Genomic DNA, 72,089 nt, shown 5'->3' on the forward strand with positions numbered 1-72,089 from the left:
GAGGGGCAAATGTTTTGGGTAAAATTACCCAGGCCACGTGGCCCTATCAGAAGGTGACACGTGTCACCCTCCAAAAGGTCCAAATGGATCAACCACCTTACGACACGTGTCCCTCCATACAATTGGGAAAAAAGGCTGCCTTCATGGCCCTGACAAGAGGAAAATTTAGGTCGTTATCTACCTCTCCCTAGAGCCAAACCTAATTTGTAAACACTCGACCAACCTAATACAAGTATATGGTAAGTTAATGGTCGAACCCAAAGGAATGAGTAAGAACTATGCTATAGCCTATGTCAAGCTAATTCGAAGAATATAAATGGTTGTGGTTAGTAAGTAAAGTGTCAAGAAGCTAGACAAATCGAAGAATTCAATATGCTAAATACTAGGGATATAGGTTCCACATGCAAGCTCAATGATTATGCTAATTTATAGATCACTCAATCGATTCAACATCACAAGGGACAAACAATAGTTGCAATCAAAGGAATCCAAAGGCTATCTCCTATAAGCCAAGCTAGGGTTCACTATGAATGGCTAACAAGGAAAATCACAATCAAATTCAATCAATTAAAGCAATTCTCAAATCAAGGGTTCATGTCATTGAAATTTGCAATGCAATCTAGATTAATCTTATAGGTTGATCACTCCTAGTTTAATTAATCACATGCACAACTATGTCAACCAATTTAACTGCAACAATCCAATCAATTTAGTATCATCAACTAGCAAAAATCATCAATCAAGCATGCTTCCCCTTCTCCCTAGAAACTAATCAACTCACTAATCATGGTGAAATTAAGGAACAAAACAAATTCAATCAAATTCATATTCATTTAAAGCTTAATCAAAAGAAAATCAATCAAACAACAAATTCTAGAGCAAGGAATGTAATCTCAAACAAAATTCAAGAAACTAGAAAGAATTGCATTAAAAGTAAATCAAAGGAAAGAATTCTTACAAACTTTCATTGAATTGAAGAAGGAATTTCAAGATCCAATTGAAATCTAAGATCAAATTCAAGTTCAAACAAGTAAATCTTAAGCTTATCTCTCTACTATTTCTGGAAAATTATATGTAAAGTACAAAAGTTCCGTCATCATAAAAAAAGAAAGTCAAAAGCTATAAATAGAAAAATCGAGCGAAGGGGGCTGCACAGGGTCGTGCGCACGCACCCACCAGCTGCGCGCATGCACCCCTGTGCCGCGCGCGCACCCCTGTGTGGTGCACGAGGCCTTGGCTCCTTCGCTTTGCTTGATCAAACTCCGCGCTCCCAAGCATCCCCATCATCAGTGCACTCGAGATGATGCCCGCGAGCAAGGCAGTCCCAAAATGAGCAAATTGACTTGATTATTCACCTACAAAACACAAATAAAACAAAGAGAGAAAGCATAACAAATTAAAACTAAAACTAAAACTATGAATTACCAACTAAAAATATGAAAAACTCGTAAAAACTAATCGAGAACCAAAGTGAATTATAAAAATGGAAAATCAAATAAAACTAAGAAAATTATATGAAAATGATGAAAGAAAATAAAGAAAATGAACCTAAATCTTATTCTTTTGAGCGCCATAAACGACGCTCATCAAATTCCCCCAAGCTAAACTTTTGCTCGTCCTCGAGCAAAACAAAATCAAACCCAAGGGAAAATGATGACATTATTCAAGCAAAGAAAGAAACAAGAAAACTAGAGAAGATGGGAAAATACACTAACTCACTTTCGTAGGAATCACGGTCAATTTTAGCAACTAAAGACAAGCCATTTAAACCCCTAGATCGCCCTAGAGGACAAGTGATGCTCTCGTAAAGGTTTCCAAAGAGGTTAACCTATAACTCTTTTTATTAAAAGGGAGGCAAAGCATAAGAGAAGAAAAGAGAAAGTTTAAAACCTTGAAAAGAAAAGAAATGCTTATACAATGGACTTTTGCACATGATCAAAGCACGAAGGATATCAAACTTTCTAAAACAACAATGGTAAGCACGTTCTAAGATATCGAGGGTTGATTGAAACATAGGGCATGCTAAGCGTAGAGAACTAATGAGGCGCAATCCACTTTCATCCCAACCAATCTAACCGCGTTCTCCCTAATGGCTTCAAATCTTCCCTTAGTAAGCATCTCTATGGTTCCTCGAAGGAACCGGAAAAGAATAGAATTTGAGGGTTCTCGACATCTTGACCTTGCATACCTTTTCCTTAGGCTTTAACTCATAATGCCCTCCCTCGGTATATGACTCAACCACTAGGTCGAAAGGACTTTCCTAAAGGTTGTAACGTAAGGGCAAAAGGTTAGGGGTAGGCTTAAAATTTAGAATTTGGTGGTACACCTAGGTTATGAAGCAAAGATTGGCCAAACCTTGACACCAAAACCAAGAAGTCACCAAACAAAAACAAACTAATACCCCCAAGCTTATTCAAAGCTATATCCACAAGCATATATACAAAAAGCGTAAATGCTTCTCCCCTAAGCTAAAAAGAAGCATTGTCCTCAATGCTTGAAAAGGGAAAAGAATCACATCAAACTGTTTTTTTTTTAATTTTCTCATTTTCACTTTTTTTTTTTGTAATTTGCATTTTATCAAATCAATTGTCTTCGCTTCCTTTAAATTTGGACGGCTTTTTCAATTTTGCATTTATTATGTCCTTGCCTTTTTTAACTTTGGACGGCTTCTTCATTTATTCATTTGCCATTATTCACAATATATACAAAAGACGAGCTTGCTTACAAATAAAACCAATATCCAACCTTTTAGACCTCAAACTCCAAAAACATGACCATTTGCTTCACTAAAACCAAAAATGGAACAAAAAGAAACAAAAGGCTCAAAGTTCAAAAGATGTGGCTTGAAAAGAAGAGGAAAGGCTCAAATGGTTAGCAAGATGGCAAATGTAAACCCAATGAACTAAAAAGAAAGAAGAAAATCCTAGAAATGAAAAATTACCACCCCGAAAAATGGCCTTTGTCCTTCCTAGTTGGTTCGGTCTCGTGTTTGAGAATTATGAGTCAAGATTCAAGAGTAGGTATGCAAAGGTTAAGGATCCACGCTGCACAATCAAAAATGATGAAGGATTGAAAAATAAAAATCCTCACACGGTTGTAGCAAAAACTTACTAACGTTGTCAAATCCACCAAAGGAAGCAACTCCGTCTTACCACAAACCAAAAGAATCCGGCTTCAAGGCCCCAAAAGGTCTAAACCGCTACCTTAACATACCCTATCCTAGAGTCAACCAAAAATACTCTCAAACCGTGCAAACCATTGTTTTTAGGAAGAAAAATAGCTAATGTGCAAGTTCAAGTGGTACTAAGTCCAAAGTAAAAGCAAAAAGATGAAGAAAGAAAAGCAATGCCTCAAAAACATTTTATTCATATTTATAAAAATAATTTTTTTTTTATTTTTTTCGTTATATATATATATATATATATATATATATATATATATATATATATATATATATATATATATATATATATATATATATATATATATATATTTAAAGGAAAGAAAAGGACTAAAAACAAAATAATGAGAGCAAGGGATAGAAAGAAAAGAAAAGAATAAGAAAAAGAGAAAAGGAAAACATGAAGGAAGAAGAAAACCAAAAGAAAAAGAAAAAGAAGAAAAGGGAAATGAAGTGAAAAATAGAAAAGTAAAGGAGAAGTAGAAAGTAACAAGGAAGTAATGCTAACACACATAAATCCTAATCATTAAACAAGTGAACATTCGGCCACAACGCCAATGCTCCCAAACACACTAGGGTGTTAAAAAGCAAACAACCTCGAACCATTCAACTTCTCCTAGAACTAATCCTAGACTAAGCAACCAAGAAATGAAAAAGAAGAGAAATAGAAAGATCTCACCGGGCGCCAAAGCTATCACGAGTGGAAAAATTGTCATTTGTAACACCCTATTTGTAACGGGCATGATAAAATTCGTTACAAAAAGAGTAATTATAACGGGCAAAATATTTGATCATTACGGAAAAACTTATTTGTAACGGGCAAACAAATGTCCGTTACGAACAATTAATAATTGTAACGGGCAAATAAATGCCCGTTACGAATAGTTATTAATTGTCACGGACAAATATAAAGCCCGTTACAACTAAATAACTCTCTAGGGTTAAAAACCTTATTTGATCTGTTCCCACTTCCCCAGCCGCATTTCTTCCTCACTCCTCTTCTCTTTCTCTTTCCTCAAATCACTCTCTCTTTTCGCATTTCTCTTCTTCCTCACTCATCTGCTCTTTCTCTCTCCTCAAATCACTCACTCTCTCTACTCAATCCAGAAAATTGTCAATAGCTAAAACTCACGAGTGATTTGTGCTCCCTCGGAGAATGCTGCTGTTGCTTCCATTGTATCGGCGGTTGTCACAGGGCCTGGTGGTGAATTTCTCAAGAAGATTAGGGAGATTGAGGCCGATGAGACGTTGTCTGAGCCTGAAAAGGCAAAGAAGCGTCAGCGTCTTCTGGGTGGGGTTAGATCCGGAGCAAGCATCGATTGGCCACAACCACCGTCGCCGCCGTCGTCAATTTGAACCAAATACAACAACAACAACAACAAACTTGAATCAATTATCGATTCAAAAATCAGAAATTTGATGATAGGGTTTCTTGGTTCTTTAGCTTTGCGTTTTGGTCCAATTATTCAGGTTAAATGCCTTGATTTTTTTGGGTTTAATTTATGTAATATTGTTCGAAAAAATTACTCCATTTTTACTCACGATCCACTCTTCAAATCCTATTATTTTAGGGTTAGGGTTTTCCAAATGGACCCAGTTGCTTCGGTTGTCGATAATTTAAAATCATTTGCAAAATCCGACCAAGATCTTATCACCGGCATCACTCGCCGCCGGCAGAATTAGTCCCGTCAAAATCCGATACTTTTTTTGTTTCTCACTTCTGTTTTAATTTCTGTATATTATCATTTTGTTTGGCCTTGTTAATTTCTCAAATTTGATGCTGCAATGTTGTAAAATGCTGAATTTGATCTTATTTCCAGCTTATTATATGCTAATTTACAATTTTTATTTTTATTTTTTTTATAATTATTGATTTGATAGTGTCAAATTTGATCTTAATTGCTTAACTTGCTTTAGTTTCTGCCAATTTTACGTAGAAATTATCATTTTAGCCAGTATAATTTGATCTTTATTTGATGTTTTATGGGATATATGTTATTTTTTTTGGTAGAATAATTGCATTGTTATTGAATTCAGGAAATAAATATTCTTGATTGTGTATGAAGTATGAAATCATCTGTTTTTTGAATGATAATTAGGATAAATGAGGAGTTGTTCCATTGTTCTGTATGAAGTTAGTTGGTTAAGGTGGGTTCGGGTTAGGGTTAGGGTGGGTTAAGGTGATGGATCTGGTGGGTTTAGGGTGGGTTAAGGAAAAAGTTATAATTTATAAAGACCATTAATTGTAAATGAAAACTCCAATGCATTTGTGTTCTATCTAGATAAAGCTAACATCAACTTTTTTATACTAATGCCAAAGTTATAGGATTCAGTTATATTCTGCTCTTGTAGTAATACGACAGCACAATCCTTTTTTGTTGGGTTAATGAAAGTGTTCCAACTTTTAATGACATGTTTGGTGTATGAAATAGGTACTTTTTGATATATCTCATATAATAAGGTTGTAAGACAAATGTGTATGATCTTAGAACTGTTTTTAGTTATAATCTGATCAACATCTGATTATGCTATTCCAAATTAATACGGCTGATTCTTTTATGGTATTGGACATGATATATGATTTGACTTGACACACAAATTTGCAATAAAAAAAATTAATTTTTGCAAATTGCAACTGTTGATACCTATTACTTTTGACTGATAGCCCATGTATGATAAGTTTAGATTATTGTGTAATGATACTGTGCTATCGCTTGTGTACAAGATTGCCTATGGTTTTTTTTTCTCAAACATAGTAATTAAGCTGGTATCTAGAACTTGCTTCTTGAATCTGTTAATTGTGTTTGGTGCGGTAATTTATTAATTGGTATCATAAAATACAGGATCACCTTTAGATTTGGCAGCACTCTAATCTAGTTGAATGGGAGTAGGGGGCAGTTTGATCAGACAATGTGCTGCTTGAGTCCTTAATGTGCATGCTAATGTGTATCATTAACTGTTATGTTTGTCCTTATATCTTTTAAGTGTTATGGGATCTTAAAAACTACTTTTATGAATAATAACTGGATAGGTTGACAATAGTCTTACGAAATGAATAGTGTTCCATGGTGAGCTTTTAGATATTTTTTGTGCTCATATGGTCTTTGTTTAATGTTATGTGATAGCTATGCTATGTATGCTTAATGTTCTTTTTATGATAGCCATTTGGGCCTGAATATGCGTATGCACAGGTAATCAGGTTTATAAAATGCGTCATAATGAAAGTTTCAATGAATTTATTCAATATTTTGCCATATCCTTACTCTAATTTTTTTTTCTACAGGGCCTTTACAACCCTTATATGGGTCAACAATACCTTCAGCTGTATGGTGTTCCTGGAACACCAGGTGCACCAATGTATCCAGATGGATAGTTTGCCCGCATGGGAAGGTTTGGGGATGGCATCCGCATTTGTAAGTCCCTCTTGTTGTTCATTTTATCATTTTCTCTGGTAGATCTTGAATATGTATCATTGTATCAAGCTATTGAAATTTGATGCCGATATTATTATGTCACAGGGGAAAATATTGATCCAGACCTCCACTCCTACATTTTCTGTGCAGAGATGTACAGCTCAAATGATTCTGCTTGCCAGACCAGGTGTTCTGATGTCACGGATGGTGTATCAGCTGCTTGTATATTAGTTTATTGTATAGCAGTTGCTTGTATATGGCAACTCATAAGTTTTTTTTTTTTTTTTTTTAACAAGTTCTCTTAAGTTTTAGTTATTAGTTTCTTGTATTTTAATTTGTATACAATATTTGTATAATATATAAACATCTCATTAAATGATAAAATGGTGTGAAAGAAATCCAGCATTTGCTGGATTTTTTTTTAATTGGATAACACACTATTCGTAACGGGCAGATATTAGGCCCGTTATAAATAAGTAGTTATTCGTAACGGGCACTTGTTTTGCCCGTTACGAATAACAACTTATTTGTAATGAGTAAGTGCCCGTTACAAATATCATTTGCTATCCGTAACGGCCGCATACGTAACGGTCGTTGCCCGTTACGGATGGGCTGTTTTTGCCCGTTACGGATAGGTTTTTTTCCATTAGTGTATTGTACATTAAACAAGGCGAAAGAGCACCTTTACAAATCGTCGAAATTCAAAGCATAAGAAATAGAGCAAGGTGAGAAATAAAAAAAAAAAAAAAAAAAAAAAAACTATATACAAAGAAAATTGTTAGTAACTCAATACAAAAGAAAAGAAGAAAAGAGAGAATAAAATACATGAAAATAAAGAAAAAGCCGCAAGTAATAAAAGCAACAGGAATAGGATCAAATGAGTATAGGAAGTTGAATCATCAGCTGAAGCAGTATCAGGAGACAAGATATCCAACAATCATCATTAGGAATCATCATAACAGAGACACAGAGAAACACAGCGGACAGCGATCAGCGAAACAAAAAACAAAAACCAATAATCGGGCAGAGAAATAGCAGAAGTACAGCATCACCATCATAAAACCAAAAGACACAGAGATTAATACCAGACCATATGAGACCAAAAATGAACTACAAAAGCAACGGGGGAAAACGGTGAAGCATAGAAACAAACGACATAAAGCACCCCCAAGCTTAAAATGGACTACCCCCCTAACTCTAAACCTTAAGACATATAGGCAACAGAGAAACATCATATAAAGCACATAAGAAGGGGGGTAGCCATGGTAGTATCACTCCGCACTATGGTAAGGGGTAGAATGAGAACTCCCCTCACCGGTCTCCATCATATGACTAGAGCTAGCCATCTCGCTCACCTCCATGGGAGCCTTACCCCTTAACCTACCTTCCCTCCTAGCTCTATCAACCTCAAAATAATGAGACCAATCATCTAAAACTGGCTCACCCGACCTACCCCACCTACCAAAAGTCTCGGAGTCCGGAAAGGGCGAAGGATTAGCCGGATCATATGTATAATCACAACCACCGGGCCGCCGATAGTCGTAAGTGGCCGGGGTGGTGCCTATGATAGAACTAGGGTGAACATGAGGGCCCTCCCAATAAGGGTAGCAAGGCCGAGGACCAACGGTAGGATCAAAAGGCTCCCATTGAGGGATAGGTCCTTGTTGGACTAGGAGATATGGGTAATTCACATAGGGCTCGATCTCCCCCCTCCGAACATGTAAATCGTACAATTGATTTATATGATAGTCATAACCAAGATAAGGGTTTTGCATCGAAGGCATAGAATATAACACATTAGCAATAGAATCAAGCCTAGCATGAATGGTTGACAAATCAAAATTAGAAGGAGTAGGAGAGTCGGAAGGAATAGGCGTACCTCCCGGTTCAACCGGAGAAAGAGTTTGAACATTCGATGAGAAGGCATTAGTTAAGCGGCCTCTTGTATGGTTCGTCCTTCGTCGAATAAAAGGATCAATATCTCGCACCGGAGGCCTCCAAGACAAGGAATCTTTCTCTTTTGGTCGGGTAGTTGCCTCTTTGCATGGAATTAAGAACCATTCTTTAATCCGGGAAACTTTCCAAATAAAAATATCATCCTTTCTAGTACGATCGAGGAACTTTTGGTTCACAAGGGCGGAGATGTTGAGGAAATGAGAAGAAGATTTTTCTCGAGGATCGATAATTGGGGGAAGCTCATTTAACAAAGTCTTATAGTCGTCATTGATGCAAAGATCTAGGATAGAAATCATCCCTCCCAATTAGATGTTCCCCGATAGGCTAACTCCATCACGGATATCCAAAAATCGATTGATCAAATGCTCCGTGAAATCCACTAGCTCAATCTCAAAGTCGTTTTGGTCGGCTATTCACAACCAACAAAGCTCCTCTCGGGAGATAGCTCCCAAAGATTCCTTGGAGCAAAGAGTGTAAGTGAGGATACGGTTGAAATACCGCATAGCCGGATGAATCATGGAAGCGGTCTTGGAATTTTGAGGCTCATACTTTCCTTCCTTCGAGATACTTCTCCACCAACGTTGCTCATTATATCCATGGTCACTTGCCATTCTACTATGTGCCGGATAGATACAATGATCCGCGTCCTCGGCCCATGGAAACTTGAAGTATGAACATAGTTGAGAATCCGTCAATGTGTGATCATTATTAAAAAGTTGGAAAGTCAAAATCCTTGAGGAATTTTCATCCGGTTCTCGGACTACTTCAAGAGAAGAAAGAAATTCATAGGTCACCCTAACATAAGTAGGGGAGCTCAAATCCAAAAACTCTAAAAGATCAAGGCTCTTTGCAAGAAGCCGAACGTCCTTATCTATTCCGAGAAACTTGGTTGTTGCTTGATCGTAGAATCTTGTTGGTCTTAGCTTCCTCTTGGATAGACGCTTGAAACGATCCCAATGTGATTCTTTAGAAAATTCAATGTCGTATGTTTCTTCTACCTCGGGAGGAGGTGGAACAACATGCCTAGATTTGCTTGAACTTGATCTTTCCCGCTTCTTTTGACGGATTGGAGCCATCTACAAGAAGGAAAACAACTCATGAGCAAATATTTACAATTGTCATATTTCAATAATAAGCATAAGTAATTGTTCAAGAATCAAGCACAAATGCAATTATCTCAAAATAGAAGCCATCTCAATGCCATTAATATAGAATCATGAATTTGAAGCAAGTAGGCATGGATTAAAGGCAAAATTGAACATAAGAGACCAAATCATGAATCAAATTGAGCAAAATATTCTCAAACATTGAATTATCAAAGCAATAAAACCATCATAAAGAATACCTATGAGAGAGAAAATGACCAACAATGGTGAATCAAGGAATCAAGCAAGGTATACAAATTCATCATGAAAAAGCTTCAATTTAACATCCAATAACATCATTCAACACAAATAACAAGCTAAAAAAACCAACAATGGAGTTCTACCATGAAAGCAAAAACAAGAGTTTCAAGCTTCAAAAATGAGGAAGAAGATGACTAGAAAGTAAGAAATTATACCTCAATGAAGCTTTGAATTACTTGCAAATTGCACAATTGATGAATATAGAACAATTAGAACACCTAAAGTTAAGATTCAAGCACCAAAACAAATCCTCAATAATTCGAATTAGCCCCAAATTTTCGAAAATAGAATCGAAAATTTCAGATTTTTTTTTTTTTGTGTTGTGTTTGAATGATTTGAGATTGAATTGATAATAAAAAGGGTGAATAAGCTTGATTTTCAAAGAGATTTATGGGTTTTGAAGGCAATGTAAGAGTAGAAGAATGAAGGGGAGGTCGAAGAGAGAGAATGGGGTGAATAAAGGAGGATAGGAGAATGAAAAAGGGGCGAAGAAAGGAGGGTAGTTGCTGTCGACGGTGCGTGCGCACGGAAAGGTTGGTGCGTGCGCACCAGCGACAGCAGGGGGGCTGATGCGAGGCTTGGGGCTGTGATGCTCGGCCGAAAACTCTGCCTGCCTGGTGCGTGCGCGCAGTCAGGAGGTGTGTGCGCACCAGGTAAGGGCTAGGGGGCTGATTCTTGCTTGTGTCGCACCAAAAGAGACCAAAAGTTCTGACCCCTGTGGTGCGTGCGCGCGGTGATGGCGGTGCGTGCGCACCAAGGGGGTACGGGGGTGGTTCAAACGTCAAATTTTGTCAAAGTTAGTGTAAATTTTTGACCCCTTTAGTTCGCGCGCGCAACCTATGATGCGCGTGCACCAAGCAAGAATATTCCGGCCATGTATATACTTTCGTGTTTGCATAATGAGATAGTTGAAAGCGCATTCGAAAAAGAGCAGAAAATCAATAAAAATGCAAACATGAGAGCATAAAGCCCGAACAAGCTTTTCCACCTAAACTTAACCAAACCTCGTGAAATCTTAAAGTCACACCAAAATTGTTGAAAATGTTCTTCGATCCAATCTCATGGTACCTAAAATCAAGAAAACAAACAAAAATAAAGAGAAATAAGAAAAATTCTGAAGGATAAAAGAAATATAGAAAATCGTAAAATCAAAAGAAAAGGGTTAAAAAACCGGGTTGCCTCCCGGGTAGCGCTTGTTTAACGTCATAGCTCGACGTTCTCCACCAATTAAGGTGGTTGTCAGAGAAGCAAGAGTGAACAAGGCCAACAAAAGCACCGTCAAAATACTTCTTGAGACGATGGCCATTGACCTTAAATAGAGAAGAAGAATCCATCATTGAGGCCTCTACAACACCACTTGGAAAAAATTCTTGACCAAATAGGGACCGCTCCATCTTGACATGAGCTTTCAGGGAAACAACTTCATTTTTGAATTGTAGAGAAGAACCTTATCGCCAACACAAAAATCTTTCTTCTCAATAAGCTTGTCATGTGTTTCCTTGGAACGAGACTTGTACATACTAGCACAATCATAGGCATCAAGCCGAAGCTCCTTTAGCTCATGAAGATCTAACCACCTTTTCTCCCCCGCACTTGCCAAGTCAAAATTTATCTTCTTGATTGCCCAAAAAGCACGGTGTTCAATTTCAACCGGGAGATGGCATGACTTGCCATAGACTAGGCGGTATGGAGTGGTACCTATGGGGGTCTTGAAAGCCGTTCGGCCCAAAGAGCATCATCCAACTTTTCCGACCAATCCTTTCGATTTCTCGCAACCGTTTTTTTAAGGATGAGCTTGATTTGACGATTAGAGACTTCCACTTGACCGCTCGATTGGGGATGTTATGGGAGGCCAAATCTTTGATGGACTCCATGCTTCCTCAACATCTTTTGAAAGGCATGGTGAATAAAATGAGAACCGTTGTCTCTTATCACCGCCTTTAGTACCCCAAATCTTAGAAAGATTATCTTCTTCAACAACTTCATAACCACCTTGTGGTCGTTAGTTGGGGAGGCAATGTCCTCGACCCACTTAGACACGTAATCGACCGCCACAAGGATATATTGATTTCCGAAAGATAAGGGAAATGGCCTAATAAAATCAATACCCCATACATCAAACACTTTCAACTCGAGTATGGGTTGTTGAGGCATTTCATTTCTATTTGAGATGTTCCTAACTCTTTGACATAGGTCACATGTCTTTACAAAGCCCCATGAGTCCTTAAAGAGATGTGGCCACCATAGACCGCATTGAAGGACTTTAATGGCGGTCTTAAAAACACCCATATGGCCCCCACTTGGATCCGAATGGCACATTTTCAAAACATTAGGCACCTCTTTGTTTTGGCACACAACGTCTAAGTAAGCCATTGACCCCTCGCTTGTATAAGATGGGATCATCCCACACATAATGCCTTGCCTCTCTCTTGAGCTTCTTTCTTTGGTTCTTAGAAAAGGAAGGAGGAAATTCCCCACATGCAAGAAAGTTCACTAAATCGGCAAACCATAGGAGCCCCTTTGCTTCAATAGCATACAAGAAGTCACCAAGCATCCTATCCTCAATTGGAGAACCATCATCATGAGTTTGAGAATCTTCTAAACGAGAAAGATGGTACGTCACAACATTTTTCGCTCCTCTTTTATCCCTAATCTCAATGTCAAAGGTTTGGAGCTCAAGAACCAACCGGATCAACCTTGGCTTGGACTCTTTCTTGGCAAAAAGATACTTGAGAGCCGCATGATCCGTGAAGACAATGGTCTTGGAACTTAATAGATAACAACAGAACTTCTAAAAAGCATGAACTATAGCTAAGAATTCCTTCTCTGTTGTAGTGTAATTTCGTTGAGCTCCATTTAGAGTCTTGGACATATAATAGATCACATGAAGTTTCTTGTCCACTCTTTGACCCAAGACACCTCCTATTGTCGAATCACTTGCATCACACATCAACTCAAATGGTAAATCCCATCTTGGAGCTTGAACAATAGGAGTAGAGATTAGAGCTTTCTTCAACTTATTGAATGCCTCCAAACACTTATTATCAAATACAAACTTGGCATCTTTTTGAAGAAGATCATTGAGGGGCTTTGCAATGAGCGAGAAATCCTTGATGAATCTTCTATAAAACCCAGCATGCCCTAAGAAAGATCTCACTCCCTTTACATTTACCGAAGGTGGAAGCTTTTCAATTACTTCAATTTTAGCTTTATCCACCTCTATCCCCTTGTGAGAGATCTTGTGGCCAAGGAGCCTTCCTCCACCATGAAGTGACATTTCTCCCAATTCAAGACCAAGTTCACCTTTTCACACCTTGCAAGACATTTTTCAAGGTTTTCAAGGCATGCCTCAAATGAAACACCTCCTACGGAGAAGTCATCCATAAAAACCTCCATCTCCTCTTCCAACATATCTCTAAATATACTTATCATGCATCTTTGAAATGTCGCGGGAGCATTGCAAAGGCCGAATGGCATTCTCCTATAAGCAAATGTACCATATGGATAAGTGAAGGTTGTTTTCTCTTGGTCATCCGGGTGGATAGGGATTTGGAAAAATCCCGAATAACCATCAAGAAAACAATAGAACTTGTGCCTCGTTAGTCTTTCAAGTATTTGATCAATAAAGGAAAGGGGAAATGATCTTTCTTTGTAGATGTGTTTAGACGTCTATAGTCTATACACATCCTCCACCCCGTGACCGTCCTCGTCGGAATGAGCTCACCTTTCTCATTCTCAACGACGGTCATACCTCCCTTCTTTGGGACAACGTGAATGGGAGAGACCCACCTAGAACTAGAAATGGGGAATATGATTCCCGCATCTAAAAGTTTGGTGATCTCCTTCTTCACTACCTCTCCCATTTGGGGGTGTAGCTTTCGTTGCCTCTTAATAGAAGGTAAAGCACCCTCCTCAAGAGTTATGTGATGTGTACATAAAGCGGGGCTTATACCTTTGAGGTCATCAATGGTATAACCCAAAGCACTTCGGTGCTTCCTCAAAACACCACACAACTTTTGAGCTTGATGCTCACTCAAAGAAGAGCTAACAATCACGGGAAAAGTGGAGTTGGGTCCCAAAAATTCATACCTAAGGTGTGATGGAAGAGGTTTGAACTCAACCATTGGAACACCTTTACCTTCCTTCGATGTTGCCACTTGCAACGCTTCTTGGGTAGAAATGCTCAAACACATTTTCTCTTCAACATCCTCAAAGCTTCCATTGAGCACATCTTCATACAAAGCCATCTCCTTGCTAGGAGCACCTACCTTTTCCTTATTCAACAAAACATTCTCAAGAGCATCGTCAGAAGTGAGCAATTGCTCATGCATTGAAGACACAACATGATCAAGAGAATCAATCAACATGCAATTTTCTAAAGAAGAACTTGGATACTTTATGCTATCATTCAAGTCAAATTCTATCACCTCATCTCCTACTTTGAGTGAAATTTTTGCACTTTTCACATCTATCAAAGCACCCGAAGTAGCAAGGAATGGTCTCCCTAGAATGATAGGAATATTAGCATCTTCGTCCATCTCAAGCACCACAAAATCCACCGGAATAAAAGATTTCCCAACCCTCAAAGGAACATCCTCTACCTTACCCTTAGGAAACTTAATTGACCTATTGGTCAATTGCAAAGTGATGTTAGTAGGTAAGAGTTCCCCTAGCTCAAGTCTTTGGTACACCGAATATGGCATAAGGCTAACACTAGCTCCTAGGTCACACAAGGCATTCTCAATTTGCATTTCATAAATGGCACAAGGGATGGAAAAGTTTTCGGGGTCTTTTAGCTTAGGTGGCATCTTGTTCATTATGATTGCACTACAATTCTCGGTCAAGTCCACCGTCTCTACACCATCACAAGTCCTCCTACCACTCAAAATGTCTTTGAGGAATTTTGCGTAGAGAAAGGTGTAGTTGCTTGAGCATGTCAATGAATCTTCCAAATTGTTCATCTAACTTGTGTCTCATGAATTTTTATGGATAAGGAAGCTTGGGTTTCACAATTTCTTTCTCCATTCTCACCTTACTAGGCTTCTCAATCTCAACCTCACTCAAAGATGCACCATCTCTCTCATCTTCAACCAAAACATCTTTTATGCCCTCTTTGGTCTCACTCTTCCTAGGCAAACTCTCCTCAAGAGCCTTACCACTCCTTGTAACAATAGCATTCACGGGTCTCTTGGGATCTAAGCCTTGGGAAGATAAAGAGGAAGGACTAGCATGATCTTTCAAAGCATTGGCAAGTTGAGAAATTTGGTTTTCAAGCATCTTATTATGAGTCATCATTTCATTAAATTTCTTGTCACTTACGGCCATGTAAGTATTCAACAACTTTGTTTGATTTTCAATGATTTCTTCCAAATTTGTTCTATGTGAAGAAGAAGAGGATTGAACATATGAATTATCATTTTGGGCCTTTGGAGCAAATCCAAGTGGAGGTCCTCTTTGAGCATTGTTTTGAAAATTGCCTCTACCTTGATTGTTCCAATTACCCCTATTTTGATTTTGACCATAACCTTGATTATGGTTACCACTACCTTGATTATGATTCCCATAACCTTGTTTTTTATTACCATAATTTTGGTTTTGATTTTGGCTACTATAACCTTGATTGTTATAGTTACCTCGAGAACCTTGGTTCCCTTGGTTCCTATAACCACCACCTTGGTTATAGTTGTCAAAATTGCCATGATTGTTGTAATTCCTATTCCATTGACCTCTTTGATTCTCAAACCTAGAATCATTATTATTTGACACATAGTTCACATGCTCATTCCATTTCCATCTTGATCATCACAAACATCCATACATGCATGAGGGCAACTAGAAACATCATGATCATACGACCCACAATCATCACAAAACAAGCATCCACTAGGCATGTTATTAGAAGAGGGAGGGGGTTGAGAATTAGAAGACATACCTCTTCCCTTAGATTGGGAGGGAAGACTTGAAACTTGGTAGGTAGCACTTCCCAACTTTACCTTGGTAGCGGACATCTCCTTCCCCAAGTTTGTCATTTGTGAGGATAGATTGTTGATTGCATTTAGATGATCAATCGAGTACACCGAAGAGCTACTCTTTCTAGTTGACTCTCTTTCTCCATCTTGCTAATCTCTATAATACCTCACTACGTCTTCAATTATGTCCACCACTTCCTCTTCCGTTTTGTTCATGATAGGACCTCCGGCTCCTCCATCTAAACATGATTTTCCTTGAGGGCTAAGACCTCCATAGAAGATTTGAATAATTTGATAGGTTGGAATTCTGTGATGAGGACACTCCCTTTGATACTCTTTGTATCTCTCCCATGCTTCATAGAGGCTTTCACTTGGCTTTTGCTTGAAACCTTGAATCGAAGCTCTAGCCTCCGTCGTTTTCTTTTGTGGATAGAAACGGGATAGAAATTCCTCGGTAACCTCATCCCATGTCCTTAGAGAATTCGGCTTGACCTCCTTGTCTAGCATTCCAAAGCGCGCCCTATGAGAGAAAAGGGAAAGAGCTTGAGGCGGATGAAATCTTGGGAATTTCCGTTCACCTTGATAGTATTGCAATATTTTTCGAATTCCTTGAGATGGTTTAGTGGGCTTTCATGCTTGGCCCCACTAAATTGTCGCCTCTCTATCAAAGTGATCATTGCCGGTCTTATTTCAAAGTCATTTGCCGGTATTGTAGGTGGAGCAATCCCACTCTCAAATCTATATGCGCCGGGAATCCCCAATTCCTTCAATGCCACTCTCGGATTTTCTCCCATTCTTGCTTGTTCCTCTTGTTGTGGTTCTTCTTCACTTGAAATGCTAGGGCTCAAAGATCGTCTAGCACCCCTCAACCTTGCAATAGTTCTCTCAATTTCCGGATCAAATGGCATTAGTGAATGACCACGTGCTCTATGCATAAAATCTCAAAAGAAATAATTAATAGCACGGCTACAAGTGTAGCCTAAAAGAAAATCTTTTTGTATTTTCAATTAAAGGTGAAATAGACTCAACAACTATAACAAAGCACCAATATCATTCCCCGGCAACGGCGCCAATTTTGACAAGAGGAAAATTTAGGTCGTTATCTACCTCTCCCTAGAGCCAAACCTAATTTGTAAACACTCGACCAACCTAATACAAGAGAAAGCATAACAAAATAAAACTAAAACTAAAACTATGAATTATCAACTAAAAATATGAAAAACTCGTAAAAACTAATCGAGAACCAAAGTGAATTATAAAAATGGAAAATCAAATAAAACTAAGAAAATTGTATGAAAATGATGAAAGAACATAAAGAAAATGAACCTAAATCTTATTCTTTTGAACGCCATAAACGATGCTCATCAAGCACAACTCCCGAGAAAGCCGTAATACGGCGTAGCCCACCAAACTTAGGTTAGAGTGACCTAAAAAAGGGCACCTTTTCCAACAACCCTATAAATAGGGAGATTTCCCCCATTTTTGGGACACAATCATTTATTACAGCATACCTACATTCTCTCACATCAGAGAAAACACCTGATCTCGGAAATCCGAGAAGATCTCACTTTTACCTTTTTCGCACATTTTCGTATTCTTCGATCGATACTAACTTGATCTTCAGAGGTGGAGCTCCTACCTACTGGAGTCTCCGTATTTTGCTGGAACAAATCGCGTGGGACCAGTCTTGGTGACGTAACTCTCCCGAGGGACCAGAAAACACCCAAAATAGATGTGTAATCAAATTAAATGGGCATTGGTATTTGTCTAGTTAATGCTGATTGTGTTAAATGCTTGTTCACAGGTGCAATAAGGTAAGTTGTGTGATGATAGAATAAGCATGTTAGTGTGTTTTATTTATACTTATGTACTCAACATTGCTGTTTGTGTGTTTGAGCGGGTATTTTTTTAGATGTGAAACTTGCAGACTCTCGCTGGTTCACCAGCGTCTAGCATTAAGGCAAAGGGAGAGAGCTAAACGAAGTCCCAAGAATGAGCCCGGATCCCGCTTGGTCGCGTCCTTTGAAAATTCGTATCATGCTTTGCAGTTAGACCACAAAGTAAAGGGGAGCTTTGCAGTTGATAAAGTATATTCATGATGGGTGTAAGAGAAGAGCGAATCATGCTTAGTTTGTAACACCCCGACCCCAAACAAATTAGGGAGGGGCCTATTGTCACGAAATGCGCATCAAGAGCCAAGAACTGTCCCCACAGACCAACACAAGTCCTTCCAGTACATTTTGTCCTCACTCATGCGCACCCCGAGAAAACTTCCTAGGAGGTCACCATCCCAAGTCTACTCCCAGCCAAGCATGCTTAACTATGGAGTATCTTAGCATATGAGCTCCCTAAAAGGAAGATGCATCTTTTTGATATGAGTAGTATATCAAACTCCTTTAAAGCAATCATGAGGGGTATTACATACACCCCCACTTGAGAACGACAACGCCCTCGTGGCGCCTGGAAAGCTAGGGACTCCAGTATTACGCTTGATGGAAACTGGGTAGCCAAAGTGTTACACCCAGTCTGGCTATGGCCATATGGCCCCAGAATTCTCCCCCGCTAGGCGGCTGACATAGGATTAATTGTCCACAATCAGCACATGGTCGCAGGGTTGCTCTGATACCATTTGTAACACCCTGACTCCAAACAAATTAGGGATGGGCCTATTGTCAAGATATGCGCATCAAGGGCCAACAACTGTCCTCACAGACCAACACGAGTCCTTCCGGCGCATTTTGTCCTCACTCATGTGCACCCCAGGAAAACTTCCTAGGAGGTCACCCATCCCAAGACTACTCCCAGCCAAGCACGCTTAACTATGGAGTATTTTAGCATATGGGCTCTCTAAAAGGAAGATGCATCTTGTTGATATGAGTAGTATATCAAATCCTTTTTAAAGCAATCATGAGGGGTATTATATACACCCGCACTTGAGAACGACAACGCCCTCGTTGCACCTGGAAAGCTAGGGACTCCAGTATTATGCTTAATGACAACTGGGTAGCCAAAGTGTAGATTGTCTTCGTTTGACTTTGGTTTGACTTTACTTTCGTTTGGTTTTGACTTTTAAGTTGACTTGTTTTGAATTGTTTAAAAGATAGTCTTCTGTTGTGTGTCTTTGATAATTGCCTTAGTCGTTTTCACGGTGGCGGTAATATCTTAGATTTTCCTACTTCGTATTTTAAAAAGGGCGAAACAGGTATTTTAAAGAAAAGGAATTTCTAATGTGTTACAAAGTTGTATCTAGGTGTTTGAGAGTGTGGGAAGGGTATCAAGTAGCTGGGGATGGGCTTTCGAGGGTGGGGGAAGGGTTTCCGGTGGCTAGGCTTGAGCGTTCAAAGGTGGGGGAAAGGTTTTAGGTGGCTGGGCTAGGGTTTTCGAGGGTGGGGGAAGGGTTTCGGGTGGATTGGGTTGGGTTTTAAGTGATTTTGGGGTGGGTGTAGGGTTGGGGGTGGAGTTGGGGTTAGGTAGGGGGAGAGCCTATTATGTACACTCGGGGTCATTTGCTCATTCAATCAATAAATAAGTAAAAATATTATTTGCTCATTTGTTGATTAACTAAGCAAATAATCCCGGGTGTACGGTATACCCGGGTGTATATAACAAATTCTAAGGTAGGGGAAGTCAATTTCTGAGGGTGGGAAGGGGGGGTTTGAGGGTTGGAGTGGGGGTTGGGGCTAAGGAGCGGGAGAAAATCGGTGGTGGTGTAGTTTGATTCTTTTTTGGACCAATCACGTGTTGACACCTATACAAGTAGTTTATTACAGTAGGTTGATGATCGGTTTAACTTGATAAAAGAAATAGTACCCTAAACGTCATATTATTCCAAAATAATCGAAAATTAAGATTATTTAAAGAAAATCGGACAAATTATTAAACCAAATTTCTTTATTCATTTTCTTAAAAAAATAAAATAAAAAACACCCAACCCCATTGTACTAGCATTTGTATTAATTTTGCACCTAAAAAAATCTTACTTCCTATTAACTGCCATGAGGTGGGTAGTTTAATAGTTATCCATAGGGTCTAACTTCTAAGAAACTCCCACCAACCACAATCTTTAATTTAATAATTCAAAATTACTGAAACAAAATCCCACAAAAGTGGCGGTATATCCAATGATGTTATTAATAATTTTTTGTTTTGATTTGTTTTGTTATTGTTTTTGTTTTTTTTTTATTTTTTATTTTTTATTTTTAAAGAAGGCAAACAAAAATTTTGCTTCAATTTCGTGGACGGAACATCCGAACAGACTAGTCTTCAAAAATAAGATTTGAAGTCAATCTTGTTTTCATGGAATAACGTATGATCGAATAATCTTTTTCCTGCCATAATATTCCGTTCTTTCTTCTTCTACAAATATTCAGAAAAAAAACAAAAAACTGATTAATTCGTCATTTTTGCATCACTCCTTTCTCAAGTAAGTTTCCAATACCCTTTACAATATTTCAATTGAATTCTTAATTATTTGATGTTTTCTTTGATGATCTCTTTTTATTGAGAAATGGGTTGATTCAAGGTGTTTTTGATCTGGGTTTGGTGCAATTTTTTGTGATTTTGTTGTTTTTGCATTGATTTTAGATGATTTTCAGCTTTAAATCAATGGGTTTTTCTTGCTTGTGCATTTTTTTTTTATCTAATGAATGTTGATTGAGTTGTAATTGATTTTCAGCTTTAATTTATATTGCAGGGAACATTGCTTCTTTGATTCTTGTTTAATTGAATAATTTATGAATCAATTTGGTTGCTTGAGAAGTTCAATTGGATTGAACTTTTGGGCAAGAATAATCAGAGAGTTAAGATTTTACACATTAGTTTTTCATTCTTGTGGAGGATTATTGAAACCATAAAATCATGAATGTGGTTGGCAAGGTTGGAAGCCTAATAACCCAAGGTGTATATTCAGTAGCAACCCCTTTTCATCCTTTCGGCGGTGCGGTTGATATCATTGTTGTTCAACAGCAAGATGGAAGTTTTAGGAGTACACCTTGGTATGTACAGTTTGGTAAATTTCAAGGTGTTTTAAAAGGTGCTGAGAAGGTAGTACGAATAAATGTGAACGGCAATGAAGCTAGCTTCCATATGAATCTAGATAATTCAGGTGAAGCTTATTTTGTTAGAGAAGCTGATCCGGGAGAAAGCAGTGAGAAGGAATGTTTGTTAAAGGATGAAAGGGAAGGCATCCTAGGGCATAGTTATAGTGTAGATAATAGCCAGTTTCGTAATAATGAGAGTGTCGAAAATTTCAGGCTGCAAAGCACTTTGTCTGACCCTGGGATTTTAAGGGATGATTATTCTAGTTTTAACCGGTTGGAAAGGAATGATTCTGATGCGTGTAGGTTTTACGATTTTCAAGATGATCAGTCATTTGATGATTCAGTGGACTTGTCATCTGAGTATGGATCTAGCCGGTATGACCCTATGGATGCTGTCGAGAATTTTGTGGAAGCACAGGGCTCAGATTCGGAAATGGTCTTGGTGAGTGTAGATGGTCATATTTTAACAGCACCTATCTTATCATCCGAGCAAGACACCGAAAGTGTGGCATTGGATACGCCCCAATTTCATCTTGGGCCAGGTAAAGGTAGGGATTTTACTGTCGGTGAGACTCCATGGGATCCTGAATATCTTAATGATTTAGAGGGCCCCTCCTGTATACCAGCTTCTGTTGTTACCTCCTCTGAAAATGACAATGCTCTTTCACAAGAGGGCTGTGCTCATATTGTGATTGAGGAACATGCATGCCAAGATCAAGGAAGGGTTGAGAGTGCTATCCAACAGTCAGAAGAATACCATGATGAGGGCACTGGCAGCATGCACAAGTCAGGATCTTGTAAAGAAAATGGGGAACATCCGCATACAGAGATTAATAATTTGTCTGCTTGTGATGATTTTGGGAAGAGTGGTTGTCAAGGTGAAGGAAGTGGGGACATGCATGAACTTGAAGCTAGTGGACATGGAAAATATTTGCAGAAAAATGTAGGAGTTGAGTACACTCATCAACCCGAAGCTTTGGAAGATGATAAGAAGTGTGCACACCAAGATGATGATGACAAGAGTATTGAACACCAAGGGAGAGAGCTCTGTCTACGCAGTAAAATTGAAGAAACATCTCCTAGAACTAAGAACGAAGATAAGTTCAAGAGCTGTTTAGATTTTGCCAGTGTGGAGGTTGACAATACCTCAGAAAGTGAGGGTTCTCCTTTGGGGGCAAGAGTAGAAGCTGATTTTACAGAAGAGAATTCTTCACTGAACATTCAAGTTTCAGATAAAGCTGATATTCAATGTACACCAGAAAGATCAGGTGATGGTGGATCAGTTACTGAATTTAACCATCGAGTTTTGGTGGAGGGTGAGGCAGATGATGGTTCATCTCCTGCTATATACATAACTGAAGTTAGTGAAAGGGATGATGGGGTCCGTACTGGTATAGAAGCTAATGGTTCTGATCTCACACCTATTGAAAATGCAAAAGTATGCAAGGGTGAACCAGAGAGAATGAATTCATCAATGGAGAGTGATATGTGTAGTAAAGAAGGAAATGTCTCTGAAACCATTTCAAATGGTAGTGAAGATCCTAAATCACATACCAGGAGTTCATTTGAGCAGATTGAAGCAGATATTAACCCAAGTAAGGCACTTTTATGGTCAATTCTTTCTTTTATAGCACAATATATTTTTGTTTGTCATTACTAGGTTTTATCGTACTTTCTTAAGTAGATGTAAATAGGATACTTAGTAGATTTGATTTTGAAGAGACTGGGGTGTCTGCAGCCAGTTGCGTGATTTAGTCTTGTTGGCTTTAGATATGCCTGGTTATAAACATCTCAAAGAAGACAAGAAATAAGAATTGGACTTATGGCTTGTTCATGTTTGTTTTTGTGATACCTTTGATTCTGTGCAAGTACGTTAATTTTGTTGCGAAAGTGCACAATATCTCCAAAGCCTCTCTACTTGATTAGTTTTAATTAATGTGTTGTCTTTCGCTCCTTATGTTGCCAATCTGGACTTCAGACCCTTGCTGCCTTTGGCTCCACCGCTCTAGTATAGACTGCTCCCTTAGTCTTTAATGATAATGTTCCAATTGATATACAACCATTCACAAGAAAGATAAAGAGTATCAAATTAACCGCTGAGGAAGAGCTTCTAATTATTTTAATGTGTTCATTATATGGAATGTGGTGGAAATTCATGTTGTGAATCTGTAAATAATATAAACGCCAAATATATCTTAGGGCTTCATTGTTGAATGGGAGCTAGCTTTCTATCTATTGCAATGTCGAAACCTTAGAGGCTAAACAATATTGTGAATACCGTGGAAGTACATAATATGGAAAAATAGCCCCCATTTAACAACGATGTGCTGAGGAATATATGGCTGTATTACAGATTCATATTATGTATCTGTTAATTATGTAAACAATCATTTTATATCAGAGCCAATATTTCCTCAGCACATTATTAAACATTTCCTACTTTTGTTCATATATATATGTACTTAATGAACCAAGATTAGTTGAGAAGACTGATTGGCGTGTCCTTGTTGCTTACAGCCTTAGAGATCTCTCTTTGTCGCCATCTCCTTTGTCCAGGAATGGGATTAAGTGCTGCTGATGAAGCTTTTAGTGCTCATCGCTTATCTGAGGAAGGGTTTAGGAATATAGCATCATCAGTAATGAAGAATGAAAACCTTGTCATCAGATATAAAGGGAAATACTTACCATGGGATCAAGCTGCTGCTATTGTCTTAGGACTGGCTGCTTTTGGTTCAAATTTTTTCATCGAGCTCAAAGATGCAATACCAGTTGAACAAGAAGTTGCTTCAGACATAGGGGTTCATGATTCTGGAAGTGCTTCTGGACGCAGATGGAGGCTATGGCCAAATCCATTCAGGAGGGTGAAGACACTTGAACGCTCTACTAGTACTGCCTCGGAGGATGTTTTTGTTGATTCTGAATCTGTTTCAAGGAGCCCATCCATTGACCAAACTCCTACATCTCAGAGTGGAACTCCATTATCAGAAAGTAGTTTAAAGTCTGTTCACAAGAAAATTCTTAGGACTAACATCCCAACTAATGAGCAGATATCATCTTTGAATCTGAAAGAAGGTCAAAACGACATTACTTTCAGTTTTAGTACCAGGGTTCTAGGATTAAAACAGGTTTGACATCTTTGATTTGTTTCCGTTATTTTTGAGATTTAATTGGACCTCCAGTTTCATATATTTCTTATGCTATTTCTTATTGATTAGGTTGAGGCACATATATATTTGTGGAAGTGGAATGCACGGATTGTTATATCTGATGTGGATGGAACAATTACTAGGTAAATCTTCCTTTAGTCATGGATTTTATTTTCAGTCACAGTTTGTTTAAGATTTTGTTCTTCATTCTTTTCCAATGGAAATCTGGGAATTAAGATATATCAATCTTAAACATTTCATGCCCCAAAATATTCAGAATGTAAAACTGTGAGCTGGGTTACATTTCGCAATTGTTGAATCTATTGTGAAATAGTTAAAGCATACTAACATAATTAAATCAGTATCACATACATGGGTAGGCATACTCATTGGTGTTTTTGGGTACATGCAGTACCATAGTCTTCAAAAACATTTTACAGCCTAGTCATATATTTCTTGATTAATAATAAGGTTTGTAAGATCGATTGTTAAAGGAACAATAAGGTTTATGCCTGCTATGTATGAAGAATGGGTTCCATGCACAGCTCCAGTCACTCACTTTACATAGCATGAAGTAGGGCCAGGAGTGAATATGACTTTGTGTGGTTTGATCTGATGGGATCTTTACATCTGATGGAAGCTTCCAAAGTCACGCTGTTTGGTTGAGTAGTTCCCATCAATATTATAGTTCCATATATAACTTATCCCTTGAGTCATGGTTGGTTAGTGAATCTTATCAAGGTCTCTCATCAAAAGTGCACATTGGCCCGTAAAATTATTGTGGCCTTTTGGGTTTGTCACAATGTCCACTCAATGTAGAAATTGGAATCTGTTGTGGGCTTGCTGATTCTTTATATTTAGTTTCCTCAATGAGATGTGATTGAAGAAGCCGATCCACGGAGGTTCCAAACAAAACAGGGTGTCTCTCATGCGCCATATGTCTAACCCCTTGCCTTTTCTGCTTTCCTATCTTTTATAGGGTGGGGTAAGAACAATGTATCTAGGAATAATTCCAATTGTTGTGTTTCTTCTCGTCCTTTGAGTTATGTCAAAATAATCCAATTATAAATAGTGCATTTAGGCCATTCACAATATAGTCCCATGTGACTTGAGGTTTGTTAGGGAAGTAATTCCTTTATTTTTATTCTTTCTTTCCCTTTCTCCTTTCCTATCCCATCTCATATCACTTAATCACGAACCCAGGTTCCCACCCTTGCTCAACCCCTTCCTGCGCACAAACCCATTTGACTGTCACCCTCCCCCCAAATCATTCATGTGGTGCCAATACATGAAAGCCATCATTTTCAAATGACCACCACCGCTCTCTTTTTAGTCTTTATAATGTTATTAGAGTTTCCTTCACTAAGTAAAAATAAAAAGTTGTTCAATAAGGTAAAAAGTCAAAAAATAATTTGCAGAATCCTTAACTACTCAATGATGAAGAAGAGTATTGTTTCTTTTTTATTTTTTTTCCGACTCATACTGCTATGGTCATGAAGTGCGAGGCAACTATGGTGAGGTGCCTCTTCCATAACATAGGGATAGTGCAAATAGCGATTGTTGTTGCACTGGTGACCGTGGCCATGATATATAAATACTAAAGAAAATTCAAACCATGGAAGAGGCACCTCAATCAAATCAATACCGTCCTATTAGATAGACACTTTATATCATATTATCAGGTATTTGTTCTGCAAAAGCTACCTTTTTGCATGTTTTGAGAAAATCATGACAACCATTATAGATTGTTACATATCCTCTTCTTTAAGGTCATCGTGCAATGTACTATGTTCAAAATAGTGTGTAATATATTACTAAAATCTACTGCATATGCTATCATTTGAATTACAATACTAAAGTGAATATTTTATTTTTATTTTTTGTCAAATGTGAGATGCTTCTTATGGGACTCCAAGACTATTAATTTGTACTTTCCAAACATGAAATTTTCATAATTTTTTAATTACGGAATTAAAGATGTTTAGTGATGACTAAACGCAAATAAAAAGATCTGATTTGGTATCAAATCATCTTTGAAATCTTTGCTATAATATGCTGAACATAGCCTTAGTGTATTTGGATATAGAATAACATTTTACTCTTTTGGAAGTTCATCTCTGGAGAGGAAATATGATGATAATTTACTGTTCAATTATATATGCTGAGTCATAGAACTTATTTTCAATGGTAGTTAGAATGTAGAACTGGACCACATAAGGCCTCTTATACTCGTCCTTCACTTTTACCTGTGGAACCATTTGTTATGTTTCTTGGTCTTTCAAGTGAAGAAGCTGAGCCCTTTAAACATTTTGGGATAGGCTAAAAACGAATCCGTCGTGGTTCTTGCTGATCTTTTCTTATTCTTTCTTGAAAACTGGGTAAAGGGAGAGATATAACTACCACAACATTGAAGTCAGGAGATGGTTGAACCTAAGTATTTTTTTATTACTTACCAAATTGATATTTTTTTCCCTCTCTAAACAAAAATGTGTTAAGTATATCACAAATTATGTGACTGGATAATAATTAAACATCTTAAACAACTGGTTATATACATTTGTTTTATAATAATCTCACTATCATGGATGTTTTTCCTTTGTGAATCCCTAGTAGTCAGGGATGTTAAGTCTGAGATAACTTCAGAGGTGTCATAGGTACAAGTCATACAAGCAAAACTAAAAAGTCAAATTCTGCAGGCACACTTGAAATATACTTTGGCTAAAGAAAGATGGTGTGAGAATGCTTCCGCTCCCCATTCTTAGTTATTCATAATTTTTAACTTACTTGATTTGTTGTCACTTGTCGTTCAATATTCGTAGCAGGCTTTGGCTAATTCACCTGGGCTTTTAGAGGAGAGGGGGGGGGGGGTTGGGGACTAAATTCTTTTATTATAACTCTTCATTTTGGTGTTAGCATGATATTTTGTCTTGTAGTTTCAAAATCTGGTCTGGAGCATCTCACTATAATATGTGGCTATTTTTGTCTTGTAACACTTTTTGTGGCTGATTACTTGATTGAATCAGCCGCAGATGTATTTTTTTCCCTTGTTGGAATTTTAATCAACTTTTGGAAATTTTGGACTAGCCTATCCATAAGCAATTTATTTTATTCAATTTTTTTAGTTCCCACTTATCCAATGGTTCAATTTAATAGTAAGAGATCCTGATATCTGATCCCTATTTCAGATCTGATGTTCTTGGTCAGTTTATGCCTCTGGTTGGAAAGGACTGGTCGCAATCGGGTGTAGCTCGTTTGTTTTCTGCCATTAAGGTAATATTTGTTAACTAATTTTTTTTTTTTTTTTTTTGTTTGAGTGTGTGTTTTCACGTTGTCTCTCTTTATGGAATATGTGTGGAATGACTTTCCATGTGTAACAGGAAAATGGATATCAGCTACTCTTTCTAAGTGCACGTGCAATAGTCCAAGCATATTTAACTAAAAGCTTTTTGTTCAACCTAAAGCAGGTATTTATTTCCCTCTTAAATTTGGTGATATTACTATTTTTGTTCCCCCCCTCCCCCCCCAAGAAAAAAACCCCTTTATTTTATTTTAATATATTTAAGTAGTGATGCATAGGAAGGCTCGTAACTTTTGATCACTATCATCACGAGTCTTCTCTCTTGATTTTCATTCTTTATCTGCATAAGCTATTAGTTACCTCAAAGTGAGTTTAATAGTCCTCGCTTCTGTCTCTTGTAAATATTAGTTGTAATAAAATCAGTGCATATAGACCTTTGCAATCTTACTTTAAAGTTCTTATTACTTACAGGATGGAAAGACACTGCCAAATGGACCTGTTGTTATCTCACCGAATGGATTATTTCCATCATTATTTCGTGAAGGTAAGTAATGCTTCAATTGTTCATACTAAATGGTTTATGCTTCTCTTGTTTTACTAGATTTTGAATAGCTTAGTCAGGATTGCTATATATGGATAATTTTGGACTACTTTGCGGCCTGCGCAGTATCTTTGCCTGTTTTTTTTATTCTGGTTTTGAGAATCTAAAAGTCGCTTTCCTCAGCCACTTTTGTTTGCACCATCTTCATTTGTGGACGTCCACAAAATATTGCTCCATACTAAACATGACCAAGAGGGAACAACTTTACTATACACTCACTACATGTGGTCCCACCAATTGTCTCTCATTGACTCTACCCTTCCAAATATTAAAAAAAAGTAACCAAATTAGAATAGGGCAAAAAAGGTAGACAGAAGGAATATATGATATATATTGCATAATGAAATCAAATTTAGTCTTTAGTATTGTAATTTATAAGCATGTGAGTTTTAGGGCATTCTTTTGGGGAAATTACTTTTCCTGGTTTCCAATTGAACATCAAAACAATTAGGTTCTGAATTATGATTTGTTGTCCACTGTAACAAGTGGATGACCCAGATCCAAGTCATCCAAATTATGAAATAAGAATGAAACCTAAACTAAGACAGGAACTCATAGCATAGTCTCAGGTCTCCAACAGTTAGGGACTTAGAGGTACCAGCTTAATTAATCGCACTCAGTTTATCATTCTGGAAGATGTTCCATCTACCATTCATTGACTATCTTCTTACTTGTCACATCAAAAAATCTATCTCCCCTCTGTTAAACACCCATATGTTACGTCGCATTCAAATACTGTAAATCAATTCACATTACAGCAATGCAGCAGAGGCATTATGCTATACTTTAGCCTTAGGTAGCTACTGCAGTCTGCAGCAACCTATGTTACAAAGGATCAGATACTCATGCTGGGAATCGGGTACTTGTCCAAGTATCTAACTCGTGTTTTTGTGATGATTTTCCATGGTTTTGGCCAAAAATGTAGTGTTGAAGTGTCCTATCCAAAAGTGAGTGATATAAAAAGCCAAGTAACATAGGCAACCACTCTTATTTATTCTCTAGTTTATAAATTCTGCATAGACCCTGGAGAATTTACCTGCTCATATCTTATTGTAGAATTGATAATCAATGATGATTTGGTTAATATCTATGTTGGACGTGGGTACGTATCCAAGTGTCCAACTTGGTTATTTTGTGAAAAATTTCCATGATGTTGGCCCAAAACGAAGTGTTGAACTTTGCCCTTCCCATGTCCTATTCCAAGTAATGTAGGATAATATATTATTAAGGACCGTGGTAAACAGGTAATACCTAATTGATTAGTGTCTAGGTTTTGGCAGGTACCAAAATCCAGTGTTTACTGTTTAGTGACGAAGTTTTCAATACTGGTTCCTGATGTTATAAGAATCTTCATTTGTGATTCTCCCAAATTTCATTGAGGATGTCCAACCCCTAAAATCTTGTTATTATATCCTTAGATTCCATATACCGAGGGCTTTTTCAGAAGCACAGGGGAGATGGAATGTTTTTCAATTTAGTAGTAGTAGTTTTATTGAAGTCTACTGGTCCTTGAAACATAGAGCCCACAACATTTTAGCAAGCTTATTTGTATTGTTCTACCAAGCACTAAATTTTGAATTCTCCAGGTGCCTTAGGAATGCATTTTGTTCCATGCTGGTAAGGACAAGTTCATGTCAATTACGGCTTATTATCCAAAATTCAACTTTCTTCAACCATTTGTAAGCTTAATTATTTGGTTACTATGGGCTTCTATGTAACTCTGACTCGGCTAGAAGTGTTAAACACGGTCATTTAATGAAATTTTGCATGATATTGGCCAAAATGAAGTGTTTTTGTGCTAAATTAATGTTTCAAATGTCAAGTATTAGAGTATGAATGGGCTTTGCTTTTTGTTGGTCCCATTAATTGAGGCTAAAAAATTTCCAATCGGATCTGTGAACAACTACGCAATCTGTGTGTTTATTTAAAAATTTAAATGACCTTTGTGATAACTTGACAAAGTGGAAGATAAAGTGAGGCCTTAGGTTTACCTTGTGTGAGACGCTATTTACCTCTGTTATTTATTTGATGACCTACTAATTGTCTATTTCTGTAATCTGGCTGGTATGAGAATGGAGGAAAATTTTTCTTTAATAAAGGAACATGGGGTTTCTTGTGGGCTGATGAGGTTGTATGCTTTAGCTTCTCAGAGTTGATCCTCTCTTGTTGATAAATAAAGGCATAGGGACGATTGTTCATTGAGATTTGATAGAGGTAGGAAAGCATTATTTAGGGAAAATGTATGTCTTCTAGCTAAGGTTGGGGCTTCTGCAAATTTTTGTTGATGCTATTTTAACTACTGTGTATATTCCTATGGGTTTGATACATTGGTATAAACAGTGAAGCTAAAGTTCTTTTCTATGATAGTTTTTCGGAGTTTCATTTACTGATCCTTTAATTTTATTCTTCTTTTTACGAGCTAGTGAAGTCTCTCGGCAGAAATTGATTGTTTGCCTCCTATTAGGGGCTTTTACTAGATCTCGTATAGTTCCATTTGAAGGGCTACTGTTTTGCTTTCTTCTGTTCATATATAATCTGTTACACCTACTATGATACAGTACCAAACTAGATACAGTTTTTTGCGATGCAATGCTTGTTCTTCCTTAAGCTCTAAATGCAATGTGTCTAGCCAATAAAATATGGATATGAAAACCTCTTCAAATTCTTGGTTGTTAGTTGACTATTTTTGCTAAATGAATGGGATTTATGGATGTATTTTATGATAGAAAAATTGACTAGGGTAAACTTTCTGTTCGGTACATATGCTTTTATTAACCTGTCTTAATTCTTGCAGTATGGTTTCATTTTGTGGCTGCTCAATTTTTTTCACCAATCATGAGGGAAAGGGATCTTCATTGGAATGGGTGAACATCTATGGGATTGATGCTGGTACAATTATGATATTGGTTATGTACGTGGGAGTTAAAACCCTAGAAGTCAGAAAATCTTGTGATTTTGTGCTTGTGATTTGAAGAAATATAATTACTTATTAAATGTATAGAGTTGAATTGGGATCTAGAGTGCTTTCCATGAAACTGAGACCTGAGTCAGAGACTTATTAGAGTCAACAATTGAACTGTGTTATTGATGGAGCGAGATGATATTATGATGGTTGAGTGGTTTTTGGCCTCAGTTAACTATTTGATTAGTGACGTGATTTTTTGTGAACATTAAGCTGGTTAGGCCCATTCTTAATAGGTTGAAAGACTACAATATCTGCTGCATGGTATAATGTAGCATGGTTTCTTGTAGTTTCTTTTTTTTCTATAGATTCAAATATGTTTTTATAGTGAAAAATGGCATTTGTTCTCGTGTTGGTATCACATAAGTTTCAATCCCTTTGTGATTTAGCATGTTCTGCACAAATGTGTAGATTTGAATGGGACATGCTTGTGATCTAGCTTTCTTAAGCTATAATGTGAGTTTATCTTGGAAGATGTGTTCTGTTGACCTATCAACAATTAAAATTAGAATTGGGATGAGCCTGGAGAAGAGGTGTAAAGAAACTTGGGAAATAACATAGCCGGGATCCTTAGGGCTTTATAATGCATCACTGTCTGTTTATGTCCTTTTGCATCTCTCATGTTGGCCCTCGTAGTGAAACTGTTTTAAGTAGCGGTCTGTTTTCAGTCTTATGTTGGTTTTATGTTCAACTTAATAATGAACCCAGAATTTCCTGCCTTTTGCTTTACTTTGTAGGGTTTTCACATCCAGGTAGACATATGAGCTTGTTTCCTGTAGGTTACATGAAAAGGATTGAGGTTTTGCTCTCTCTTATGTTTGCTTGGCTGACCCTCGATCTTAAGCTTACAATAGAGCAACAATTGGTTTTCTGTAGTAACAAATCAGTTGCCTAACAGTTACAGTTTTTGTACCTTCTAGTATTTATTCTAGTTGCAAAGTCTTTATTTCCTTTAATAACCAAATAAACACCAAATTCTGAGATATACTCAAATATATAGAAAAGTAGGAGTAGATACAGAGGTTTTTGTGGGCTTGTCAAAGACTTACAAAGTTGAAAGGACTATTTATTAAGCTGGGTAAATTAGGGTTCTATTTGGTTACAAATGGACACTTTGAATCAAATCTAACAAGTACTTAATGTCAGGCTTTTGCTCTCTTTTTAGTTTCAGTTAATTCAGAGTTAGACTTCGATTATCAAATTGATCAACTCTTTTGATTGCATGATGAACTCCCCTGAAAAACTTTGGTCCGTGTGTAAACAAGGTGCTCTACCTGACAGAGTTACAGCCCTAAAAATTCGTTGTTGTGGGTTGGCACATTCATTAATTCCGCGAATGTGCCCTTTTTACTTCATACCACTAATCTTAACAAAGATAGAGGGATTCCGTTTGCTGGAATAGTATTGAAATTCTAGGCTCTTTAACAATGGATTGCTGCCTTGTATGCTCGTCACCTGTACTCTGGTTACATTACTGACTTGATATTGGTTCACAATACCAGAATTGAATAGAAATTCCTGTCCTTGTGAAGATTAGTGATACCAAGAATCATATACAGTTCGGGGTTCATGACATAAAAATTGTGAATAATAAGCCTACCATTTAGGAGTAATACATACACAATGTACTCTGTAAAGGTGATGTACTCTTACTCAAGTGGAGGTTGTATTAGAACCCCCACTGTATTTCTTTGTACACACAGTCACACATATATACTTGTGTATTCCTTTACAGCTATATAATTCTTTGTTAGATCTGTACATCATTTCATTCAGAATAGGGAAAATGGATTGTTCTTTATGATTTTACATATCTTTACTTGGTTATTGCAGTAATCCGAAGAGCTCCTCATGAGTTCAAGATTGCTTGTTTGGAGGTAAAATCTTAATAATTTTCATTGATGGAAAATCCCTATAATTTAATGTTAGGAAGTCACTTATCATGGTGATGTATTCTCATAATTTTTGACCTCCAGGATATCAAGGCTTTGTTTCCACCTGATTACAATCCATTCTATGCGGGATTTGGAAACCGAGATACAGATGAGCTTACTTATAGAAAGCTTGGTATTCCGAAGGGCAAAATCTTTATTATCAACCCAAAGGTAGTCTCTTCTTTAATATATATGCTTGTAATTTAAAATTGTCAGGAGCAATGATCATTCTTAGGCTAATATCAATTGAATTTGATAGGGTGAGGTGGCAATTAACCATCGGATTGATGTGAAGTCATATACTTCGTTGCATACTCTAGTACATGATATGTTCCCACCGACATCAATGGTCGAGCAGGTAATTATGAGATATTTACCTGTCAAACTGATTTTCTGATAGACAAATTGGCTGTATTAATTACCAATTTCTTACAATTTATCTGGTATATCTGTACAGGAAGATTATAATTCATGGAACTATTGGAAGATGCCGATGCCAGATATTAGCATTTGAAAACCATTGTATATGGAAGCGGATGTCTTCAGGGTACTACTGGTTGAGCTCTTCATGCTGGACTATAAATCATTTTTCCAACCGGTGATTGATCGAAGTTATAGGGCTATTAGAATATTTAGCATTGAAATGATTACCAAATGGAGCAGTAGTTGCATTCTTTGTTGTACTGAGAATTTTACAGGCATTAAAGCAAAAGCATCTGAAGCTCATTCTTATCACGGCTATTAACTGTAAATCTGTATGTTGTAATGATCTTACTGTAATTTTTCAGATGATGGATGCAATTCATAAGAAGTTAATAAGGAAGTTAATCTTTAACATTGAGGCAATTTAACTTATGGTATAGCTTCTTGTTGATATTGATTTCCTTTATCTTATTGCCAATTGTTTTTAAATGCGACAGAGTACTGATGATTTCATTACCCAGCTCCCCAGTTCCCAGAATACTGATGATTCAATTTTCGGGATTAGGCTGTTTGAAACGGGTATTTTGGTGTGGAGAGGTTTTTCGGGTTTTAATAAATCAGTGTATGAAATGAAGGGATCTACTACCAAAGATAGCTATATAACTATAAATTGTAGAAATTTGAATTAGCAATATGATAGTTAAATTATATTACTCAGGAGAGTAATGTTTTTGCACTTGTTTTCTTGGTTGCCTCATAGCCCAAATCAAATGCATGACCATTGCTATTAAGATGGGGATAAACATGTTTTTCTAGAGCTAAACATTGCATTTATTTGGTAAATTAGGTCCTAAAGGTGTTTCATGGCAAACTATGACCTCCCTCCATATTCCAGCTATTCATTTGAATATAAAATTGCCAAACAATAAAGAAAATTCCTAACAAGTTATATGTTGATTTTTGACACTGCTTTGACCCTAAGTTATTAAGCAGTACAATCGATGTGGATGAAATCACATCATTTTCCCCTAAGCTAAGTTGGGATTTGAATTGGAATTTTCTAACTTTTGTAGGATTCAAATAAGGTTGTTTCTTATGACCTGGTATTGGAATAAGTTAGGGTTTGTTTGCTAAATTTTAATATTAGAACGGTGATTGGCCTAATCTTGGACCCTTTAAAAGGCACATTTTTCCATTAAACAAGCAAAAGATAATACATAATTTCATTAATACACGTTGACTAATATGGCATGAGTTTTTTTTTGCTAATCTTCTAAGGTAACATTGAATGAGTATTTGTGAATCAGAGAGAGAGAGAGAGAGAGAGAGAGTTTATATATAACAAAAATTTGGAGAAAAGCCGGGGGCGTGAAGGTGAAAGTGTGAAATAGAAGAAAAGATAAAGCACAAAAAAGCCTCAAGTTAAAGAATAAAAAAAGTGTGCCTCGGATCCAACATGTCGTAGAGTGAAAGACAAAGATTTGTGGCTATTATGACTTCTTTTAAGCAAAATAAGTCTAGTAATTTGTTTTAAAAAAATGGAAGATCCTTAATGGTGACCCTCAACTTTTACTACGCATACATGGTGACCCTCTTGAAAATAGATTATACGAAATGACCCTATTTAAAAATTCTATCTTACTTATAACCTTATTTCATTAAATGGTAAATAAAAATAACTATGGTTAGATTTTTTATTAAAAAAAAAACAAAAATCTTTAGCATAACCACTCTCTCTGTAACACCCTAGAAATTCCTTTCCTTTAACATACCTGTTTTGCACTTTTTAAAACTCAAAAAAGGAAAATCTAAGACATTACCGCCACCGTGAAAACGGCTAAGGCAACTATCAAAGACACACAGGGGAAGACTATCTTTAAAAACATTCAAGCAATTCAACTTAAAAAGTCAACCTAACGAAAGTAAAGTCAAACCGAAGTAAAACGAAGTCAACCTACAACTTGGAACCATTGTAGGCCCTTATTTAACCAAACCAACTTAAAAACCTTTGCGTTAGTCTCACAAGCATAATATAATAAAATAATCAAAGTAATAAACACATCATAAACTTATGGAAACAAGCATGATTCGTTCTTCACTCATGCCCATCATGAATATGGTTCATCACCTGAAAAGCTTCTCTCTACTTGTTCCCACTACTCTCCATTAAAAAGGGTCATCACAGAGCCAAAGTAGAGATAAGGCCAAACAAACATACAAACACACAATCAGCAATGCTGAGTACATAAGCGTAATTAAACACACTAACATGCTTTCACCTATCCACATACAACTTATCTTGTTGCACTTGTTTACAAGCATACAACATACAACATGACCCTTAATTAAATAACTTATTGATTCATTTAGCATTGATTACACATCGAACGGGTTTACCCCCTAACCTGCCCCAATAAAGGGGTACTAACACGGGAGCTAACCGTGCCAGTATAAAAGAACCACTCGTAAGTGGTGGAATTCCTGCGCATAATAGTAAAAGGAAAATACAGAGTCCTGTACTCCCAGTAGAAGTTATGGTTAAATATAAAACCCCATAACTCCCCCCATATGTTCATACTTAAGGTATATACGTTCCAAGAGTTTTGGTGCATAATCTCTTTCACTTTACGTTATTTACATATTATTGAACTTGGTGATGACTCTCAAACCATAACACAATCAAACATTTTAATTATTCAAACAAATTAAACATTCGAATTGAATTCTTGAATAATTAGTGACCACATAATATTTAATGTTGAACCTTTTTTAAATCTACCTCGGTGTCAAAGACACCTTAAACGCATAATGCGCCAAAATTCCTATCCCTCGGTGTTAAAAACACCTTACGTGCACTAAGGCACCAATACATGATTTATTCCTCCTATACATAGACACTTAAATAGCTCTTTGCTCATGCTTATAGCATCAATAAAAATTATATGAACCATAATAAAATTCCTTTTTAATATCCAAACCAAATTAAACATTTAGTTTAATTAAACATGCTCTCTATCATGCCAATAATAAAAGTGTGGTTCATATACAACATGTCAAAATAATCATTTTCAATCACTAATCCATCACAAATAATCCATGGTTCATAATTCAATCACCAACATCAACCAAATAATAAATTCCAATCAAAATCTATCATGATACTATTTGGAATCAATTATTCGATCAAAGCCTAGCATGTTCCTACATCACCAAATAAATACCAAGTACGCGAACGTACCTTGAATACGATCTTAAAATCGCCACGTCTATATGAAATCACTCACTTGGAAGTCTCCTACAATCCAAAATTATAACATGGCGTTAAAATCTACCCCACACAAATTTCCAGCAATATATACTCTTATTAAATCACTCATGATTTAATTAAGACAAGCTGAAAATTATTTAAAACCCCTTACTTTAATCCCAATTAATGGATGGTCAAAATTTCCTTCAAGAAACTTAATTTTAGCTTACTAACAAAATTTCCAGCAATATTAAATCATTAAAGCTTGCTGTAAATATGCTTTAGAACCCTCAAATAAAAGATTTAAACCACCCTAAATCATATTCCTTTAATATTCAATTATTTACAAATCTAGGGTTTCAAATTTGAGACTTTTTAATTAAAATCAAAATCTGAAAATTTATTTACATATTACCTTAAATCAAACATCATGAAAATCATCACAAAACCCATAATTAATAATTAGATTTAGGATTAGAGCAAAAGAATTAAAAAAAATATAATTTTTTTTAAATAGGGTCTCTGGACATCAACCACGACATCACAGCCGGCTGCTGCCTTGCTGCTGGGGGCGCCGCTGCTGCCGCCGGCACTTGCTGGTGGCGCGGGGGTGGCGCTGTGGCCCGCTGGTGGGCATGGTGGTGGCCGGCGGTGGTCCGAAAAAAAAGGGGAAAAGGGAAAAAGAAAAGAAAAGGAAGAGAATATAAGAGAGAAGGGAGAGAAAATTTACCTTGGGTATTCTCCACTTTGAGCAAAGTTTAATTTGCCCATGTGTAGAATATTTATACCCCTTTTTTCTCTAGAAACCCTCCTACCATTGAATTCCTTTTCTATCCTTACTAATCTTTTTCCTAATAAAACTTGACTTTTATAAAATTTTCCTTTTATAAAACTTTCCTAAATTACTCCCAAACTTATTAAAATAAATAATTAAATAAAACTTTCCTTTTTAAAAAAAAATTCCAAACTTATTAAAATAAATAATTAAAATGCCATAAATAATTAATTTCGAATTATTTAAATACTTCACAAAATACTTATTTAAAATAAAATACGTATAAAAATACGGGGTATTACAATCTACCCCCTTAAAAGAAGTTTCGTCCCGAAACTTAGGAAACGAAATTCAAACTTTTTCCTCACTTTGTATAATATTGCTGTACTTTTTGTCATACTTTTACCTTTTTGCGTCTCTTTGAGATCACAAAATTACTCAAAATACTCGTTGAAATTGTGCAAAAAGCATAAAATAACTAAAATATAGGGAAAAAGCGCGAAATTCTACCGCATTCTACCCCCCTTAATGAAAATGAGTTACGTCCCCGTAACTCAACATACCTGAAACAATTCGGGGTATTTCTTTTTCATTTCATCCTCGGCTTCCCAAGTGGCTTCCTCATATTCTTAGTTAGACCATAGAACTTTCACAATATTAACATTCTTATTGCGTGTACTACGCACTTTACTGTCAAGAAACTTGACAGGTCTTTCCTCATAGGTTAAGCTTTGATCTAACTCAATGGTTTCAGGTTGTAGCACATGAGACTTATTAGGGATATATCTTCTCAATTGAGATACATGGAATGCATCATGCACTTTACTTAGCTCCATTGGTAAGGCCAACCTATAAGCTACTTTGCCTATCCTTTGCCGTATTTCAGATGGGCCAATATACTTTGGACTAAGCTTTCCTTTCTTTCCAAACCTCAGCACTCCTTTCATTGGTGACACTTTCAACAACATTTTGTCACCAACCTCGAATTCCTCTTCTCTACGCTTCAAATCTGCGTAACTCTTTTGACGATCTTAAGCTGCTTGAATTTTAGCCTGAATTTCCCTTACTTGCTTTACTGTATCCTCAATCATTTGAGGCCCTAAAATCATTGTTTCACTTATGTCGTTCCAACAAATCAGACTGCGACACTTTCTTCCATACAAAGCCTCAAATAGGGCCATGCCTATGCTTGCATGGTAATTATTATTATAGGAAAATTCAATCAAGTCCAAGCTATCTTCCCATTCCCCTTGGAAGTCTATAACACAAGCTCTCAACATGTCTTCTAAGGTTTGAATGGTTCTCTCAGTTTTTCCATCTATAACAGGGTGAAACGCTGTACTCATCTTCAGTGTTGTGCCAAAGTTTTCCTGTACACTTTTTCAAAATTTCGAAAGAAACCTAGAATCTCTATCAGGCACAATATCATTTGGAACTCAATGTAACCTCACAACATATTTAATGTAAGCTTTTGCAAGTTGCTCTATCTTTCAAGTCTCCTTCATTGGTATGAACACTGCAGATTTTGTAAGTTTGTCCACCACTACCCAAATGGTGTCATTTCCACTCTTTGACTTTGGGAGGCAAGTCACAAAGTCCATTGAGATACAATCCCACTTCCATCCAGGAATTTCTAATGATTGCACAGTTCCCTGGGGTTTCTTGTGTTCTATTTTCACTTTTTGACAAGTCAAACACTTTGCTACAAATTCCGCAACTTCATTCTTCATTCCAGGCCACCAATACACCTTTTTCAAATCCTTGTATATCTTGTTCCCTCATGGGTGCACTGAGTATGGTGTATTGTGACCCTCTTCCATTAAATTTCTTTTAACTTCCTCACATTTCTGTGGTACACACCATCGACCTTTGTACCTTAAACTTCCATCTTCATGAATTTTGAAATCTGTAGCTTTGCCTTGTTTTATTTTCTCACGAATCCTATCCAACTTCACATCTCCTGTCTGATTTTCCCTTATCTCATCAAATATTGTTGGTTGGATGGTTAGGTTCGCAAGAATACCTGCTGGCACTCCCCATTCTACAACTGCTAGATTCATTTTCCTCATTTCTCTACATAACTCATCGACCACTATCAAGGTATTCAATCCATGATTGGGTTTACAACTTAGAGCATCCGCAACTACATTTGCTTTCCCTTCATAAAACTGTACGTCTAAGTCATAATCCGTCGTATATTCCAACCATCTTCTTTGACGTGAGTTTAAATCCCTTTGAGTGAAAATATATTTTAAACTTTTATGGTTTGTATAAATCCTACATTTCACTCCATACAAGTAATGCCGCCAAATCTTTAGTGCAAAAATGATTGCAGCCAATTCCAAATCATGAGTTGGGTAATTCACTTCATGAGTCTTTAGTTGCCTTGATGCATATGCAATCACCTTTCCATTTTGCATAAGCACACATCCCAAGCAATTTTTGGATGCGTCACTATATACATCATAGATCTCACTATCGTTTGGCAGTGTAAGCACTGGTGCTGTAATCAACTTCTTTTTCAAGAGTTGGAATGCTTCATCACACTTGTCATCCCACTGGAACTTTTTGTCTTTCATCATTAAAGTGGTCGTAGGTCCAGCAATCTTCAAAAACTCCTTCACAAAATGCCTATAATACCCTGCTAAACCTAAGAAACTCCGAACATCAGATACTATCTTTGGCGTAGGCCAACCCTTTACTGCCTCGATCTTTGCTGGATCTACTTCCACTCTGTCCTTGGACACAAAATGACCTAGAAATTCTACCTTCTCCAACCAAAACTCACACTTAGAGAACTTTGCATAAAGATGGTTTTCTCTTAGTGGTTGCAAAATTTCCCTTAGGTGTTCTACATGCTCTTCTTTGCTCTTCGAATACACCAATATATCATTAATTAGATACTACTACGAACTTGTCCATAAATTGATGAAACACCCTGTTCATCAAATCCATAAAGATTGTCGGTGCATTTGTTAATCCAAATGGCATCACTGTATACTTATTATGTCCATATCTTGTCTTAAATGCAGTCTTAGAAATGTCTTCATCTACAATCCTCAATTGATGATATCCAGGCCACAAATCAATCTTAGAAAACACTGTTGCACCTCTCAGCTGATCAAACAGGTCATCAATCCTTGGTAATGGAAACTTGATCTTTATTGTTACTTTATTCAGTTCCCTATAATCGATACAAAGTCTCATACTTCCATCTTTCTTCTTAACAAATAAAACTGGCGCTCCCCATGGTGATGCACTTGGTCTAATGTACCCCTTTTCCAATAAGTCCCGCAATTGCTCCTTTAACTCACTCATTTCTACAGGTGCCATATGATAAGGTGCTTTGGAAATTGGTGCTGTCCCTAGGACTAAATCTATTGTGAAATCAATTGCCCTCTGAGGTGTCATTCTAGGGATCTCCTTTGGAAACACATCTAGGAATTCATTCACCACTTCTATATCCTCTGGCTTAGTTGTCTCCTCATGATCCATGTTTCTGACACTACAAAAATACACTGGATGTCCCTTCTTAATGTACTTTGCCAACTTTAGCACGGATATTAACCTTGGGCACTTGGTCTCACCATGCATCCAATATGTTACTGATTCATTTTCACTTGTACTCATTTTTACTTTCTGTGATCGACAACTGATTTCTGCACTGTACTTGCTCAACCAATCCATTCTTAGAATGAGATCAAAATCACTGAATCCAAACTCGATGAGATCAGATAGAAATACCTTCCCTTCAATTTCTAATGGCACATCTCTAAAGGTTTTGGTACACTTCACTACCCCACCCGTGGGAATGGTTATAGGCAAGTCTACTACTTTTATTGCTTTCAAACAATCTTTAATTTTCGAAACAATAGTCTTTGAAATGAAAGAAAAAGTTACACCAAAATAAAAAAAAACTTTAACAGGAATAGAGTTAATAGAAAAGTACCAGTGATGAAATCTTTCGTGGAATCAGCCTCATGCCTACTCAAGACATTCAGTTTCCCTACAACCCTACCTTTCTGTTGATTATTCCTATTGCTATTGTTGTTGCCTTTTGCTCCATTCTGCTACACTCCTTTATTCCCAGAAAAGTTGTTGTTCCCTTGAAAGTTCCTTTGGGACCCTCCTGAATTATTATTCTGTTTGTTCCCATTAGGATTTTTGGAGAAACACTCGTACTCCCTATGCCCCAGCTTATTACAAGCACGACAAGTAACCTGATTGCCATCACAATCCTTCCTAGGATGGTTATTCTTGCACCTCTTGCAAAAATAGCGCCTTTCATTCTTGTTATTCCCTTAGTTATAGTTCCTAGCTTCTCCATTGAAGTTTCGTCCCCCTTGACGATTGTTAACTTGGGAATTATTGTTGCTGTGGAAGTTGTTGTTGTTATGGTGGTATTTCTCTTCTTAAAATTGTTCTGGTTACCCTGTTGGTTTTTAGAATTTTATCCCACCTCTTTTCTTTTCTCCTTCTCCTCTATCTCATCTAGTTCTTTCTTCTTCTTCACATCTAATGCATAAAGGTGTGCGGCTCTCCATACACTTCATCCAAGGTTTCAAACACTTGCCTACACAACTTCAGCTGCAAATCAGTAGTAAAACAACTCTCAAACTTCCTAGCCTTTTCTTTCTCTGTAGCAACAAACTCCTCAGCAAAACGAGATAGCTAGATAAACTTTGTGTAGTATTCAGTGACTGACATCTCCTCCATCTTAAGGTTTGAAAATTCCTCAGCCTTCTACTTCTGTAAGAAACTAGGGTAAAACTTATCTCTCAATTTCTCCTGAAACTTAGTTTGAATTCAGGTAATGCCTTAATGGCAGCTTCATTTTGCTGCCACCAAAGGTCAGCTTCACCTCTCAGATAATAAGTAGCACAACCAACCTTAGAATTTTCTGGGCACCCAACTGCCCTAAACAGTTTCTCAAATTCCCTTAACCAATTTTCCAGTATGGTAGGGTCAGGCTCTCCCTGATAGGTTGGTGGCTTGCTTTGTGCCACTTTCTTGAAAAGCTCATTTTGAGGATCCCCATTATTATTTGAATTCCTTGTCAAATGTTGGGCAACAGCTGCCAACCTCACAACTTCACTTAACTCTCCTTCATCATTGTTGTTACCACTTCCTTTTGCCATCTTTCTTTGCTTGAATTAAAACAAGGGTCTATATTAAATGTGGTCTTGGTTAGCTCTCAAGGTATACACTCATCTATTGATTAACACCCTTGAAACATTCACAATAAATTTGAAGCTAACAAATTGGGATAGCAAGAGCTAAAATTCCCTAAATTTGCAGCTTTGTCAATCAATTATTGATTGCTAACCAACCATACATTTAATAAATCATCACATAAATAAATAAAAATAATTCCCATAAATTCCCAGAGCTTAGAAATAATTCATTGGATTGCTTTTGAGTGAGGATTGGCTCATTGGGATAGTGACATGAAATGAATAATTTTGGGAATTGAAATGATTAATTGTCAATGAAATGAATTAATTGACAAGGAAATAAATGGAATTTTTATTAATAGTTAAGGAAATGAATTGAATAATGAAATAAAATGAGTTCTAAAAACTTATGCATTACATAAGCTCACTGTGGACATGCCGCTTATTACTTTACTAAAACTGAAAGAAACGATAAGCGGAAATGAAACTAAGAATCCCTAAAAGAAATGAAACTACAAAGATCTAGTTAGTCCCTTCGAACATTGTCCCTCTTATGTATGGACTGTTTGTAGCTTCCAGGATCGAACTCAGGATCATCTGCCTCCTCCATGAGTTCAGGTGACTCCGGTTCAGGCTCCACTTGAACGAACTCTTCCTCTTCCTCATCATCAGATGAAATATCGATTATAATTGGGGTTAGAGGTGGATTTGGATCAGAAATCTCCATAAGTGAATTGTCAACAGTATTGTTACTTTCTTCCATCGCCTCTCCCTCTTCTTGCTCTTCATTCGCCCCTGCTTGGTTGCCGTGAAAGAAGAACTACCTGACTGGTGGCTAAAAGAAGGGGGATTATTCCCTACTAGATTATCATAATAGTAGTCTGGATATGGGATATGCATGCGCTGACAATGGGGTTTCTCAACCCTAATGAGATAAGTAATTAGGAATCGGTAATCCGGATACCACTGACCATAAAAATCCTTGTGCTTGAAGTAGTTTGGGATGTCCCCCGGAAGGTAGAAATCAGAGAATTTTGATTTAACAGCGAGATATGGAGGCTCATTCGGAAGGTAATGAATGATCATAGCAGAGATACGGTCGGGAAGCTCATAAAGCTTGTTTATGAGGACATTACTCATGTAAGAACAGTAATAGCGAATTTTCTCTACATAATCATAGAGGTGTTCATTGTTTTTCTTAACAAGAGTACCAATTTGGGTGTTTTTGCTAGGAAGATTCGGCATCCTGTAAAGGAAAAGACTTAGAAAAAGAATTTCCTTCCCAAAGAAAGCAAAAATAATACAGTTCTTGCATGAATTAGGTTCAATGTTCAATCAAACAATTTACTTATTTCTTATGACATAAGTACATGCTCACAAGCAATCCATTCACATGATTAAATATCACAACCTAAATATTAATGCACACAAGAACATGATTATTTCTAACTTATGCTTTTAAAAGATTTTAACACATAATACTTACCTCAATCCTTGCTTTCTTGCAAAATGAACAAACTAAAAAAAAAAAATTGACTCCTCTTTTAAAAAAACAAAATTTTCGAAAATAAGCTTTGAAAAAGACCGGAAAATTTCAACCAACATAAAAATTTTTGACTCCTCTTTTAAAAAAAACAAAATTTTCGAAAATAAGCTCCGAAAAAGACCAGAAAATCACGACCAACATAAAAAAATTCGGATAACGTCGCCGACAAGGGTGGGAACCCAGGGTATTGGCAGTTAAGGGCACTATTACAAAAGTGACATTAGGTAACACTACATGGTAACACTTTTAAAGTTATAAAGTTCCTCAATATATAAGTAACACCTATGTAACTCTTTGATTTAATGTAACACTTGGTGGTAACACTTTGGTTTTACGTAACACTTAGTGGTAATACTTTTATATTAGGTAGCACTTTGTTGTAACATGCTAATATTAGGTAGCATTTATAGTTGTACTATAACACTTTGAATATTGATTTTAATTATTCTTAGGTACCACTTGGTTGAAAAATCTTACTCGTAATACTTTGATATATAGTGGCATATGTTAAAAAAATAAAAAAAATAAAAAAAAAACATTCTTATCTTCTCTAATTCTCTATTTCCTCGTTTACTCTTTCGGTCTTTCCTAATTCCCTGTTCTCTATTATTCCACTCTTAAAAACTCCTTTTATCACTCACTTCCCCACCGATCACCCCACGCCACTCCTACCCACTGGCCAACGAAGCCTCACCGACCACGGATTGAGTGACAAATTAATGATTCATCACACGTCCATCGTTTGTCGATCTAGCATTCATGGGGGTTGTTGCTACTCACGGAGTGGGTCGGAGACTTTCTGTTTTGGAGACTTTCTGTTTTAGGTAATCTTTTAAATTTTTGGTGGTTCTTTGTTGGATTATTGATTTGTTTTTCAATCTAGGGTTATTTGTTTGTTAGATTAGCAAGACAGCTAACAACGTCAACATTCTTTGCCACACAAATCATCCAATAATTATGTGCATTCAAGATAATAAAATCCCATTTTTTGCAAGGTACTTTACTTCAGCTTGTCTAGCATTAAATGTTGTATGGAATCAAAATAAGGATGAAGTAAGTTTTTTCTATGTAATTATGATCGAGGTTACTTTAGTATTTTTCTGTATATGCTGTTTGTGTGAGGGGTGTGAAGAAAGAAAAAAGGGATTGTGTAGGGTTTGTTCTTGGTCGGTTATTAGAAGCTTTGCATGCCAATTTAATTCAGTATCTAACAAGTTGATCAGGTGTGGGCATTTAGTTTTATGAAAATTTTGAAAATGGTACTACCCTTTATCTATCATAAACAGGGGATACAAATTACTATTAACTGCTTCTAGAGAGATGAATGATATGCTACCTTAAAAAAACCAAAGAAATAAAAGGATTGTGGAGGTCAAATTGTAAGCTATTATGTTATGATATGCTCAGTGAGTAGAGATAGTGGTTGGTATGGAGACAATTTTCATTATATTTGAATACTGATTTGGCTCTTTTTTTTTTTTTTTTTTTTTTTTTTTTTTGGGGGGGGGGGGCTTTCTTCCTTGTATTTAAACACTAACACAATTTATTTTGTGTTGTATGCAGTGATCATAGGATATACTTGATGGGAGATTATAAAATCGAAGCTCTTCTTATATTCGCAAGAGAAATGCCTTATAAAAAAATTGGAGGTACTTTAACTTAGACTTCAATACTTGATAGAATTTTGTTTAGTTTTTTTTTTTTTTTTTAAAATCCCTATTTCATCTATCAGCTTTAGGGATTAGCAAAACTATATGATAATCCGAAAATCCTATAATTCGATCCTCATTTGATCCGAAAATTTAGGATAACCGATGCGAAAACATTTTCAGATTGGATATCCGATCCGAAAATTTTGGATATCGGATATTGGAATTTCAGATTTCGGATATTTGATTATCCGAAAAAAAGTCGGATATAGGAAACCAGATCGGATATCCGATTCAAAATCCAAAAACATACCCTGCCAGCAAACACTAAATACCACCAAAGGCCCAAATAAATAGCCCTAAAGCCAAAATACCCAAACCAGAAAACCTAAATCAATCCCTAAACCTGCCGCCCCCCTTTCTCTCTCCTCTCTCCACTATCTTCTCTCTCCTCAAGGATTAAAAACCAGTGAAACCCATGTCGCACACTTCGTTCTCTTTCACCCTCTATTTCCCTTAGATCTCTGCATCCCCACTGCCCTTCTTAGCTACTCTATCTTTTGTCTTTCATATTCCCAAATTTTCCTCAGTTCTCCTCCACTAGAACCACCAACAAACCGACTTTTCTCATTCGAACCTCACGGTCGCTTCACCCCTCGGCCCACGCACCACCCTCCTCTAGCCACCATCATTAAACAACGACGACTACAGTTAGAAGATCCGCAACAACAACTGCAACCGAGGGTGATCACATCCTTGAGCTTCCAACCCGCAACACCAAGGATGAGTCGACGACTTCTCAGTCTATTGAAATTTATTTGCAGAATTATTTGAAATTTCTTTGTTTTTGTAATTGGTTTGTGTAAAATTTATTTGTTTTTTTTTTGAAAATATTTGTTGGGTTTTTTTTTTTATTTATTTATATTTTTAGTCTATTCTATCTTCTTCTTGTTCAGTTGCAATCAACTAATTTATTTAAGAGAATTGTTACAGAATTTTTTTTTTCATTTTTTTTTGTTGTTTGAAACATACAGAAATCATTTGTTTGCTCAAGTTCAATTTTAGCATATATAATATCAATTTGTCTTTTAAAAAATAAATTTAGCCAAATTATCAAAAAAAATAAAAAATTATTAAAAGGGTCGGATATTGGATATCCAAACTATCCGATCCGAAATTTTCGAATATTCGAATATCCGATCGGATACGGATATCAAATATAGGAATTTTCGAATACGGATATCCGATCCGTGCTCACCCCAATCAGCTCATTGCTTGAGTAAAGAGATACATTGTTCAAGGTGTTAGTGTGAACCTTATTGAAAATGTGCAACTAATGTATATTCTGAAGATCATTAAATATAATAAATAAGACAACATAGTATTTGATGTGACTTGTAGCATTTCTTTGTCACATAGGTTTGCTTTTGCTTGTTTGTCTCATAGGAGATTGTTTACTTTACTCCCTTTGTCACATATTAAATTTTCATTTCTATTTTGTATGTGAAAGAAAAGTAGCAATCCCTTATGGTCTTGTAGGATATAGAAACTTTTACATGCGGGATCAAAGAAATTAGAAGATTTATTGAAGTTAATTCTAAAAATATTGAAGTTCCTTACTTGCACAAAACAAACCTAACCCTTATCCCTTCATTCATTAGAGATAACTCAGAATGTCATAGTTGAATAAGATGGGCTAGATATATGGATTGATTTACGACATAGCTCTGTTGTTAATACCCGTACTATTGATTTCTTTAAAAAAAAATCCATACTAGTGATGCGTTGAAATGTAGGTCTTTACCTGCAATTTTATTTTCGTTTATACCTTTATAAGCATGTTGATGTTTTTGAGTGGATTATTGACTTATTATATTATAATAGTAGTATACGGAGTTTATATAAACTAATTCTTACATACATGCAGGGTCAAAGAAATGATGGTGAATTTGATGAGTAGTGCATTTTGAGATCAAAAGACATATACACATGCATGGAGCAACACGATTGAAGATGGATCAGAAATACTAGATCTTTGCTCTATTTTTTTGTATAAATATCATTGAGAATAATGTATGGTTACTTACATAGTGTCACACACTCACACTGTCATCTATGCATAATATATTTTTGTTCAAAGTTCACTCATATATTTGCATAAGATATAATAAAAATAAATCAATATATAATTTATTTTTAAATTTATATTAATTTTTTTCCTTCTTCTCAATAATAATAATATAATATTAAATGTTACCTATTGATTAACATGGTGTATTAGCTTACAAAAAGTGATACATAATGTCGAACATAGTGATACCATATGTTAACACATGATTGAAAAATGATACCTAAATATCAACAAGGAGTTACAATAGTTCATAAAAGTGATACATAATGTCTGATATTGTTACTATCCGATTGAAAAATATTACTAAAGATAAGTAAGTGTTACTTAAGAATTAAAAAGTTACACTTTAAAATTGATACTAATAATATAAAAAAGTGTTACATAAGAGTTTATAGTAACACTAAAGTGTTACCATACCTTACCCAAAGTGTTACATAAGACCTAAGGTAACATGGGCGGATGTATCACCTACTAAAGTGTTACCTATTATCTATAATAACACTTTTACAATTTTATATAACATTTTTTGGGTGTTACTTAAGGTTAGTTATGTACTAGTGAGGGGAGGGGAAAATGGTGGTTGGCTGGTGGAGGTAGTGGTGTGGGTGGATAGTTGGTGGTTGTAATTTTTGTATTTTTTTTAAACAAAAAATCTAACCATAGTTAAGTTTTATTTACAATTTAATGAATTAAGGTTGACAAATTTTCAAATAAGGTCATTTCGTATAAGCTATTTTCAAGAGGGTCACCATGTGTGCATATCAGAAGTTAGGGGTCACAGTTGAGGATTTCCCAAAAAAAATTGTATTTTTTTCCTTGAAAATCACATGCAAGCAATTAGGCAATTTAAAGCAACTTCACGTTTTTGAAAGACCAAATAAGTTAAGACATGGTATACAAAACAAGTTATGACAATTTAAAATAAAGTCACATATTTTTTTTTTTCGAGGGTAAGCAGAGCTAATGCATTAATTCATAAACAAAGTGTCCGAGAGTACATAAGGTGAAATCATTGCTGGACAATGATTGACCCAAACTTTTTCAACCCCAAATGACATTAGCTTAGCAAGGTGATGAGCGACAAAATTGACATCCCTTTTTCTCATGATACCAAGAAAAAGAAGCTAAAGAACTACATAAAATAGAATATCATTAAGTACACCATAAAAATCAGATAGATACACCGAGTTATTCATGAGGCAAGTAATGAGGAGTTGGCTATCTGACTCAAGTATGACTTGATCAAACCCGAACTTTCTTGCAAGTTTGACTGCCAGGAGAAGCACTTTACCTTCAGCTATTTCCGGTGACCACCAGGGCTTTAACTCTACGAGTGGCAGAAAATAACACTCTACCTTAATAATCACGAGCCACCACACCCATTCCAACCCCCCCTTAATCACTCAAAGATGCATCAGAATTGAGCTAAACATACCCAGTTGGGGGTGCGCTCCACTTATTGCTGCTAGACCTTGGTTTGCTACCTGTAATTGCATAAACCATCTTGTTATATAAGCCAAAGTCCTCAACTTCCCTGGATACTCTCGCAAGAAGAACCTCATTAAAAGTATTAGCGCCAGTAAAAACCTTCTCATTTCTCTCCCTCCAAATCACCCAGGCCAAGACTGCAGCACGAAACTGGATCTTACCCCCAAGCTGCCCCCATCTCACGACCAAATCACATATGGACTCCCCCTAGAAGCACAATAGTTGCATAATCACTTTCGACCCATAAATCATGCACTCGCACACACTCAAAGAGGGCATGTGCTACAGATTCTTCCTCATCTCCACACCAAGGACAACGAGCTTCATCAATTAAGTGGCGAAACTTCAATAGACTCCTTGTCGGCAGAGTGTTTGTGAAACACCTCCAAATAAAATGCAAGACTTTCGGAGAAGCTTCCAGCCCCCATATCTGCCCATGCTTTGTGAAAATGGTCGAAGTTACAGCCTTTGCCTAGCATGTATGAAGTTTTTTTCGAGTACAATTCGTCTTTAGAGAACGCGTAAGTAATGGTGTCCCTTGAAGTTTTCTCGCTCAACGGGATTGAAAGAATGCACTTCTTATCTCTCTCGTTAAAAGCAGAAGAAATAATTTCTTCGTTCCATTCCATTCTCGTGAAATCCACCAAGTCACTCACATTATTCAACCTTGCCACCTCCGTACTCGTCACAAACCTTCCTTCCTCATAAGCGACCCAAGGGTCCTTCCATATATTCACCAATGTGCCATTGCCTATGCGCCAAATCAGCCCCTCCTTCACTAGAGCTTTTGAGCTCCAAATACTCCTCCAAGAGTAGCTCCCTGCAATCCCTAAATAAGAGTCAAGGAAAGAGCTATTAGGGTAATACTTCGCTTTCATCACACGACTAAAAAGGGAATTTTCGTTGTGAATGAGCCTCCAAGCCTTTCTACCTAGTAGATTGACATTGAAGACCTCTAAATCCTTGAAACCCATTCCCCCAAGGCATTTATGTGTACTCATAGCATCTCAAGACTTCCAGTGAATTTTCCTTTCCGATCCCGTATGACCCCAAAAGATCTTGGTCATAGCCGAACAAATACTCTGAATAACCGAGGTTGGAAATTTATACACACCCATCAAGTAAGTGGGGATAGCTTGTATAACCGATTTTAGGAGTACTTCTTTTTCGACTCTTGAAAGTAGCTTCTCCTTCCATCCCTGCAGCTTTTTCCGTATTCTGACTAAGAGTGCTCTAAAAATTACTTTCTTCGATCTCCCCACTATCGTAGGAATTCCCGAATATTTGCAATGATGATCAAACGGACGCATATGTAGACAAGAAGGCCTCGTTGCTCAAGTAGTCTAACCTCTCCACCAACTCATCTTATTGCTCCATGCTTACCCCTCTACTGAACGACACTTCTGACTTTTCAAAATTAATTTTCTGACTAGATGCTACTTCATATTTGTTGAGTATATCAACTATCACTTCGCATTCTTATAGAGTCGCCCTAGCAAAAAGTAATCTATCATATGCATACAAAAGATGAGAGATAGAAGGCCCACTCCTACTTGCTTTTGTCCCATGTAGCTTGCCAATCCGAACTTTATTATGAAACATATGAGAAAAAGCATCATCCACCATAGTAAATGATAGGAATGGTGTCCTTCAAATAAGTGTATTATTCCGATAGAGGGTTCGAAATTATTAGAAAGCTAATTATTCAGTGAGGTCAAGTAATCGGAATGCCTAGTTGGAGGCCGCTTCCGATCAGTAATATTAATCCATAATTAATATTACAGCTTAATCTTGACTGAACCCTTCGGGTCACACCCAAGCAACTAACGATTCAATATGACGAATTAATGCGGAAGAAATTGATGAGTCTCTCGAGTAATCTGAATTCAGACGTTAGAAATCGAGCTAGAAGCGTCGAAACCGAGTGTCGCAAGTCGAGTCGAATTTATAAAAGACGAGACGATAAAATCAATAGTTAATCAACAATTTACCAAAATACCCCTAGCATTGGAATGCCCTGAGCAAACCGAGTGCTAGGGGCAAAAGATGCTAGCATGTGCACCGCACCTATGCAATGGTGCTAGGTGCACATGGCTAGCATACACCAGCCGCGCACAAAGCAGCAGCAGCCCGCATATGCGTGCGTGGCTTGCTGCGCGCATGTGCAGGCAGGTGTACAAGGACAGCATTGCTGGCGTGCCAGCCACTATGCACCTAGCAGCAGCCAACTAGCAAGTGTGCGTGCTGGGCTACGTGTGCAAGCATAAGAGCAGTAGCATGCATCCCCGCACTAAGCAGCCACGTCAGTCCTAGCCAAGGCCCAAGGCAGCTACCACGTGGTGCGCGAGTGTGAGGCCGTGTGGTGTGTGTTGGGTTGCTAAGGGGAAGCTTGGGGAGGAAGGTTTGGTCGCCCCACTTGTGGTCCTCACTTAACCTCTCCTTCTACGATTGCCACTTGTTGATTAATTAGTTGTTTGATAATTTCTTTTATTTTTGATTTAAAAAATAAAATGGGAAAATTGATTTTACCAACTCTCCCACATTGATGGGAGAGTGGAATTCTCTCATGACATTCTCTATAAATACTCATCTTGGGATTTTGAGAAAGTCACTTGAGTAAGAACTCAATAAGGCATCTCCACTTGAGAGAAAACCTTTAAGTTCATTAATTACTCGGGTAGTGTTTTGGTCCGACTTGGCTAAACTCCAAGTAAGAGACCGGTCGGGGTCGAGTTGCGGGTGGATACCGTAGGAGGTCTATGCGCTTGCAAGACTTGGCTTTGATGTAAGAGCTCCGAGTGAGAGCGAAGCACGCGGTAAGGGTAAGATCGTCTTTTCTCTCTTTCTTGTTATTTATGTCGTTTAGTTATATTTACTGTGAGCGGGTCTTGGGGTCTGGTTTTGTTCTGCGGTGATTTGGACTCACCGAAACCTAACAGCGGTATTGGAGCCTTGCTCATTTATTTTTGTAACTAAAAATTTTCAAGGGTTTAAAAATGGATTTAATTTTTGGTTTTGTTGCTAATTAGATTAGTAGCTCGATTTTATTAATTTTAATCTCGTTTTATTAAGAACTTTGGTTCCAGAACCCAGATTTTCGCCCAAGACTAGTGAATTTTTGGGTGGAATCGATATTCTGGAAACATTCTAATGCTTTAAGGGTTGCAAAAAAGCCAAATTCTGCCCAGAAATGCCTGTTTCGAGGGATTTTTCGTTTTGACGAAATTTTTTTAAATCTTTTAAACCTTGAATCTTAATGACATATTAATTGTGATTATGCATTTGGTTCTTTCCTTTATGTTTCTGCAATTTTAGACCACTTTTGAGAATAATTACTTGGTAGTAATTGGTGCTTAATAGTTGGCTCAAATTTTCACATAACTGCAAATAAATTTCTTTAAGTGTGAAAAGTTTGTTTCTTGAGGCTCATAAGTACTAAAGATTCAATCTTTAATTATTTTAATTGATTGGAACTTTTTGTTACTAAATTCCATGTATGTTTGATTTAATCATTTATTAAGTTGATTGGAATCATAAAGTTTCAATATTGTGATAGAATTTTAATTAATCTTCAAATTTGAAGATGTAATTTTTCAAGGATTCACAAGTTAAAGTTGGAATCTTTATTTGAATTTTATGTTCATAATTCTAACTCCTTTTTAATTTTGTCAAATCTCATGATTAATTTATGTTGGTTAAATTAATAGTGAGAATAACCCTTATTTACTTTGTTGCATCAAGTAGGACCAATATTATTATAAGAATAGTTCTTGGAAATAGTTTTGGTTTTGTGCACTTGAATGAATTTATTAAGTTGGACTTGTTATAATTTTCATTTTGCTCATTAAATTAATTCTAAAATTAATTTAGAATTAATTTCATAAGTAACACAAAATTCGGAATTAATCCCGAGAGTATAACACATAAATTAAGGCAAAACCACCCTCGGCCAACCGGGCTGCACAGCAGCCCGCATGTGGCTGCCAAGGGTTGGCTGTGCTTGGTGCGTGCGCCACTCACATGTGTGGCTGATGCTCGCAGCATGGCGCTGCAAGGCAATAGCAGCATGGCGCAGCAGGAGCCCATGCTGTGCATGCCATGCGTGCTGCGTATGCGGGTTGTACGTATGTTGTTGGTGTTTGGTTTGTCCGACTCACCGTGGAAACAAACCCAAAAACAAGACCGCAATCGCAATAAATAAAACCATAAACATAATTAACTTAATGACAAGATTAAGATAATAATTATACCTTTGACGCGTGCTTCGCCCGACCTCGAGGGGCTCTTACTTCGAAAGCTAGCCTCGAAAATATGACGACCTCCAACGGAAGTCCACCCACAAATCGAACACCGACTAGGTCCAATGCCTTGGAGTTAGCAAGGCCCGACCGAAACCCGAGTAATTGAGTTCAAAGGTTTTCACAAAGGTGATACCTTTTTCAACTCTTAAGTTCAAAGGTTTTCACTACTAGTGATGCCTTTTCCAACTCTTACTCAAGTGCTTTTCCCAATACCCCAAGTTCGGTATTTATAGGGAAATGCAAGAGTGTGAAAAGCTCTCCCATCAATGTAGGGGAATTTGAGTTTCCCATTTTATTTTAAAGCTAAAATAAAATTAACAATAAAACTAGTAATAAATCAACAAGTGGCAAGCATACAAGGAGGAGTAGGTGAGGACCATTTGGAGGAGGGGGGACCAAACTTGCTCCCCACTCTCACTCCCATAACTGGCCACCTCAACCCCATAGCCCCCAATTAAATCGCGCCATGTGGCACCCACACTTGGGCGCCAAGGCACCCAAGGTGGGCTGCCATGCGCTACGGCCAAGCAAGCCACGCACCAAGTGCGGGCTGCTTGGCCGAGGCTAGTTGCCTGCACGCCGCGCACAACGTGCGGGCTGCTAGCTGCTGTCTGCTAGCATGCCTCGCACATTGGTGCGGGCTACTAGTTGCGTCCTGTTAGCATGCCTCGCACATTGGCGCGAGCTACTAGCTGCCACGGCCTAACAAGCCACGCACCAAATGTACGGGCTGCTAGCTGCCGTATGCTAGCACAGCCACGCACACTAGTGCGAGCTGCTAGCTGCGGTATGCTAGCCCGAATTGCTTTTTACTATTTTTGACTCGACTTTCAAGGCTCGGTTTCGACGCTCCTAGCTCAAATTTCCGATGTCTAAATATTAATTACTTGTTCGACTTATTAATTAATTCCTAATTAATTCGTCGCTTCGGCTCGTTAGTTTCTTGGGTGTGACATGAAGGGTTCAATCAAGATTAAGTTGTAATATTAATTATGCATTAATATTACTGATCGGAAGCGGCCTCCACCCAGGCATTCCGATCACTTGACCTTACTGAAAAATTAGCTTTCTAATAATTCCAAACCCCCTATCGGAATAATACACTTGTTCGAAGGACGCTAATCCTTTCAATCTCCCACTTGTCCTTTCGGACAAGTGTGCTTTTAGTGTATAGCCCTTTTCCTATGTCGCTTAATGCCTCTTCATGAACTATAAGGTAAGATTTATTTGTCATCCTTATTAGGTCCAGAAGTGTTTCTCGATTCCGAGTCCGACTGTCAATAAACAGATGATTTCTAAAATCCATCCGAGCACGGCCATGCATTTCATGAAGAGGCCATGTAAACAACAGACATCTTCCCTATCGTTAATAGGAGGACATTTCCAGTCTTGTAATGTAGCTTCTCTTACTGAGAGGACCTAGCCGCCCGAGTGGTGCCTTTATAATCCCCCATTACGGCAGACGTTTGACAATCATCAAAGCGGACTAGTATTCAAACAAGAAAGCTCACAATACTCATGGTCGAGGAAAAAGGTTCCGATAGCAATAATGAGAACTATACTTCTCATAGGTCGATCTAGTATGGTTCTAAACCAATACCTGTGCAAATGATTCATGACAATCATGTCCTTGTAGCACAAGAAACGTTGCTATAAATCAAACTACACACTAATCTCAAATGGTCATTAATCGTCCATCATTTAAATGACCTAGATTAGGGATAATTTCGATTATAACATTCAATGTTCACTTAATAGGTTTTTCCTTACCAAGACTGGTCTTGATACCCTATTTTGAATATTCTAAGAATCGAATGGACTCATTGTATAATTCTAAACCACAATTAAATAGCCAATGGAGTGATTCAAATTGCATGAAAATTTAATTACTCCAAAACCGAATGGTTCATTTTAGTGCTTTACATTAAAATTGTCCAAAATTAATTAAAACACTAAAATAAGGAAATCAAAGCAAATCTCCGATGTGCTTGATTCCCATTGCCTCAACGTGCTTGTTGTGCTTCACTTGAGGCAAAGGTGTAGTTAGTGAATCAGCTACATTGTCATCCGTTCCAACTTTACAAATTCTTATTTCACATTCTAATTTCCATTCTCGAATCATGTGAAACCGCCACTTGACATGTTTGAACTTCTGATGTTCTCTTGGCTCTCTGGCCTGAGCAATAGCTCCATTATTGTCACAATAGAGGTCTATTGGTCCCTCGATGGAGGGTACAACACCAAGTTCACCAATGAACTTGCGAATCCAAACTGCCTCCTTAGCTGCCTCAGATGCTGCCAAGTATTCGGCTTCAGTTGTAGAATCTGCAGTTGTGCTTTGCTTAGCACTCTTCCAACTAAACGCTCCTCCATTAAGATAGAATATGTACCCAGATTGTGACTTAAAGTCGTCTCTGTGTGTTTGGAAGCTTGCGTCGGTATAACCCTCAACAACTAATTCATCTCTGCCACCATAAACCAGGAATTTATCCTTGTTCCTTTTCGGGTACTTTAGGATATTCTTGGCCGCATTCTAATGCACCTCTCCTGGGTCTGATTGGTATCGGGTCGTAGCACTCAAGGCATACGATACATCTGGCCTAGTACATATCATGGCATACATGATCGATCCAATTAGCGAAGCATATGGAATCTGATTCATCCTTTCTCGCTCATCAGGTGTCTTAAGACATTGCTTCTTGCTTAGGGTTATGCCATGTGACATAGGTAGGTGACCTCTCTTGGCCCGTTCCATTTGGAAACGAGCTAGTACCTTATCAATATAAGTACTTTGACTCAATCCTATCATCCTTTTCGATCTATCCCTATAGATCTTGATGCCTAGTATGTACTAGGCCTCTCTCAAGTCATTCATTGAAAAACATTTTCTGAGCCAAGCCTTTACAGTCTCTAATAACGGAATGTTGTTTCCAATAAGTAATATGTCATCGACATATAAGACTGGGAAGGCGATGTCACTCCCACAAACCTTCTTGTAAACACAAGATTCATCTGAATTCTTGATAAAACCAAATTTACTGATGGCTTCATCGAATCGCAGATTCCAACTTCTACTTGCTTGCTTTAATCCATAAATGGACTTCTTAAGCTTGCATACCTTTCCAGCGTTGTTTTGGTCGACAAAACCTTCAGGCTGTGTCATATACACAGTTTCTTCCAAAATATTATTTAGGAAGGCGGTTTTGATGTCCATCTGCCATATTTCATAGTTGTAATATGCAACAATCCCTAGGAGGATCCGAATGGATTTAAGCATTGTGACTAGAGAAAAGGTTTCATCGTAATCAATACCGTGAACTTGTCTATAACCTTTTGCTAGTAATCTAGCTTTGTAAATGAATACATTTCCATCTTTCTCGGATTTCAACTTGAAAATCCACTTACATCCGATAGGTGTGTAACCTTCGGGTGAGTCAACCAATTCCCAGACTTGATTTTCAAACATGGAATCCATTTCAGATCTCATGGCCTCTTGCCTTTTAGCAGAGTCGGTGCTTGCCATCGCTTGTTTGTAGGTTGCCGGTTCATCTCCATCCATGATCAGGATGTCCTGATTCTCGGTTAATACTAGACCAAGATATCTATCAGGTTGAGATCTCGGCCTTAGAGACCTACGTAGGGTAATGGACTGAGCATTTGCATTGTCGGTTCGACTTTGCATATTTTGATCGCTTTGACTTTTGTCAACAGATGTTGTTTGAGCACTTTGACTGTCATTCTGATTTTGTTTCTCATCCTCACAAACTTCATTGAGTTCGATTTTCCTCCCACTTGTCATTTTGGAAAGGTGCTCCTTCTCCATAAAGACACCATCGCGAGCAACAAACACTTTATTCTCCGATTTGTTGTAGAAGTAATACCCTTTGGTTTCTTTTGGGTAGCCCACAAAGTAAACCTTATCACATTTGGGATGAAGTTTGTTAGAAATCAATTTCTTGACATATGCTTCGCATCTCCATATCTTTAGAAAAGACAACCTAGGAGGTTTCTTTGTCCATAACTCGTATGGAGTCTTTTATACAGCTTTTGATGGAGCACGGTTCAGTGTTAGTGCCACAGTTAAAAGTGCGTGTCCCCAGAAAGAGATAGGAAGATCACTAAGACCCATGGTTGATCGTACCATGTCTAACAAGGTTCAATTTCTCCGCTCGGATACTCCGTTCCATTGTGGAGTTCCCGCAGGTGTTAGTTCTGAAAGCATACCATGATCTTTCAGATGGTCATTAAATTCTTGGCTTAAGTATTCACTACCTCGATCCGATCGAAGGGCTTTAATTTTCTTGCCAAGCTGATTTTCCACTTTACTCTGAAATTCGTTGAACTTGTCAAACGATTCAGATTTACGCGGCATGAGGTAGACATAGCCATATCTACTATAGTCGTCCGTGAAGGTGATGAAATATCGATGTCCATTTCTTGTGGCGGAGCTCATTGGTCCACATACATCGGTATGTATTACACCCAATAAGTCACTTGCTCTTTCTTCCAACTTGGAGAATGGCTGCTTTATCATCTTGCCTAATAAACATCCTTCGCAGTTCTCAAAAGATTCTAAATCGAAAGAGTCAAGAACGCCTTCTTGTAGAAGCTTCTTGATGCGTTTGATGTTAATGTGGCCAAGACGACAATGCCACAAGTAAGTTTGATTTGACTCCATGGTCTTAGCTCTTTTGGTAGTGTTATTCACATTATAAACTTGTTTGTCTAAAGAAAGCACATAAAGACCATTTTTAGAATGTGCAATACCATATAAAACATTATCGACATAAAACGAACATTCATTGTCTTTTACTCAAAATTCAAAACCTTTGGCGTCCAACGCCAAAACTGAAATAATGTTTTTGATAATGTTGGGAACATAGTAACAACTTTCAAGTTCCAAAACAAGCCTAGAGGGCAAAGACAAACTGAGAGTTCCTACGGATACGACTGCAATTCTGGCTCCATTGCCGACCCGAAGTTCAACCTTTCCCTTTGCTAGCTTCCTAACGTTCCTTAGACCCTGAGAATTGGAACAAAGGTGTGAGCCTATGCGGTACCTAATACCCATGATGTTGAGCTCGTGAAGTTTAAGTTTATAACAAATATACCTAATTCAAAAGCAACGATTCCGTTCTTCTTATCATCCTTGAATTTGAGACAATATCTCTTCCAATGTCCCTTCTTCTTACAATAGAAGCATTCGGAATCAGATTTAGAAGATGCTACCTTCTTTTCCTTGTTGTCCTTGGTAGCTTTCAGCTTAGGCAGAAAGTTCTTCTTACCTTTCCCTTTGTTTCTTCTTTTTGCCCGTGCGTTTGAATGGCTTGCCCTTTTTGACCATGAGCATATCATGTTTTCCCTCATCCTGAAGCGTTTGCTAGGCTTGCTTCAACATACCATGAAGCTCAGTAAGGGTTTTCTCCATGCTGTGCATATTATAGTTCATCTTGAATTGATCATAGCCTTTGTGCAGCGAGTGGAGAATGATGTCAATTGCCATCTCGGTTGAATACCCTGCATCAAGCCTTCCCATGTTCTCAAATAATCCTATCATTTTGAGTACATGTGGGCTGACTGATTCTCCTCTCTTGAGCTTGCTCTCAACGATCTGTCTGTGGGTTTCAAACCTCTCAGTTCGGGCCTGCTCTTGGAACATATTTTGCAGCTCAGAAATGATCGCAAAAGCTGTCTCCTTCTCAAAGGAAGTCTTTTGAAGCTCTGGAGACATTGTGGCCAACATGATGCATTTGACATCCCAATTGGCACTTTGCCATCGGTTTAGGGCAGCTTGAGTCACCTCCTCATTAGGAGCGTCGGGCATTTCTTCATCAAGGACACATTCCTTTTGCTCTTGCATGAGAACAATTCGCAAATTTCTTTGCCATTCAAGAAAATTTGGCCCACTCAACTTCTCCTTGTCGAGAATTGAGCGCAATGAAAACTGGTTGTTTGAGTTACTTGAAGACATGATTCTACAATTGGAAGAATTTTAATGAAAAACCATTCATGATGCTTAAATAAGATAAAATTTAATTCATGCATATTTCAAACTTATTTAACGTCTTATTTACACATAAAATTGTCCCTATTTCGTGAAAATAAGTCGATTCCAAGATCCAAGGAAACAAAGAGTGACTAAGCATGCTTTGGCTTGTCTTAGCACTCAATCTCCCAAGGTAAGCAACGCTTTGCTAATGGCTCCAAGCCACTCTTGGTTGAATAAATCGTTGCATCTAATCCTCTCTCAACAATTTATTCACTTTGCCACGACATGTTAGGACTCCATCACTCATATCGTTCGAGTACAACCAAAACCAACTTGCATACCCGGTATGCCTTATGAGTCTAGGGAGTAGTAGTGATGCCTCGCTTTGGCGTAGCCCATCACTACTCTAAATAGGTCGATAAGTATTGTTTTGGAATAGCAATTTTACTCAATATTTAGGGACCTAGGGTTTCTATATTGGTTGATTTAAGTGAACTTAAGTAATCATCACAACATTCGAAATCCTAAACATGCATCTAACATATAATTCATATATAAATGATCATAAATATGTAAATTATAAGCATTTTGATGCATATTTGGCAACTAGCATGACCCCTTGAATTCTTCAAATCTTCAAAAGGTCTTCTTTTACAACTTCATGGCTTCGCCTTCCAAAAACCTCCGTCTTCAAGACTTGACCAAAATTATGCAACTACTAGTATCTACGATTAGGACTAATCTAAATATTAAGGTACAAAAATACTCAACGGTACGCAGACCGTATTTAGATTTACAAAAATATATCACGGATCGCAGTCCGTATTTTCTATCCTTATCGGGCTCCACTAGTTGCCATTTTATTAAACCTATTAGAGAATATACATTCCATTCATCCATTCACTATTTGTGAATGGCCCATGCATTTTACAACGATAAAACAAGTAACAATGCATAAACACGCGATAACTAGTAACTAATCTAGGTGGTTAATCCGATTAACACGCCTAATTAAAGCTTGTCAAAGTTGTTTTAACCGATTATGTAAATAAGCGCAATTAATATTTGAAGCTCCCTCTGAATTCCGCATCCAACTTAATTAATCCAATTAATTAAGCCAGTAAAACCCAATTATTTGCCAAAATAGAATTTTGCAAATGCCGCTCAAAAGCCGAGGCCTAGCCTCCAAAATTTTAATTAAAATAATTAAAACCAAATTAAATTAAAAAATAATTAAAACGGCAAAATCCGCAAAATAACATTGCCTTAAAAACCCGGGGCTAATGTGCCAAGTGTGGGGTTGTGCGCATCATGCCGCAAGCACGTAGCACACCCACACACACTCCCTGCAACAACACCAAGCTCACACACGCAATCATGATCGCACTAGCCACGGCCAGCCTAGCATAGCAGCACGCACACCGCGCACAACACCATGTTGCTGCTGCACCGTGCTGCTGCTTGTTGCTGGTTGGCGCGCCATGCTGCTGGCAACGAGCAGTAGCCACTTACCTCCCTCGCTCACACGCACGCACAGGCCTGCTGCCCATGCGCACACCTCACACGCACACACCACTCGAGGCACCCAACAGCCTCGACAGCCTCATGTGGGCTGCGTGAGCAGCCCAGCTGGCCGAGAGCTTGCTTGGGGCTCTTAGGCCTCGATTTGTATGCTCATGCCTCGGGAAAAATTCCCGATTTTGTGTGACATTCTTAATCAATTCTAAATTAATTTTAGAATCAATTTATTTTAAGGAAAAATGAAAATATAAAAAGTCCAACTTAAATAAATTCATCCAAGTGCATAAAACCAAGAATTATTCCAAGAATTATTCTTTAATAAAATTGGTTTAACTTGGTGCAACAAAATAAGGCAATTTTTCACTATTAATTTAATCAATTTAAATTAATCTTGAGATTTTGACAAAGTAAGAGGGAGTTTGGAAAAAAAAAATGAACGTAAGTTCAATAAAGATTCCAACTTTAATACTTGTGAATCCTTGAAAAATTATATCTTCCAATATGAAGATACATAATTTTCTATCACAAGTTTCAAACTTTATGATTTCAATCAACTTAGAAATGATTAAATCAACAAAATTCAACAAAAATTCATGGAATTTAGTAACTTTAAAGTTTCAATCACTTAACATAATTAAAGATTGAATCTTTAGTACTTAGAAGCCTCAAAGAAAACCAATTTCACACTTAATGCAATTAATTTGCAATTATGTGAAAAAATAAAACCAAGCTTTCAAACACAAATTACTACCAAGTAATCATGTCTAAAGAGGTTTAAAAATTGCATATAAAAAGTGCATTTCTGGTCGTTTTTTGGCTAAAAACCGAGTCCTAATAGGGGATAACCATTTTCAGAACGCCTTTTCCACCCTAAATTCACTATTTTTGGGTCAAAACCTGGGTTCGGGAGCTGAAGTCTGCTCTAATACGGGATTAAAATTAATAAAAACGAACTACTAATCTAATTAGCAACTTTAAACTAGAAAAATTAAGCCATAAAAACACCTTGAAAAATAATATGATTTTAAAAATAAACGAGAGAGGCTCCGATACCGCTGTTGGGGTTTGGTGAGTCCGACTCGCCGCGGAAACAAACCCAAAAACAAGACCGCACTCGCAATAAATAAAACCATAAATATAATTAACTTAATGACAAGATTAAGATAATAATTATACCTTTGACGCGTGCTTTGCCCAACCTCGAGGGGCTCTTACTTCGAAATCTAGCCTCGAAAATACGACGACCTCCAACGGAAGTTCACCCACAACTCGAACACCGACTAGGTCCAATGCCTCAGAGTTAGCAAGGCCCGATCGAAACCCGAGTTATTGAGTTCAAAGGTTTTCACAAAGGTGATGCCTTTTTCAACTCTTGAGTTCAAAGGTTTTCACTACTAGTGATGCCTTTTCCAACTCTTACTCAAGTGCTTTTCCCAATACCCTAAGTTGGGTATTTATAGGGAAATGCAAGAGTGTGAAAAGCTCTCCCATCAATGTGGGAGAATTTGATTTTCCCATTTTATTTTAAAGCTAAAATAAAATTAATAATCAAACTAGTAATAAATCAACAAGTGACAAGCATATAAGGAGGAGTAGGTGAGGACCATTTGGAGGGGGGGGGACCAAACTTGCTCCCCACTCTCACTCCCATAACCTGCCACCTCAACCCCATAGCCCCCAATTATATTGCGCCACGTGGCACCCAACTTGGGCACCAAGGCACCCAAGGTGGGCTGCCATGTGCTACGGCCCAGCAGGCCACGCACCAAGTGCGGGCTGCTTGGCCGAGGCTAGCTGCCAGCACACCACGCACAATGTGCGGGCTGTTAGCTGCTGCCTGCTAGCATCCCTCGCACGTTGGTGCGGTCTACTAGCTGCAGCCTTCTAGCATGCCTCGCACATTGGTGCGGGCTACTAGCTGCCACGGCCTAGCAAGCCATGCACCAAATGTGCGAGCTGCTAGCTGCCGTATGCTAGCTCAGCCACGCACACTAATGCGGGCTACTAGCTGCGGTATGCTAGCCTAGCCCTGCACTTGGTGCGTGTTGCTAGCATTTGTCGCGCCCTTAGCACTCGGTTTTCCGATACTAGGGGTATTTTGGTCATTGTTGATTTATTATTATTTTCACGTCTCGTCTTTTTACTATTTTCGACTTGACTTCCGACGCTCCAAGTTCGAATTTCCGACGTCTAAATATTAATTACTTAGTCGACTTATTAATTAATTCCTAATTAATTTATCTCTTCGGCTCGTTAGTTGCTTGGGTGTGACCCGAAGGTTTCAGTCAAGATTAAGCTGTAATATTAATTATGCAATAATATTACTGATCGGAATCGGCCTCCACCCAGGCATTCCGATCATTTGACCTTACTGAAAAATTAGCTTTCTAATAATTCCGAACCCCCTATCGGAATAATACACTTGTTCGAAGGACACTATTCCTTTCATATGTGTGCGTTTGCTTGGTGCGACTGGGTGGCTGAGTGTGTGTGCGATGTGCTGCTGGCTTGTGGCATAGTGCAAGTACAGCAGCAAGCTCGAGTGGGCTTCGTGGCCACGTGTTGCAAGCACGCCTAGTAGGGAGCACAACGTGTATGCGATGCTTTTGGCTATGGGTATGACGCTTGGCACGGGCCATGGCAGTTCGGGCGACCCCTCACTAGGCACCCAAGCCGAAAGGCTTGATGTTAGGCACTTTGGGTTTTTAGGGCTATGTTAATTTTGCGTTTTTCCAATTTTAATTACATTAATTATGTTTAAATTATTTTAGTTAAATTTTGGAGGCTAGGCCTCGGTTTTGAGTGGCACTTGCAAAATTTTATTTTGGCAAAATTTTGGGTTTACCGGCTTAATTAATTGGATTGATTAAGTTGGATGCGGAATTCAGTGGGAGCTTCAATTTTAATTGCGCTTAATCGCATAATTGGTTAAACAACTTTGACTAGTTTTAATTAGGCACGTTAATCGGATTAACCACCTAAATTAGTTACTAGTTTACGTGTGTTTTGTGCATTGTTACTTGTTTATCGTTGTAAAATGCATGGACCATTCACACATAGTGAATGGATGAATGGAATGTATATTCTCTCACAGGTTTTATTAAATGGCAACTAGTGGGGCCTGATTAGGATAGAAAATACGGATTGCGTTCCGTCATGTATTTTTGTAAATCTAAATACGGTCTGCGAACCATTTAGTATTTTTGTACCTTAATATTTAGATTAGTCCTAATCGTAGATACTAGTATTTGCATTATTTTGGTTATGTCTTGAAGATGGAGGTTCTTGGAAGACGAAACCATGAAATTGCAAGAGAAGTGATGAACGTCATTTATGGCGCTCAATAGAGTAGTTTTCGATTCCTTTTTCTATAATTTCTCGTTTTATTTTCTTATAATATTTCTAGTTTTACTCTTATTTTCCGTCTTTATAGCTCATTGTGGTTTTCTGTTCACTTTTATGAGTTTTCCATGATTTTTGTTCTTAATTAGCTATTTTAGTTTAATTTCTATTCTTTTTTCTCTCTCTCTTACTTTTACATGATTTCTTGCAAGTGAAGTTTTGAAATCTTGTTTACTGCTCTCTTACGGATGTTTTCTCATTGATTTTAGGTCTAGAGTGCGCAAATATTTGAAGATTAAAAGGCTGCCCTCCTCACGGGCATCACCTCGAGAGCGTTGATGAGGAGCATGCTTGTGATCGCCAGAACAAAAGCAAGAGGCATAGTGCACGACCATCACTATGGTGCGTGAGCGCAGCAGTGTGCATGTCTGGCACTCCATATGGTGCGCGCGCGTACACCCTCCTGTGTGTGCGCACCATAGGTTGGTGCGCGCCACACACCCTCTTGTGCGTGCGCACCGTGGCTCTCCGTCCCTTTTGTTTTTCTTTGCTATATATACTTGTGACCTTTCTATTTTCTGAACAATTTTAGGCTAGCTTAGAATTTCTCTCTCATATCTTAGCTTAGGTTGAGAGCTTCTCTCTCTAGTTTTTGGGATAGTTTAGGAGTAGTTTTAGAGAGACTCAAGGGGTCATGCTAGTTGCCAATTGCATCATTTACTTATGTTTTCGATATATATTTATGCTTATATATATGAATGATATGTTAGATGCGTGTTTAGGATTTCAAATGTTGTGAGGATTAATTAAGTTCACTTAAATCAACCAACATAGAAACCCTAGGTCCCTATAATATTGAGTAAAATTTGTCATTCCAAAACAACACTTATCGACCTATTAAGAGTAGTGATGGGCTACGCTAAAGCGAGGCATCACTATTACTCCTAGGAAATGTAAGGCATACTGGGTATGCATGTTGGTTTTGGTTATTCTCAACGATATGACTAATGGAGTCCTAACATGTCATGACAAAGTGGATAAGTTGTTGAGAGAGCATTAGATGCGATGATTTACCTAACCAAGAGTGGCTTGGAGCCATTAGCAAAGAGTTTCTTACCTTAGAATATTAAGTGTTAAGACAAGCCAAAGCATGCTTAATTACTAATTGATTGTTTGGATCTTGGAATCGACTTATTCTCACCAAATGGGGATAATTTTAATGTGTAAATATGCATGAATTCAATTTTATTTGCAGACATGGTTCTACAATTGAAAGAATTTGAAATGAAAAACCGTCCATAATACTTAAATAAGATTTCGAACAAGTGTATTATTCCGGTAGACGGTTCAGAGCTATTGAAAAGCTATTTATTCAGTAAGTTCAAGTTATCGGAATGCCTAGGTGGAGGCCGCTTCCGATCAGTAATATTAATGCATAATTAATATTACAGCTTAATCTTGACTGAACCCTTTGGGTCATACCCAAGCAACTAACGATCCGACACGATAAATTAATTTGGAATGAATTAATGAGTCGCTCGAGTAATTAATATTTAGACGTCGGAAATCGAGCTAGGAGCTTCGAAAACCGAGCATCACAAGTCGAGTCGAATTGATTCGAGACGAGACGGTAAAATCACTAATTAATCAACAATTTACCAAAATACCCCTAGCATCGGAATGCCTTGAGAAAACCGAGTGTCAGGGCCATTTGGTATAGCCAAGGTGGCTAGCAAGCGCACTAAGCCGAGCCTAGGCTGGCTGGTGCGTGCTAGCGCATCATGGCTAGCAAGCCATGCTAGCATGTGTATGGCAGCCCGCAGCCACCCAGCAGCATTCCGTGCATGGCGTGCTAGCATAGCAGCCATGCCGCAACAGCTAGCAGCAGGGCCAGCACGCATGGCGCGCCAGCCCGCAGCAGCTAGTAGTAGTATGGCGCGCATGGTGCTGCGCCAGCCACGCTACCAGCAGCCAGCCGCACACCAAGCGCCAGCTAGGGGCTGCTTGGGTGCTTGGCTTGGCCTGCCACGTGGCAGCTGCTGGGTGGGGCAAGTGAAGCATGAGGGCCAGTTGAGTGGATTCTCATTTGAGTTTCCCTATAAATACCCTACTTAGGATATGGGAAAACTCACTTGAGTAAGAGCTCAATTAGGCTCCACTTGAGAGAAAACCTATAAGCTCATAAATTACTCGGGTAGTCTTTTTGGTCGGACTTGGCTAACCTCCAAGTATTGGACTGGTCGGGTCGAGTTGTGGGTGAACTTTCGTTGAAGGTCCTTGCCATTTGTGAGGCTCGGCTTTTCTCAAGTAAGAGCACCGTCCGGGTGAGCGAAGCACGCTACAAGGGTAATTTTGTCTTTCCTCTATTCTTGTTATTTATGTATTTTGTTATATTAATTATGAGTTTGTTCTTGGCTCGAGTTTTATTTCCGCGGTGAGTCGGACTCATCGAAACCTAAAAAATCTCGAGCCCAATAAGGTGAAACTCACAATTAATGACTGGTTTTTGGGGAAGCTTGGGGAGGAAGGCATGGTCCCCTCCCCTTGTGGTCCTCACCTAACCTCTCCTTGTGTAATTGCCACTTGTTGATTAATTAGTTGTTGGCTATTTTCTTTTATTTTTGACTCGACTTGCGACGCTTGGTCTTGACGCTTGTAACTCGATTTCCGATATCTAAATATTTATTACTCGAGCGACTCATTATTTCACTCCGACTTAATTCGTCGTGTCGGATCGTTAGTTTCTGGGGTGTGACCCGAAGGGTTCAATCAAGATTAAGCTGTTATATTAATTATTCCTTAATATTACTAATCGGAAGCGGCCTCCACCTAGGCATTTCGATCACTTGACCTTACTGAATAATTAGCTTTCAAACAGCTCTGAACCCTCTATCGGAATAATATACTTATTCGAAGGACACCATTCCTTTCAATTGACCCCTGAAGGCCGCAATTCCATCTGTTATCTGAGGCTGACACGTGTCAGCTGGTGAGTGGCCCATGTTGGACTTGTCGTCCCTGTCTGATTAGGCCACGTGTCTAGGGTATTTTTACCCTAAACATTTGCCCCTCACAAGGGTGACGTGGCAGGCCACAGGGCGCCTATGACACACGTCCCCTTGTGGATGGTGAATAGCAAAAAGACTATTCACCTTCTGGTAGAGTGGCGGGGATGCCCCTGTTTTCACCCTTCTATAAATAGGGTTTTACCCCCCCCCCCCTTTCTCCCCATCTTTGACCATTATTCCAGTCTAGAGAGAGAAAGAGAGCATTTTTCCAGAGAGAGACTCTAATTACGTCTGTAGCTGATTTCTCAAGCTTTTGTCTGCCTTTTTAGTAGACACAACCAGTCATCGTTTGAGGCCGTTTTCAGAGTTTTTCCGTTTGTATACATACGCTTTCAAATAATATGGATTCTCCATTGAGACACACGACACTGCCCAGATCAATCAACCGGTCTACTGGTACGTTGAGTCTAGAATTGAGGGTGCCTTTTCTAGACATTTTGACCTTCCTTGCTCATCCCCGAATCCCTCCGTCTCTATGTCTTTCTATGACACAATGGCTAGAACAAAGAAGACGGCTACCAAGCCAAGAAGACGGCGAGCTCTGGAAGTTCCCGCCGACGAAGTTACTCCGGATGGGGAGTATGAGGGGTCGGATGAGCAAGCGGGATCTTCTCCGGGTGGCACCCCAACCACCCCTAGTGATGGGATCTTAAGGGAGTCAGACGGCGAAGGATTCGCCCCTGCTCACGGTTGAAATGCCGAGTCAGATGGCGAAGAGGCCACTGATAAATCCGGCTCAGAAGCTTCCAACTCTGACTAAGAAGATGTTGCTGCTGAGTATCAGCAAGCGGCCAAGGGGCCATCTATAACAAACCCCACACAGGCGGGCATGTCCCTTAAGGACATTGCTACTTTGAAGGGTAGCTTCAAATCTTTTAAAGATAAACACCCAATAGGGGACGGCTGGGACATAGTAGTACCGCCTGAGGAGGCGATGGTGGCCTGGGACGATGATATTGCGAACGCTGATAACTATTTCGGCTGCTACGAGGCTGTGATTATAGCCGGCCTTCGCTTCCCTTTTCATAGGGGAATTAAAAGGATTTTGAAGGGGTTTGAGTTAGGCGTCTGGTAACTCTCCCCTAATTCATGGATTAATATCCTAAGTTACATTTCCGCCTGTGAGTTCCAAAACATTGAGCCTAGCTTTGAGGCCTTTGCTCACATGCATTACATGAGCCGGGCTCCAAGCGGATGGGGGGCATGGTAAACTTGACAATGCATCCGCAGTATATGATGACGTTGGATAAGCCTTCTAAGTGGACCGGCTGGAAGGAGAAGTTCTACTTGATCTCCTCGCCCACTGCTTTGCTAGGTAAAAAGTGTGCCCTTCCTCGCATTCCTTCAAGGCTTGGAAGCAAATAATAGAGCCGGGGTTTTTTGAGACCACCACTACCCCTTTGGATGATGGGACTCACATAATTGTACTCAAGAATCGGGTACCGCACCGGGACGAGTTAAAGAAGACCCCGGCTAAGGTGGGGAAACAAAACCCCCTCGAGAAACTTCTTCTGCCCAGCCAAACCTTACACATTCAACAACCAGTGGCAAGGCCCGGCTGTACTTAAGGACTTGAGCGAAAGCTCAGGTCCGACTGCAAAGTTGCTGGATGCCACTACGGCGTCGAAGAGTGGTGTGCCACTCGAAGCCGCAACCGGTAATGCAGCGGTTGGGGAAGGAGGAACATCCCAACCTAGGGACCAAGGTAAGAATAACTGCTTTGAACCCCCTTGGCCGCTTAATTTATGAGAGTCAAGACTCGAGCAAGCCTGTCTACAGATTCACTTAGCAGTCAGCCCTTGTATTTGGATTCTTACCAGATTGAACCGCTTGACTTAGGAGCGGAGTTCTTCTCTCTCTCCCTGCCGTATGGTGCTCAAATTGAGACTTTTTTTCTTGGCAGGGATGTTCATCGAGAAGTTAGAGGCAAATAGGAAGGCAAGCCTCCTAAAGCTATCAATGCATCCGGCTGGTAGGTTGCCAACCCATTATTGGGCTATGCCCTTCAAGGTAGCCGGGAAGCATCGACACCACATAGCATCCTCCAACCCCTGCATGTGCATAAGGTTGGTGTAGGCCATGACGTGGTCGACAGGGTTGGTGGTACCATCATAGGCACCGACCAAGACATTCTTAACCTTGGCCTTCTATGCCGCCTCGGTTATTTCCTTGGTGTATGCAGAGGTTTATTCACCAAGTCTGAGCAGACGAGCTGCCAGTACAGGGGCTGGTTATTGTGTGCCGCCTGACCTCCAAAAAGGGTCAGCTGCCTGAATGGTGGGACATACTGCTCATATGGCATGTGAGTCACATGTATGACTGCCCTAATCATCTGAGGGCAAGTATGGACGGACTTGCCGCCTGTATGGCTCTCATGCAAGGATTGAGAAATCCTTGCGGATGTATTTTTGAAGATGTCCAGAAAGCTTGATGTAGAGGCTGACTCAGACAGCTGCTGGCTCCGGTCGTGCTCAATGATGTGTCGAGCATTGGAGAAGGTTTTATTTCCGCCATCCGGCTGAACAGATCGGATGACCTTATTTTGCCCGTTTGGGGCAGAAGGATCTTGGACCAGTCAATGGCAGGCGTAGTCTTCTCCTTTGGATGTGGAGTAGGCTGCCTGTCTCTGACTGATTTTCTCCTCTCAGCTTGAGGAGTCTTTTTAGCCGACTGATCCATGCTAGATCTAGTCGTCCTCTTGTTGATCAGGTCCTTTATTTCACCCTTGAAGCTTGTCATGAATTTCATGAGTTCGTCTCGGGTGATTGGAGGCCTGACCCCATGCCGCCTGGGTGTTCCTAGGCGGTGGTCCAACAGACCTACTGGTACCAGCTTCATTGTTGTCCCGTTCCAGCTTATCTCTGGGACGAAGGCGCTTTGAGATGAGTGAACTATCAGGGGCCATATAAGTTTCGACCTCGCAGTCGTTATCTAAATCATGGTTCGTGTTGACCTCCCCGTCTGCCGTAGACCGTTTGGGTTCAGGTGGCAGTACAGAATCTTGAACCATCTTAGAGGTACTCTCCCCACAGACAGCGCCAAATGTTTTGGGTGTTTTTGTCCCTCGGGAGAGTTACGTCACCAAGACTAGTCCGGTGCGATCTATACGTGCAAAACACGGAGACTCCGGTTGGTAGGAGTCCGCCTCCAACGATCAAGTTAGTATCGGTCGAAGAATACGTAGAGGTGCGAAAAAGGTAAAAGTGAGATCTTCTCAGATTCCGAGGTCAGGTGTTTTCTCTAATGTGATAGAATATAAGGTTGTTGTAATAAATGAATTATCCAAACAAGGGGAAATCTCCCTATTTATAGGGTCATTGGAAAAAGTTCCCTTCATTAGTTCAGGATGACCTAATGGGCTGGGCGCTCTTGGGAATTGCGCCATGAAGGCCGCAATTCCATTTGTTATTTGAGGCTGACACGTGTCATCTGGTGAGTGGCCCATGTTGGACCTGTCCAGGGTTGACACTTGTCCCTCTCTGATTAGGCCACGTGTCTAAGGTATATTTACCCTGAACAATAAGGATGACGAATAATCTTACCTTATAGTTCATAAAGAGACATTAAGTGACATAAGAAATAGGATATACACAAAAACCGCACTTGTTCGAAAGGACAAGTGGGAGATTGATAGGAATGGTGCCCTTCAAACAAGTGTATTATTCCGATAGAGGGTTCGGAATTATTAGAAAGCTAATTATACAGAGAGGTCAAGTGATCGGAATGCCTAGTTGGAGGCCGCTTCCGATTAGTAATATTAATCCGTAATTAATATTACAGATTAATCTTCACTGAACCCTTCGGGTCACACCCAAGCAACTACCGATCCGACACGACGAATTAATCCGGAAGGAATTAATTCGTCGCTCGAGTAATATGAATATAGACGTCGGAAATCGAGCTAGGAGCGTCGAAATTGAGCGTTGCAAGTCGAGTCGAATTGATAAAAGACGAGACGGTAAAATCAATAATTAATCAATAATTTACCAAAATACCCCTAGCATCGGAATGCCCCGAGCAAACCGAGTGCTAAGGGAAAATGGTGCTAGCATGTGCATCGCACCTAGGCAATGGTGCTAGGTGCACATGGCTAGAATGCACCAGCCGCGCACAAAGCAGCAGCAGCCTACGTATGCGTGTGTGGCTTGCTGCGCGCATGTACGGGGTAGGGGTGCAAGGCTAGCACTGCTGGCGCGCCAGGCACTACGCACCCAGCAGCAGCCAGCTAGCAAGCTTGTCGTGCTAGGCTGCGTGTATGAGCATAAGCGCAGCAGCATGCATCCCCGCACCAAGCAGCCGCGGCAGGCCTAGCCAAGGCCCAAGGCAGCTGCCAAATTCCACGCTGGTGTGAGGCCGGTTGGAGTGTGTTGGGTGGCAAAGGGGAAGCTTTGGGAGGAAGGTTATGTCCCCCGTCTTTTGGTCCTCACCTAACCTCTCCTTGTATGATTGCCACTTGTTGATTAATTAGTTGTTTAATAATTTGTTTTATTTTTTTATTTAAAAATAAAATGGGAACATTGATTTTACAAC

General features: G+C 38.5%; 1 protein-coding gene and 1 non-coding gene across 2 annotated transcripts; both read left to right on the forward strand.

The window, feature by feature from the left end:
- The first annotated feature begins 16,229 nt into the window (after positions 1-16,229).
- Positions 16,230-16,335, forward strand: LOC145573334 (small nucleolar RNA R71). The gene has a single exon (XR_014097382.1). It is a non-coding gene; the product is annotated as a small nucleolar RNA R71 (small nucleolar RNA).
- Positions 16,336-19,929: 3,594 nt separating this feature from the next.
- LOC145570449 (phosphatidate phosphatase PAH1-like) lies at positions 19,930-33,742 on the forward strand. Its single transcript, XM_081629535.1, has 11 exons — positions 19,930-20,348; positions 20,619-22,559; positions 23,482-24,089; positions 24,180-24,253; positions 27,296-27,380; positions 27,488-27,574; positions 27,880-27,952; positions 32,805-32,848; positions 32,948-33,076; positions 33,165-33,263; positions 33,363-33,742. The coding sequence occupies exons 2-11, from the start codon at positions 20,783-20,785 to the stop codon at positions 33,417-33,419; spliced, it is 3,033 nt and encodes a 1,010-aa protein (XP_081485661.1). The 5' UTR covers positions 19,930-20,348; positions 20,619-20,782; the 3' UTR covers positions 33,420-33,742.
- Positions 33,743-72,089: the final 38,347 nt, after the last annotated feature.

Source organism: Chenopodium album, chromosome 12 (genome assembly GCF_948465745.1).
Source record: "Chenopodium album chromosome 12, dcCheAlbu1.1, whole genome shotgun sequence".
Taxonomy (NCBI): domain Eukaryota; kingdom Viridiplantae; phylum Streptophyta; class Magnoliopsida; order Caryophyllales; family Amaranthaceae; genus Chenopodium; species Chenopodium album.

What these genes read in the sequence shown, in the direction of transcription:
- LOC145570449 (XM_081629535.1), top strand. Translation starts at nt 20,783, where the DNA reads ATGAATGTGGTTGGCAAGGTTGGAAGCCTAATAACCCAAGGTGTATAT. An exon ending in GGGTTCTAGGATTAAAACAG is followed by an intron (nt 24,090 to 24,179) that starts GTTTGACATCTT and finishes CTTATTGATTAG; the next exon opens with GTTGAGGCACATATATATTT. An exon ending in TCAAGATTGCTTGTTTGGAG is followed by an intron (nt 32,849 to 32,947) that starts GTAAAATCTTAA and finishes TTTGACCTCCAG; the next exon opens with GATATCAAGGCTTTGTTTCC.